Source organism: Carcharodon carcharias, chromosome 22, assembly GCF_017639515.1.
Source record: "Carcharodon carcharias isolate sCarCar2 chromosome 22, sCarCar2.pri, whole genome shotgun sequence".
In the NCBI taxonomy this organism is placed as follows: domain Eukaryota; kingdom Metazoa; phylum Chordata; class Chondrichthyes; order Lamniformes; family Lamnidae; genus Carcharodon; species Carcharodon carcharias.
Window position 1 is genome coordinate 38,127,952 of NC_054488.1, and position 72,089 is coordinate 38,200,040.

The window sequence follows — 72,089 nt, forward strand, 5'->3', positions numbered from 1 at the left end:
AAGCCTGAACTGGAAAATAAAGCAATTATCTTTTATTAATCAAAGATTGATAACATTTGTGTATAGCAATAATAATGTTATATCTGTGATTGTTAAAATAAGATTGTTGGAGAAAGGCTGCTTAGATGGTTCCTGTATTGAGGAAAGAATGTAAATAAAGTGTGCTAGCTAATGTCTTGCTTCAGTATAAAACTTCAAGTTAGAGGAAGACGTATATATGTGCTTTAGCAGAATTTATTATGATAACAGAATCTTTGGGAAAGTAACCTCAGCAGGCTCATAGGCAATCGGAAATTAGGAAGCATGTTAAAATACAATGGCATATTTTGTGTACTGTACTGAGAAGTTTTTTGAAGTAGCAATATAATAATTTATAGTTTCTATTTTTACACATGATCCATCAAAGGTACCTTAAAGTTTATAGGGTGGAAAAGGGGTTTTTCATTCAGACCCAGTCAATTCACAATTTATGCGGTTTGACTTCTGCCGGGAACAAATTACTGCATTCATTGCAAGTAACACAAGTTGAATTGAAAGGTTTAAAGAAAATCCCTGTTGATCCCAGTACATTAGCTGCAAAGATTATGGATCAGTGCAAAGTTTGAACTGGTCTAAATTACATTAATTCAGACTTATTGCGAAAAATCAGTTCAACCCATCTCAGTTTCTGATGTTGCTGTCTACTTAAAAGACATGGTGCACATGAGAGTAAGGACAGAATGTCTTTCCATTGTTATGCCTGCTACAATTTATACTACCTTTCCTTGCTCTGCTGCTGCCCTGTGTTGGTCATTTTATTTGTTTTAGGAGTATTTACTTGTGTTGTTATAATCGTTACAATTATATAACATTTGAAAAGATATGCACCAATTTAACAAAGGGGTAAGAAATGACAAAAACGTAAATAAATGTAGAGTAATGCATATTTGAACAGGAAATGACAAACATGTACATGATGATAGCATAAATATTAGGAAAGTGAAAGGGAAAGGATTTAGGTGTCATTATAGATCATTCACAAAATAGGCCCAATTAATGTGGAGCTACTAATCACAACAAAACTAATCAAATGTATCTCAAGAGAGATACTGCAAACCAATACAAATTATTCTAGGTTTATATAGATTGCAGGTGAGACCATGTAAGAATATCGTGTGTAGCTTTGGACACTCATTTGGGGGTTAGAACTGTTGTGATTTTAAAATACTGATATAAAAAGCACCAATCACTCATAAGGGATTGTGTAAACATGTTGTGGGTTCACTTATTGAGACTAGGCACATGGGAACAATTATACGTAGGTATAAAACTTGATGACATCAGAGCTGCAGAGGTTTGTGTGTGTTCTCTGCCAAGAAGCAAAAGTGAAACTAAAACTGGATCGCACGACACACTTCCTTTCTAGTGATGTCATGCTCCCATCCCTTAAAGACAAATTACAACAGGAAGGAGGGCGTAATTTTAACCTAATGCTCCTGGAGGGACACTAATTGGATTGGCTACCTTTTTTATGCTGCAGCTGATTTGACTAACTATTGAAGTCAATGTCAATTACCTGTTTCTGAAATTCTGAAGGTTATGAATAATCCAAATGTTAGCTATTTCACCTGTGCAAAACCAGATGATAGCTGAATGAATACCATTGAAGATTATAGGATAAGTTATGCTTCAAGGCAATATAATACTTCGATGTGTACTAGAGCTTGGGGTATGATAGGAGTCTTCATGGAGAGCAGGGTTGAACAGTCAAAATATATAGATACCCTAGAGCTTTACTTACCTACCTAAGAGGGAAATCCTCATTTATTTATGGAGATTGTACATGGTATATGGAAGAAATAGCCTTGTTGGGCCAGATAGCCTATTATTCTGATTTATAATTCTATACAGGTATATGTCATCATTGATAAGCATGATAAGGATCTTATCCTTGGATGTTACATAACTGCAATATTCTATCCTCATTCTATGGTATTTCTAATTTAGTGATGTTGTTGTGCCTTCAAATTCATTTGGAGGGGAATTAAGACAAATCTTGCCTATGCATGCGTAATCTCTATGTAAAGCATGAAGCAAAAAGTGTATGCACTCACATAATTTTGTAATTTTCATTTTTGGGGAAAATGTCACATTTTAAGGTGTAAATCTGAACTGAGACAGCAAAAGTTTAGATATTGCCTTGGTTATGTTTTTTCCTTTGGGCTGGTTCAGAGCTCATCTAAGTTCCAATTTATGTGTGAATGCTTCTCTCCAAAGAACCTTGGCAAAAACAGTAGATTTATGTCATTGACACTGCCAATGCATTGGACCAAAAAAAAAATGCAAGTAATAGGATTTCAATTCAATATGATGTCATTATCCTCAACATTCAAGATAAAAGTATTTTGCTATAGAATCACTATAAAGGTGAGGCAGTCAATTTTTCCAATGGTTGCTGCTACAATTTTCATATGATTATGATTACATTGCCCATTTAGAAGTAGCTGCGAATTCCTAGATCTGACAAGAAAATTATTGTAAAGTGTAGGCACTGTGGAGATAATGCAAAAAGAAATTCATAACCCAAAGTTTCCCAAATTGAGTTATTTTGGGTTTATTGTAGAACTTGATTCTAATCACTTCAGGTTCAGATGTGTGTGCTCTATTAAAATTTGTGAAATTCACATTTCCATGTACACTTATGCACAGTCCCTTTTTTTTTGCCTGTATCATTAACATCAACTGTTGTCTGCACTACAACAAAAGAACGGTTTTAAACAAAATCTCTTTCTATAAGGCAACTACCCCTCTTGACAAGTGATGATGGTGTAAGTGCCAAAACACATCATTAGCTTTGCCACATTGCACCATTGTGAGTGGCTGCATTCCAATTCTTGAGTGATGGTCCTTGCTACAGATGGTGCAGGTGTAAATCACAGGGCCAGATTTTCAAGTCAGCGCAGTATTAACTCCCGAGCCTGAGGCACTTCCTTCTTTGCTGACTTCACTTTCCGTTCTTTCTCAGCCACCTCTCTTCAGCCTCTGTGAAGCAGCCTTCAGGAGTGGCCTAAGATAAATGCAAAATACTGTGGATGCTGGAAATCTGAAACAGAAACAGAAAATGCTGGAAAAACTCAGCAGGTCTGTAGAGAGAAAGACAGAGGGCAGAATTTTGGAGTCGGCGAGCAGGGGGCGGGGCCCGCTCACCGAGGTGTAAAATGACGTGGGATGACATTGGGCGGAACCCCCGACGTCACCTCGCTTCATTGAAATTTTCAGGAAGGCGGGCCCGCTGCAAAATCAGCTGCCGGCCCGCCAACCTGTCAATGGCCAATTGAGGCCATTGACAGGGCCATTTAAACAATTAAAGGACCTGGCTGTCCAACCTTAAGGTTGGCGGGCAGACCAGGAGCCCTGGCGGCTAATAGATAAAACATGAAACCTCATCCAGAGGCAGGATGAGATTTCATGCAGTGTTTCAAACATTTCAATAAAGTTATTATGTGAATTTTGAACATGTCCCATCTCATGTGACATTGTCACATGAGGGGGACATGTTAGGGAATTTTCTTTTCTATTTTTAATATTTTTCAGAGTGTAAGCAATCTCCCTGAGGCAGCACTTAGCCTCAGGGAGATGTGTGCTCTTTCGTGCGCATGTGCGCAAGAACGCACTCTTGCTTTTGGGAAAATCCCCCTGCCCGCATTGGAAGCGCATAGCTCTTCCCGCCGGACGTCACACTGGGCGGGCCTTAATTGGCTCGCCCAAGTAAAATAGCGGCGCAGCCCGCTTCTCCGGCAGGGATCGACTCCCGGCCCACTGGAGATTGGGTCGGGCCCACCCACCCGACAGGCAGAAAATTCTGCCCAGAGTTAATGTTTCGAGTCTGTATGACTCTTCTTTAGAGATAAAGAGAAGTAAAAATGTGCTGCTCTACCCCCATTAAACAGTACAAATTTCATCACATTTTTACTTCTCTTTAGCTCTGAAGAAGAGTCATACAGACTTGAAACGTTAACTCTGTCTTTCTCTCCACAGATGCTGTTAGACCTGCTGAGTTTTTCCAGCATTTTCTTTTTGTTTCAGGTGTGGCCTATTGTTAGTCACTTTTTCCACTTCACTGTATTGAAGTTGAAAGTCTTTGAACCAGACCCTTGGTCATCCAAGTGGTTCTGACGACCTTTAAGTTCTCTATATAAAATATCCTTTGGAAAATGCTCATCTTCCATTTGATACGGATGGTCTTTAGGAAACTTGCCAGATTTAACCTGTCTGGCCTTTTTGTGACTTCAGTCGCACAATAATGTGCTGGACCCTTAATTGTCCTCTGAAGGGACCAAACAATCCACTCAGTTCAGGGTAACTAGGGAAGAGTGATACATGCTGGAAATAAGTGAACCAGTTGGGATTTTACGACTATTTGATAGCTTCATGGCTATTGTTTTTGCTTTAAAGAAACCAGCTTTATATTTCCAGATTATTTTTTAAACAGATGTCAAATTCTCATGGTGTGATTTAAACTCCTGTTTTCTGGATCATTAGTCCACACTTATGGATTACTAGTCCAGTGACATAACCACTACTCCACCGTATCCGTTGGATTGATTGCCATCATAAAATCAAATCTGTTATACTAAAAGTTTTATTTGATGTGCTGCGTTCATGGATATATATTTCAGAAATGGGGCATGAATGAATTCGAATCCTTGCGGTTGTGTGTCCTTTGGCTGGGGGGTCCCATCAGAATATCAGAACAGGCATTGGCAAGCAGATTTATTGTTAGAAATTTCATGGAATCATCAGAACACGTGGCATAAATGAATCCAGTCAAGTAGCAGCTATAAATGAGTTATGTACATGAAAATGTTTGTGCAATTCTAAAAGTAATCATTAAATAAAAATGAGTTAAAGTAGAAATGATAAGAAATATATATAAAAAAAATTAAAATTGTCCCTATGGTTTGTAAGCATTAAATAGACACTATTAGCAAGATATCAACATTATAATTCAGGTTCTCTCCAAATTGTCCATCTGTGTTTTCAGCAAAATGCAGTTTCCATGTGCAGCTTGTGTCCTTGAGTTTCTGTGAATCAGATTGGTAGATACCATCCTCTTTTTAACACAATCAGAATTACCCTCTGGATTGCAAGAATAGTTGCTGCATGTATTTTTCACCATCAGACCTCTGGATAAAAACCCATTAATTAATGCAAAGCAAAGACCCGTTGATCAAGAATTTGCTTTAGTGGCATTATAAGAGGCAATAACCATGGGGCAGGATTTTTCGCTGAATGGGTGGGCGCGTGCCTGACCCGCTTGAGCGTAAAATGACGTGCGATGATGTTGGGCGAGCATCCCGACATCATCACACACTTGCACAATATTTTGGTCGGCAGGCATGCGCAGGAGTCAGCAGTGCATCCGCTGACAATTAACAGGCCTATTAAGGCCATTAAACTAATAATTAAATGGGAGTTTTTGCTGCCCGTCCAACCTTACAGTTGGTGGGCAAGCAAATTGGCCAGGCAGCCTTTGCACTTTATGAAGCCTCATCCACAGGCGAGATGAGGTTTCCAACAGGAATTAAAAATACTGTAAAAATGTTCGAATTTCATTTATAACATGTCCCTGCTCACGAGTCACATGAGGGGACATGTTTTTAACTTTTTTAAAATCTTTATTTGTGTTTTTAAAAATCTTCAGCTCCCTGAGGCAGGTCGTGCCTTCAGGGAACTTTCAGTGCGCGCACTTGTGTGCATGCACAAACTTCCGTGCTCACCCTCCTCCCGCCCCCACCCAGGCAGCGCTCAGCGTTGCAGTGCACCGTTAATTGGCCAGCCAGTGTGAAATCGAGGTCAGGACCCGATTGTGGGTGGCAGTTCGCTTCACGACCGCTCACAGGCCCGCCCACCGCGCCTGCCCAACAAGGTAAAAATCCTAAGATAAGAGCAAAATACTGCGGATGTTGGAAATCTGAAACAAAAACAGAAAATGCTGGACAGCAGCTGTGGAGAGAGAAACAGAGTTAACATCTTGAGTCTGTACGACCCTTCTTCAGCTCTGATGAAGGATCATGCGGACTCAAAACGTTAACCCTGTTTTTCTCTCTCCACAGATTCTGCTAGACCTGCTGAGTTTTTCCAGCATTTCCTGTTTTTGTTTGAGGTAAAAGACCTGCCCCATAAGTTGAGCGATTGTTCACCCCAATTCTCCAGCACTGATCCAAAGCCAAGGTTTGCTGAGTAACAAGTGCCAGCGATGATTGTGGAGATCAAAGGAGCCCAGCTGTATATACAAATCAGATTTCTGTTAGGTAGGGGTATCAAGGGATACAGAGATAAAGCAGATAAATGGAGATGAGGTTTGCCATGTTCAAGTAGAATGGTGAAGTAGGCTCAAGGGGCTGAATGGCCTACTCCTGTTGTATGTGGGTTTATTTAGAGACAATACCGCTAACAGTCTATGAGAATCCAGTTGTATTTATGTAATGGAGCAGATCTTTCAAACACATGTCAAACTGTCTTGTATATTCTTGGAAAGGACCCTTGAAGTTATCGCTAGGGTGTTATTGATAGTTTCCAAACCCTCAATGATCATGGCCAACAGGTGCAATTAGAATTTAACTGTCTCTCTCTGTTACTGGTTCAAAATCTCTAATGGTAAACCTGAGATTTATCTCAAGAGTTGAGTAATGATTACCAGAAAAACACATTGTTTGCAGTGACTTGGTTGGTCACCATGTGGATACAATAATTTATCATTTCAAAATCAACCCACTGAGAGTGTATCCTTTTTATACTTTTAGACTAGCAATGAAAGAGCCACACAGTATTGATATGGCATCATTTGTGTTATATTTCTTCAGTTGTTTAGCTCATAATGGTCTCAATAGCAACAGATTGTTGAACCCTACTCCCAAGCATCTTTTGAACAAAGTTCCACAAGTGCTGATAAAACTGGCCTAAATGCAGTAAGTTGGCCTCATTGCTGTTTTCATTGGAGAGTGGTGTGGTGTGTGTGGTGGAGTTTACATTATGTGCGCTTCTAAGCATCAGCAATGGTTCCAACAGGATGGCATTATGTTCCGGCAAATTATGCATTGCTATAACAGTGCCATTTTATGCCAGGGCTTTGGTTTGAATATTAGTGGACTTCATTATTTTGACTTGTTTATGGTGCTATGGCCAGACAAATTTCAGATGAGTGGTGATTTCAAACAACATGAGAAAATCCCATTTATAATTGTCCATTCTGTCAGTGGCAAAGTAATGCATTGGGAAGACATAATCTGATCATGTCTAAGGTAAAGTGTCCGCAATATGTTTGATCTGCAAGTCAAAGACTTTGCTTCTAGCTTACAGTGCATTCCTCCCCTTCCCCTCTCCTGACACTGGTTTTTCATGTTGTAGCTAGCAGGTCAAAACAACTTCTATAATAACACTAGTCAGTTAGAAAAATAATTCCATAGTTCTAACTGTAACTAAATGCATAAAGAAAAATATATAATACCAAGATTTTACAATTTAAATCCAATGGAACCCTGCTTTTGTGGTTTTCTTAAAAAATACTGCAATAGGTACATCAAATTAATTGTGAAATAGTGAAAGTAACCAATTAACACAACTCTCAATACACAGTTAGACACAATATCACATATTATGAGATCATAACAAACAGAAAATCTGTTGGGCAACAAATTCCTTGGTCCATATATGCAGTGATTTCATAAACATGTTCGCAACAATTTTATCTGTTGCTATTTCTAGTAAAATCATTAAGATTTAAGAAAGCGTACATCCATTACCTTGCACTTCCAATTCCAGCTTCTAATTGACACTTGGGGTTTTCAATGGAGCCCATTGGATTCGGCAGGATGGTTGGGGGGAGGGGGTGGGGTGCTGGGAAAATTTGGGGTGTCCGTTTCCCAATGTTGGGAAAACTGTCCCTAATTAGGTATAGAGCGAGCACGGCCCAGCGGGGGAATCCCAACTGCTGGTTGAGGGATATCAAGGAGCCACTTAAGGCCAATTATCCCTGAGCCTGCCAGAATTTAGTGCTGGCTCAGGGATTTAATGGAACTCGCATGGGTCTCCCGTGTGTCCTGAAGGCGACCTGACGGGGTCGCCAGTGACTTACTGGGGGATGGGTGCATGGAGCTCTTGTTGACAGCCACTCAGTGCCTGATCCAGGGACCCAGCATCAGGAAGAAAGCCACGCACCTGCCCTCGCTGGTGATGACCCCTGGCCCCCATCCAGCCCCATTCACCTGTCTCCAGGGATCCAACAATAATTCAGTGCTTCCAGTGGCACTGCCGGCAATAGAAAGCTGCTGGCCTATCATTGGCTGGCAACTCTTGGGGGTGGGGATTTCCACCCTACTGGGGTCTTGATCACATGGGAGGACCGATATTGGCCGGGCAAGTGCCTGATACCACTTAAGTAGAATCGGAGTTCCCGGACAGAAGCGACGCAGGGCTCCCACCGCTTCTACAACCACTGGGTGAGGCCTGTCGCATGAACTAAATCCCATCCTTGGAATCTCAATGAATGACACCATATCACTTCATAACCAGTATGTAAAGTGCATCTCAAAGTAAAGGGTGCCTAAATTAATAATAAAAAAACCAGAAAATATTGGAAATACTCAACACGTCAGCATTTGTGGAGTATTATGCTTTTTGATTAGTCCTAAATTAATAATGTTCAAATACTCTTCAATTTTTGAAAATGTTTTTATGCTATACTTGTATAAATTAAACTGTGGAGATGTGAGCATTGCTTCATACTCAGGAGCTTTGCTTGAATACCTTGGGGAAACACTGTTGGTTAAATGAAAATAAACCACTAGTTTCAAGGTGCTTGTGTGATGAAAAATCAGCCCATAGTTTACTTTCTGTAAATTATGGTCTTTGATGTGTAATAAATACATAATTTGGTTTAATTAACATTTATAATAAATTTGAATTATTCATTTGCTTAGCTGATTACACAACTACTCCTCTTATTTACCAAGCTAAAAGATTTTTCAACTAATTACCATACTTCACAGGGCCTGATGTTTTTCCAGTACTCTCTTACTATTAATTTAATTATTGCTTAACCCAACTACAGTTTATCGTAAAATAATGGATAATTCTTCAGGAATATTTTCCAGGACTGTCAATCAAAATAATGCAATATGTAACACCTATTAACACTTACTTGACCAAAATGGGACCTGTTTCCTGCCACCATATTGAGTAAGAAAGCGATAGTGTCCCAAAACCTGACCATGATAACTCATCTGAAATAAATGTACTTTAACATTCCACAGTGAGCTCAAACGCTAGTTAATCTCTTTAAATGCTGCAATTTTCATTTAGTCATCTGTGAGATCTGCCGGAGACAGGTAAACTTTTACATTGTCGAGTTTCTAAAGTGGAATAATAGGGGAGCTGATGGCATATTGTTGCTGGGCTAGTAATCTAGAGACCCAGGGGAATGCTCTGGAGGCCCGGAATCGAATCCCGCCACAGCAGATGGGTTAATTTGAATTCAATAAAAATCTGGAATTAGAAGTCTAATGATGACCATGAAACCATTGTCAGTTGTTGTAAAAACTCATCTGGTTACTAATGCCGTCCTTACCTGGTCTGGTCTACATGTGACTGCTGTGGTTGACTCTTAAATGCCTTCTGAAATGCCCTAGCAAGCCACTCTGTTGTATCAAACTGCTATAAAGCCTCAAAAAGGAATGAAACTGGACAGACCAGACCGGCATCGATCTAGGCACCGGAAACAACAACAGCAAACTCAGCCCTGTCTATCACTTGCCACCTTACTAACATCTGGGGGCTAGAACCAAAATTGGGAGAGCTGTCTCACAGACTAGTCAAGCAACAGCTTGACATAGTCATCCTCACCAAATCATATCTTACAGATAATGTCCCAGACACCACCATCACCCATCCAGTGGCACACTGGTATACAGTCGGGAGGGAGTTGCCCTGGGAGTCCTCCACATCAACTTCAGCCCCCATGAAGTCTCAAGGCATCAGGTCAAACATGAGCAAGGAAATCTCCTGCTGATTACCACGACCCACCCTCCGCCAGGTGATGAATCAGTACTCTTCCATGTTGAACATCACTTGGAGGAAGCACTGAGGGTGGCAAGGGCACAGAATATACTCTGGGTGGGGGCTTCAATGTCGATCACCAAGAGTGGCTCGGTAGCACCACTACCAACCGAGTTAGCTGAGTCCTAAAGGGCATAGCCTCTAGGCTGGGTCTGCAGCAGGTGGTGAGGGAACCAACAAGAGGGAAAAGCATACTTGACCTCATTCTCACCAACCTGCCTGCCGCATCAGGAGGAGTGAGATGAAGTCCCGCCTTCACATTGAGGATACCTTCCATCGTGTTGTGTAGCACTACCACCATGCTAAATTGGTTAGATTTCGAACAGATATAGCAACTCAAGACTGGGTATCCATGAGGCGCTGTGGGCCATCAGCAGCAGCAAATTGTACTGGAGCACAATCTGTAACCTCATTGCCCGGCATATCTCCCACTCTACCATTACCATCAAGCCAGGGATCAACCCTGGTTCAATGAAGGGTGCAGGAAGGCATGCCAGGAGCAGCACCAGGCATACCTAAAAATGAAGTGTCAACCTAGTGAAGCTATAACACAGGACTACATGCATGCCAAACAGCATAAGCAGCAATTGATAGACAGAGCTAAGCAATCCCACAATCAAATGATCAGATTTAAGCTCGACAGTCCTGCCACATCCAGTCATGAATGGTGATGGATAATTAAACAACTCACAGGAGGAGGAGGCTCCACAAATATCCCCATCCTCAATGATGGACGAGCCAAGCACATCAGTGCAAAAGATAAGGCTGAAGCATTTGCTACAATCTTCAGCCAGGAGCGCCAAGTGGATGATCCATCTCTGCCTCCTCTGGAGGTCCCCAGCATCACAGATGCCAGTCTTCAGCCAATTCAACTCACTCCATCTGATATCAAGAAATGGCTGAAGGCACTGGATACTGCAAGGCTATGAGCCCTGACAATATTCCAGCAATAGTACTGAAGGCTTGTGCTCCAGAACTTGCCACGCCCCTAGCCAAGCTGTCCCAGTACAGCAACAACACTGGCATCTACCCAACTATGTGTAAAATTGCCCAGGTATGTCATGAACAAAAAAAGCAGGACAAATCCAACCCAGCCAACTACCACCCTATCAGTCTACTCTCAATCATCAGTTAAGTAATGGAAGGGGTCATCAACAGTGCTATTAAGTGGTATTTGCTTAGCAATAACTTGCTCATTGACATCTAGTTTGGGTTCCACCAGGGCCACTCAGCTCCTGACCTCATTACAGCCTTGGTTCAAGCATGGACAAAAGAGCTGAGCTCCTGAGGTGAGGTGAGAGTGACTGCCCTTGACATCAAGGCTGTATTTGATTTGAGTGTGGATTCAAGGAGCTCTAGCAAAACTGGAGTCCATGGGAATCAGGGGAAAACTCTCCACTGGTTGGAGTCATACCTAGCACAAAGGCAGATGGTTGTAATTGTTGGAGGTCAATAATCTCAGCTCCAGGACTTCACTGCAGGAGTTCCTCAGGTTAGTGTCCTTGGCCCAACTATCTTCAGCTGCTTCATCAATTACCTTCCTTCCATCACAAGGTCAGAAGGGGGGATATTTGCTGATGATTGCACAATGTTCAGCACCATTTGTGACTCCTCAGATACTGAAGCAGTCCATGTCCAAATACAGCAAGAGCTGGACAATATCCAGGCTTAGGCTGACAAGTGACTAGTAGCATTCATGCCATACAAGTGACAGGCAATGACTATCTCCAACAAAAGAGAATCCAACCATCACCTCTTGATGTTCAATGGCATTACCATCACTGAATCCCCACTATCAACATCCTGGGGGTCACCATTGACCAGAAACTGAACTGGACTAGCCATATACAGACTATGGCTACAAGAGCAGGTCAGAGGCTAGGAATCCTGCGACAAGTAACCCACCTCTGACTCCCCAAAGCTTGTCCACCATCTACGAGGCACAAGTCAGGAGTGTGATGGAATACTTCCCACTTGCCTGGATGAGTGCTGCTCCCACAACACTCAAGAAGCTCAACACCATCCAGGACAAAGCAGCCCGCTCTGTTGGCACCCGATCCACAAACATTCATTCCCTTCACTGCCGGCACACAGTAACAGTGGTGTGTACCAACTACAAGATGCACTGCAGGAATTCATCAAGGCTCCTTAGACAGCACCTTCCATCCCATGACAACTACCATCTAGAAGGACAAGGGTTGCAGATAGATGGGAACACCACCACCTGGAAGTTCCTCTCCAAGTCACTCACCATCCTGACTTAGAAATATATCACCGTCCCTTCACTGTCGCTGGGTCAAAATCCTGGAACTCCCTCCTTAACAGCACTGCGGGTGTACCTACACCACATGGACTGCAGCGGTTCAAGAAGGCTGCTCACCACCACCTTCTCAAGGGCACCTAGGGATGGGCAATAAATGCTGGCCCAGCCAGCAAAGCCCACATCCCATGAATGAATAAAAAATAAATTCATAGATTTTACAGTTATGTTATTGTCAAAGCTTATTGTTTTTGTTTGATGAAGTACTGCAAAGAAGGAACAATGGTTATAGTACTATTGACCAGGCAGTTACTGTAAAATATAGGCTATGAACCTGTAAATTCAACTGCTAACAGGTTAATTATGGAGTGCAGCGAATGGAGAACTGGTTGAAAATGTTAAATGGTTTAAGGACAGGACTCTCCACTTAATGACATGGCTTACGGAATGAACGTGAAATTGCTGATTTTGTACCAACTCAGAAATTTAATGCCCTAGACCTTGGTGCACAGGGGACAATTTCAAAGTTTGCGGGTGATATGAAACTTGGATGCATTGTGAACTGTGAGTAGAGCTTTAAAAAGACCTAGACAAGTTGGTGGAAAGGACGGACATGTGGCAGATGAAATTCAATTTGGAGAAACGCAAAGTGATTCATTTTGGTAGGAAGAACATAGAAGGACAATATAAAATAAAGAGCAAAATTCTAAAGGGAGGGCAGGAGCAGAGGGCCCCTAGTGCATATGTGCATAAGTCATTGAAAGTGGTAGAACAGGTTAAGAAAGCAGTTAATAAAGCATACAGTATCCTAGGCTTTACTAATAGGAGCATAGAGTACAAGAGCAAGGAGGTTATGTTGTACTTGCATAAGACATTGGTTCAGCCGCAGCTGGAATATTGCATCTAGTTCTGGGTGCTGCACTTTAGGAAGGATGTGAAGGCAGTGGGGAGAGTGCAGAAAAGATTGATGAGAACGGTACCAGTGACGAGGAACTTCAGTTATGAAGATAGACTGCAGAAGTTGGGACTGTTTTCCTTGGAGAAGAGAAGACTGAGAGGAGATTTGATAGAGGTTTTCAAAATCATGAGGGGTCTCGATAGAGTGGATAGGGAGAAACTCTTCCCACTTGTGGAAGGATCAAGAATGAGAGTGCACAGATTTAAAGTAATTGGCAAAAGAAGGAAACGCAACAAGAGGAAAACTTTTTCACACACCAGTTGGTTAAGGTTGGGCATGCGCTGCATGAGAGTGTGATGGTAGCACGTTCAATTGAAGCATTGCAAAGGGGATTAGAAGGAAGAATGTGCATGGATATGGGGAGAAGGCGGAAGAATGGCACTAAGTGAATTGCTCATTCAGGGAGCGAGTGCAGACACGATGGGCAGAATGGCCTCCTGTGCTGAAATAATTCTGTGATTCTGTGTTTGTGTGAAATATGAATTCATATAAATAACATTTCCCCTTATCTTGCCTTTTAAGAAAAGAAAGTGCCACTTAATGGGTGAAACAGGACCGTGACAAGTACAGTAGAAGCATAGAAGCACACCTTCCTTTTAACGGATCGGATCTGTATGAGAGGAAACAGTAGAAGGTGATGTGGTTAATGCGATTGGAGAAGATGTTGCAAAGTAGGTTGGATGTATTTATCATGTATTCTGTGAAGTCTAACATGATACATTGCTTTGTCGAAACTGACTGATTATTCATTGGAGTTAATAGTTCATAGTTCAGAATGCAACACCCAGATGGATGAGTGATATCCACTCAGCAGCCAGAGTCTGTTCACCATAGCACCAACAGACAGCTCTCACACTGCACCAAGTCACAGCTCCAATAAAGGCATGAAGTGACATTGAAGAAATATTAGATGAAACACAGGCCACTGGTGTCAACAGGGTAGGAATGGTGGGGGGTGACAAGAATGAACATCTCCAGGGCAGATGGTCTGTCTGACTTTTAGTTGTTTCAGGTTAGTGACTTGTACGCTTTGCTTTTGCTAATGGTTTGTTATAATTCAAGCAGTGTTTGCAATGGTTTGCCTCAGTGCAATTGAAGAAGTTGCTTGAAGAATGTAGAGAGAAAGCCTTGGATAAAGGGATCCGAAAATTCAGATATCCACTACTTCGCAATCAGATCACAAAGCCTCATGAAGCTATACCCATGATCAGTGATGTGCACGTAAAAGTACAGGAACAGCAGTTCTGTGCCATTACAAAGTCTTGCACAAGTAATCATATGTCCTGAATTGAAAAGCACTGAGCTTGTAGAATTTTTAGCATAGAATCCCCATGGAACTGAAGCAGCTACATATAGAGGAAGCTGCAGAGAGAGGCAGTGTGTCCGATGAAGCCCAGATGGCTGGCCAGTTGTTTAGCTGGACACCTGCCACTTCTATTCCTCTAGTTCAGAGAGCACTTTGATTTAGGCCATGTAGAGAACCAGTAAGAAACTCACGTCTCAGAAATGGGAAATGCACCACTTAGAACATATGAACACAAGCAGCATTATTGACTGAAACACCACATGCATTGAAAGACAATAAAATGAATTTACTTTAAATATATGTTTACCGTCTATTGCTCTTTAACTCTGAAGAAGTTCAGCTTTCAGACAGGCAAAGCATCGCAAGTGTCCAATCAGAGAGCTTAGTAGCAGTGAGCCTACTGGGAACAAAATGTCAATCTGTCACCCTAGCTGCAGTGTCTGGTCTTCTGTTGCTTAATACTGTTTACCATGTTCACTCACTCCCTTATCTTGCAAGGCTTTTCATCACTGAACATCTTAATGAGACCTTTGTCCATTCTAATATTATGCAGCATTGGGTCACAATTTTTCCAACTGTCTAGCCTGTGAAGTGATCCAAACATTTGAAATATGGCTTCAGCACTCCAAGTATTGGTTCAATGATACTCTGCTTCATGCATGCGGCTGGTTGTATCTATTCTCTACTGGGGTATAGAGATGGTGCTTAGCTGTCTCCAGCCTTGCTTGCATCAAGTGACCAATATCCTTGAGATGCCAGCCATCTTATAATTTTTCTCTTTTGAAGATATTCTACCCAGGGAAAGTGCATTATTTTCTGATGGGCTCAGCATACCAATTGATGGAATAATAGTCCTTGGTGTTGAGGTATGCATATGTGCCCACATGTTTGAGTAGCAAATTGCTAAGTATCTACAGCCAATAGTATCCTGTATCTTGAAGAAGCCACTAGGTATGATAAAAGGTCCTTCTGTTTCTGCTACCATCCTCACTGGTCTTTGCTAATTCATACATGGATGAATGTAAAGTTAAATAACACTCCTATTAACCACTTGTAAAGATATACATAAGGCTTATTGCTAAAACGTCCTTGGTAAGTGCCTATAGCATATAATTGAGGGTAGTGGAAGGTAGTGGTGACCTTCATTGCTATTAGTACTATAATGGAATTAATTGCATGTACCTATATGTTCCTTTGGATCAGGTGACTCACCTCATTTATACAGCCTCACTACTTAGCCTGAGACCTTTCATGTATTGGCCTTTTGTCATGCCAAGGTGTGCTGTGATTCACCTACTCGTTTGCTCTTTTTTCCAGGAATACCTTTTTCTGCACTTGTTACTTACTGCCCAATGAGATAACTAACAATAGATGCTGTATTGAGTCTGTGGAAAACAGCTATGCTCACTTGTGACAAAGCTCTCAAAATAAAAACAGAAAATGCTGGAAATATTCACCAGGTCTGTCAGCATCTGTGGAGAGAGAAACAGAGTTGATATGTCAGGTCAATGAACTCTCAATAAAACTGGTGAATGCTCTCGTGAGAGGTTACTGACTTGAAGCGTTAACACTGCTTTTCTCACTTCATAGATGCTGCCAGACCTGCTGAGTATTTCCAGCATTTTCTATTTTTATTTCAGATTTCTAGCACCTGTAATTTTCTGCTTTTGTATTAAAATTCTTAAAGCTTATTCCTGACCTCAATCAGAATAAATTTTACAATATCCTTTAATAGACCCCATAGAAGAAAAAAATGCATTTTTCTTTCTTGACGCAGGCACTTAATTAACTCTTCACAGGTTTTAATGAGCCCTTAGCACACATTTTTTTTTTTGTTTTTAAAACATGCTATCATGAGAATAATTTCAGTTTCTGAGGAAAATGAAACCTGGCAGCAACAATGGAGGTTTACTTCAGTGCTTTCCCCCTCCAATTGGTCATACCTAGTTTTCTGTTAGATCCTACAATAATTGCTTAACATTGTTTCTTTGCCTGACACACAGGAGGATGGTTATTTTGAATGAAAGGGAATTCAATGACCACTTTTGAATTTGAAACTATTAAGAATATCAGCATGTTGTAGCTCTGGGATGACAAACTGTAACTTCAAGAAAGTGTGTAACAGCTGCGATAGTTTTTCTTTTGCTTTCATGTGTGAAGTAGCAGCCGTTTAACCAGCCACTGCTGTAACACAAAATAATTAAGTGATCTTAAAGGTTGTCTTTAGCAGGAGAATGTTGAAAAATGAATGTTTCAGATCATGGAGAGAAATGTACTTCTCTTTGCTGACAGATGACTAATTGAGCTGGAAGCAGATGTGTGGCAGGAATCTGGAGCGACAGCAGCTGTAAATGATGGTTGCAGAATGTCCTCTGTCTAACAGCTTTAAATTAACCAGCCTGATCAGTGGTGACTCCATGGTGTTTAAAATGCTGGCACAGTCGTTAGGTGAAGAGAACACTGTAGTCAATCTGCTCCCATCTGAGTCATAATATCCCTGTATGGTTAATCACTTAGACTAATTCAATTCTCCCCTTTTCATTCGGAATGCATTTGATGGCAGAAGAACAGGGTTCCGAATGTGACGTTCTCAGAACAGCCCACCTGCCGAGCTCCATTTAAGTAATGTGCTTTGTTTAAGTGGAGTCATTGGTGGCAAGAATCGGCTTTACATAAGTTTATTAAAATAATTAATGGTACTTAGTTCCAAAGTTATCAATCTTACGACAATATATTTTAGCTCTGAAGTTCTTCCCCGTGCTGGCAAATCCAAGAATCTGTAACTCCAGCATCCTGAGACACAACATCCCGTTGTTTGTGTTGAGCTTCCCTGGCAGTGAGGATGAAGTCCAGGTCCCTTATATACAGCTAGTCACACACCTACACATTTCCATCCCACAGGGTTGTCATTCTGGAATGCAAGTAAATGTTTATTCCAGAACAACTCATAATGTGCCAAAAGGAACCACAAGGCATGCCAACTTTTAACTTTGACTGATATCTAATTACCAGAAGGTAAACTGTTGACAGGCTATTGGCAGGAAAATGAGTTCAGCTTGGCTGTGTCTATTTGTACAGACTGATGCTACTATCAATTCAACAGCAACTTTCAGAAATGTGAAAAAAACAGTGCTTAAAATTATCAGAACAGCTGAAGGTGAGTGCCATTTATCTGTGACCAGAGGAAACACAAGAGCTTGAAGGACCGAGTATGCAGAGTAGCTGTATTGTTGTTGACGTGTGGTTGCTGCCAACAGTAACTCTAACCTCTTGGTCTATTCTTCCACTAACTAGCAGATCACAACATGCAAATGTCCACCTGCCTTTGTTCTAAGCATGGTTGGTACAGAAAGGTGATCACTGCTAATCAAAAATAAAGGTAACAAGAATTACTCCTGTGGCAAATATGAGGCTTTGGGTACCCTCATCATAATTACTGGCAAAAAAAATGGAACCATTCTGTATGTAGTTTTTCCATTCCAATTAACCTTTTCAGTTGAAACGAAATACCACCAGTTCGCATGATCTTATCTGGTGATCACTGCTGATAATGGGTAAAACTCTTTAATAACGTAAGCTTATCATTTTTCACATGGTTGTTTTCGGTGAAGAAGTCTCTTCATCACATTTGATCGCCTTTCAAAATACTTGGCCTTACCGTATTCCCAATACAATACCTAACTGTATCTTATGAACCCAGCAGTATCCTAGCAACTTATCCCAACCGTTAATCACCCTTTATGTAAAGAAAAACTTTTGACATTTGTACTAAATTGTCCTTGACAATTCGGAACTAGCCCTGGTATTTTTGGAAGGATTGTACAGTTTTATTTCTTTGAAGCATTGTTTACCTTTATGATGTCATCTCTGAAACGTTTCCTCCAGGCTAAAGAGAAAGGCAACTCCGCAGATCTTCAAAAATGACGGGTGGGACCCAGATTCAGAAGTCCTGCCTCTATTTCCAAAATATGCCATTTTTGCTGGGAGAGGAAAAGGGGGGGGGGTGGGTGGGCCCTGACTCCTGCAGGTGGGAAAGCCAAACTCAGAAGGGCCATTTGAAATCAGTGCTGAGTTCAAACAGACCCCAGATTTGCTTTGGCAAGGCCTTGACCCGCTGTGTGGGAGTTATGAACTCTTAGGGCAGAAATTTTCGCTGGTCGGGCGCGTGCACACCCAACTCGAACGAGCGTTAAATGACGTGCGATGACGTTGGGCGAGTGTCCCGATGTCACCACGCACTTGCGCGATATTTTGGTCGGCGGGCGCACGGGGGAGTTTGCAGGGCGGCCACTGACAATTAAAAGGCTTATTAAGGCCGTTAACAATCTAAATAAATTGCATTTTTCGCTGCCCATCCAACCTTATGGCTGGCAGGCAGGCGAAAAGGCCAAGTGTCCTTTAGATTTTTTGTGAAACCTCATCCCGGGAGGGATGAGGTTTCAATCGGTCATTAAAAGAAAATAAAAAACTTTCATATTAATTTTAACATGTCCCTGCTCATGTGACAGAGTCATATGAGGGGATCTGTTTTTCAACATCTTAAAATGCTTTATTTTTAAATTTTTGTATCTTCATCTCCCTGAAGCAGCTCTGTGCCTCAGGGAGCTTTTTCTGCATGCACCCATGCACATGTGCAGACTTGTGTGCTCGCCCTCCTCCCCCCCGACACAAGCAGCACTGAGCGCTGGAACACGTGTTTCACATTGGACGGGCCTTAACTGGCCCTCCAACGTAAAATCACGGTCCGGCCCCGATTGTAGGTGGCAGTCGACTTCCCACCTGTCCCCTCCGAGCCTGCGCGATAAGGGCAAAATTCTGCCCTTAGAGTAGTCGCAAAAGCTCTTGAAGGGCGGGTGAGGTCTGTAGAATTCTCAAGCTGTCAAGTTATTTAAATCAACTGCCCTTTAAAAATTTAAAAAAAAACCTGTGTCAGTGAGGGAAAAAAAATGTTCCAGCAGTTACAATCGTTTGTTGACATTATCCCAAGGTCTATCATTATGTCATTATTAATGCTTGGCTGCTTTCCACAACCTATCATTATCTAAGTAGGAGGTCGTAGACTCACACTTTGAATGACAGCTCAAAGAGGTTATTAAAGGATTTTTGATGTCAGTTTATGAATACAACTGTTTTTGTAGATGATTAAGTAATTGAGGGCATTTAAGTGTTTTGAACAGGCTTTTATGAATAGGAGTGTTTTATTACACAATAGTAAAGACTGTAACAGATATTTAGAACAATATTTCATTTCATCTTAACATGGCTACTATAATCTGCCATGGTGGATACCGGGTAGTTGGCATGGAGCGTGTAAGGGTAAATGGTGGTCGGCGGAGGGGAATGAATTGGCACTAAATTGGCATGGAGGGTATGAAGGACCTTTGGGGCGAGTGGGGGACATGAGGTGGCATTAAGTTGGCATGAGGGGCCATGGGGGGTGAGTGGAGACATGAGTTGACATGGAGAGTGGGTGGGAGGCTGAAGGCTAGGGAGTGAGGACTAGAGGGCCTAACATTTAACAAAACAGCTGGAACAAAGCCCCAGAGAACCAAAGCGGGCCTTTTAAACACCGGCCTCCATACTTGACAGTCACTCTGGCCACCTCCAATCAGCATCCAAGGGCAGAGGGCCAAATTTCATTCCACACCAGCTTGCTTGGAGCGAAGATCCCGCCATTCGGGGGAGTTTCTCCTGAAGTAGGCACAGGGAGCCGAGAGATTTCCTCACTCAAGCTACCTGCCTTGGGAGCCAAACTCCAGGCCATAAGCAAATTATTCCCCAACCCTCCTATGACACAGTTGGGTAACTTCAAGTATTACCTGTGAGGATTTGAATTCAATTGATCAGGAAATATAATACGACCTTTTCACACTACTCAGACATGGTAAACAATGAGCCAACCAATATCTGTCTCGGATTCTTCAAAGTTTTGTTTTGTCTAGTACCGTCTCACTATTTGAGTACAGCTGCTTCTTATTTTACAGTATCTTGCATTTATTCACCTTGAACTCCATTTGCCTCTGGTCAGCTCAGATTCACTTCCCATTGAGCTTCCTTTGTAAAATTTTGGCTGCCTCTTCCTCTCCACATCAGCCATACACTGCCCCCCTCTACCCCTTTCCACCCACCTCCTCCTCCATCATCATCACCATGAGCTTTAACGCCAGAATCCCAGTTTACTTTTGGATATAAGAACTCAGCATTACGCTAATTTTGATCTCTTGTGCATCTGCAACTTCCTTCATCCCTCCATTGCCGGCTGTGCCTTAACTGCCATGGCCCTCTGCTTTTGAATTCTCTCCCAAAAACCTCTCTACCTCGCTACCTCTCTTTCCTACTTTAAGCCACTCCTTAAAACCTACCTCTTTGATCAAGCTTTTGGTTAGCTCTCCTAATACCTCCTTGTGTGACTTGATGTCACATTTTTTCTGCTAATGCCTCTGTGAAGTGCCTTGGAAGGTTTCAATACATTAATGCGAGTGGAAGTTGTTATATCATGAATAAAATGGATTCCAGACTCCTGGATAACCACTTAACAATTCCCTCCTCATTGTAGTCAATCTGCTTCATGGCCACCATATGCTTCATTTCATTTAATCATTTACTAATCCAAATAAATCTCTTAACCATTGACATTAATTTGTGAAAAAAAGCTGTCATGGAATACTTTTGTCAAAGACTTTTTGGAAATCTAGATATCGAGCCACATGGCTTCTTCACCAATATCCGCCAGTTATTTGGGATCCTTGCCTTCACAAAAGAAGTCCACAAGTTAATCAGACCCCTCCTTATACAGGTATTCTTCCACTTTTTCTTCGTCTCCTGAATTGAATTACAGCTACAGGTTACACCTACAGATTCAGCATCTACATCACATTGTCAACGTGCTCCAATAATGTGTGGCCACAGTGCAGCAGGAGTGAAAAGAACAGTTGAGTTACCCAGTTCAGTATGTGTCAAAGTACTTTCATGATAATCTATCAAAACATGACTTATTGATCAGAATTAATCTTTAACATTTTCAGGCTTGTGTCTAGAGTTGCACTTGGAAGTGAACTAAATTTGTTGATGGATGAAAACCTTTGGAGGATAGCACGTTAAGTTAAGACTAGATACTTTTTTAATCTGATCTATTTTAAAGATTTTCAATTTTGTTTTTTAACAAACAACAGGCAAAAGCCACACATTCCTTTAGTTCCAGATCAATAGATGTAACTTTATGTTAGATGGGTTATTTAGATTGTTTTACTACACAAGATTGGATTTTAACTTCTGACACGAACTATTTAATAGGAAATAACACTTACAATTGCATTGAATATTGTACTAGTTAACTCTAAAGTTAGCTTTGATCATATTATTTGTAGTGCCCAGATACGCAGTGGAAAAATATTGGTGTTGATTTTAATCCTATCATTCCAGCCAAAGCCAGGTGAATGGGTGCTTGAAAACAGAAAAGTTGTTGCCCACTTCAATCCCAACCATTTCTAAACTTGACCTGCAGGTTTCTGCAGGCAGATGAGGTGTCCACCAAAAGCCAATGGGAGTCAAAAGGGCCAGAGATGTAGAGCAAGCTATCAATCAGTAATTCCATTGAACCATAGTTCCCTGAAATCCACCAGCATCACTCTTTACTTATGTTTTGTCTGGGCCTTGATGCTGCCCTGACAAATTAACTCACTGCACAAGACATACGGACACCACCTCATAATCAAGCCTCTGCAGCTCTTAATGAACCAATCTGCTCAAATTGACGGTGACAAAAGTCTGATTTCCTTTAATGAGGTTAACAAATTCCATTGAAATTAATATTCACACAGATGCTCTCCAGCAGTGTCCCTCTTAAGTGCATTTTTCCTAACTCTAGTACTCTTGTGCTGCCGTGTGTCTCCCAGGTAGATGGTGGAAGGCTGCTGTTGTTACAATGAGGGCACTGAGGCAGACTAGAGAGCCTCATACATGTGCAAGTGGTGAGGCATCAAGAATTTGAGCAGTCCCCAGAAGGAAATTCACGTTAACATCAAATAGAAGAGAGGAAAATGACCACAGAACCTGTATTTGGCTACTGCCAGGTCTCCCTCCCTGAGACCAAGGGTCCTAAATATCCTGGACTTCCTGCTCCATTGGATTGCAGACCTAGATGTGAGCAGTCTCTTCGCCTGTTCCTGCCTGTCTCCTGGCATTTTGTGCCAATTTATCTGAGGCTTAAGGTGTACTGATGTGTGACACTGAGCAAGCAGTAGGCAGATGGGAAGGCGTTGCAGAGTGGCAAAACAGCAGGCAGACTGATCAGCATTAAAAGGGTGGTAAAGATAAGAAAAGAGTATTTAGCTCTTGTGATAACGATTGCTACTTATGCTTGTCATATTGACAAAGTCTGCTAATATGCCAGAGGTGAGAAAGCTTAGCTTCCGTTGATGATCAAACTATAAGCAGGTGTAGAGGGGGATGGGAGTGCTAAGGATGGTATTGGGGTAAGTGATGTGGCAAAATGAGACACAGAAAAGGAGTCATGACAAGAAATAATTCCAGTCTTGGAAAAATGTATAAGATCCTTAAATTTCTTGTGGCATTGAAGCTTATGCCCAAGGTGTAAATGTGGCCAGCTCTGAGACGCACTTCCAAGCCTGCTGCACTGTCTGCCCTGGGAATATGGGTCTTTGTTGAGGTCCTTGTATGTGATCACTTTCTGCTTTAAAATATCCTGGTTGCATCTGGGATATAGAACATTGCTGATGCTCAGAGCTATAGGAGGTTTGTTGGTATAAAGACTTTTGGGGGGAGATGTAGAGTAAAAGATTAACATCAGGAGCACCTGATACACTGATGTAACTATTGGTGTAACTATGATGCAGTGTCACATGATTAAGTAACTGAGATATGGTGGAAAGCAGAAGTACAACTTCATGTAGAGTAATGAGATGTACATAGATCTGTAAATAAATAAGAGCTGTTTTAACGAAAAACAGTCTATGGTAGCATTCTTTGGGTAACAGATAAATCCTAAAGAAACCCCATCTGGACTGCAAACTGAGGACAAATGTGGTGGCACCAGACAGAATGTAAGGAGTGAGAGGATCTCCAAGAGATGGCATCAGACCTGAAAGACCTACAGAACCCTTGGAAAAAGGCCAAGTAGAAAAAAAGATGAACTCACCTGAGAACAGAGCAAAGTGGGAGCTGTTGATATAAGTAGATACAGATCCAGAGCCCAGAAGGCAGTGATCCGGGTCACAATCAAACAGGCAAACTTCTGAAGCAGCAACAGATCCAGAGCCTCAGGAAAGCATGAAGTCTACATTGCTACTCCAAAAACCATTCCAAAACATGGAAGGCTCGCAACAAGTTCAAAACTGAGACAACTGGAGGAAGCAATTCTCCATATACAGAACAGCTTCAGGTTTGCATGATAAGGAACAAAAGGATCATCTCAGTACTTTACTCAATACAGTAGGGGCTATTGCAGATGATATAATAGCGAGACAGGGAGCCAATGAGGCTTCAAGCCCAAACAATTAAGTCCTCCAGGCGCTTGATGTGAACTTGAATATTCAAAAAATGCAAGTGAAATGTAAAAGAGGAAACAAGAATTGGATGAATGCACAGATTCACTTATAAAGGCCTGTACAGATTCACACAGTATTGCAACTATGGAACCCTCACAGATGAATTAATATGCGATTGTAGGGTAGTTGGCTTCTTAGCTGAAACCCTATCAGATCTTTTGCAAATGAGGGAAGATTTAACTCTCACAAAGGCAGTACAAATAGTGTGACAGACTGAGCTTAGGAAGCTAAACAGAGCAGTTATTCATGGGGAAAGTGATATCCCTTGGAAAACATGAGTGAAGCCATTCAGTGGTCCGAATCATCCCAGATGTACACTAAGTGCAGTGGTGGTTGGGAAAAAAGATGTTTTATGTGGTGCTCGCAATGGCAGCTTTTCACGCTGTATCATCCACTTCCAGCCTCATTAATTATGCAGCCACAGGAAACATGACTTGTCGCTGGCGGACAGTCTCTGAATTTCCTGCCATGCCATTTGCACACTGTTTCCTCACTCTGGGTACCATATCTAAACTGTAGCCGTGCATACAGTTCTCAATGCTTGCAGCCCACGATTGCTCCAGTGAAGTCATGATCCTGAAAGCCAAGAAGAGTTCAGTAACCTGACGCAAGAATGCTTTTGGAGGCCCGCAGTGATGTTCTCCACCCCCACTCTGACCACAGGAAGTCCAGCAATATGACCACTCCAGCTTGGGAGGTGGAGACAGAGGTGGCCAGTGCCAACGCTGCACAAAAGAGGTTGTCCATCTAGTGCAGAAAGAGGATGAATGATCTCATCTGTGCCACCAGGATAAGGCAACCATCTCTCTATTCTAAACTCACACACTCACAAGGCCATCACACATTCACTCACTGCCAGCTCAAGAGACATCACCACTCATTTTCTTACACACACCCTCACATCTCCATTGGGCCTCAACTCCTCTGTAGACTGCCTCCACAGTATGTACCATCTTGTTCCTTTGCCTGAGGCCACTTCTCCCCCTTCTCCAAGCAAGCCCTAGCCCTGCAGCTGTTGAAAAGCCACCCCCACCTTATGACTGGTCTGGCAGTTAGAGACCTGCCCATGAGGCTCCATAAAAATGATGTGGTGCCTTCTGCGAAGGCTGGTGCTGATGACCGTGAGTGCTGCCTGAAGCAAGGTAGGCAAACAAACCTCGAAGTCCTGAAAAATTTGCAGCTTGCCAGGTACACGTTGCTTATGTACAGTAGTGAAAGACAGCTGATGTGCCTGGATGATCCAACAAGGGGGGTGATTCTGGCAGGCTGGGAGTAATTATATGCAGATGTCTTAAAATGATGCTCTCAATGCCTGGCAGCGGGAAACAGGGCCCAGTTGGAATGGGCAATTGCAAACTGATTTCATGATGTCATGGAACCAATTTTTGGCTTTCTGCCATATTGTCTACTCACACCCGTCATGATGCCCGATGCCAACGGTGAAGGAAAGCTCCGGCCAAGCTGTCTTATATATAAGACAAAATATGTAGAGACAAAAAAGAGAGAGCACAGTGGAGAAAAAACATGCAAAGTTGGAAAAAAAGCGCCATCTTGAGAAGTTCTCAGTGTGGCGGGAAAGCCCTGCAGGAAGAATGCCCAGCAGGGGGAGCAGAGTGCCACAACAATGGAAAGTCAGGGCATTTTAAAATTGTCTGCTGATCTAAAATGCAAGTAGCTCACAAAAAGAAAGAGAAAATAATAAAGCTGTCAAAGACAAGAGGTGGCCCAAGCTAGATACCGGCGCAGGTGTTTCAGTATTATCTGATGAAGTAAAATGACTTAAAATATCACGTAACAGTCATCCTCCATCCAGCTGCAAGGTCCAGGAAGGATCTACACTGAAAGTAAGAGGCCACCACTTGGTGAAATTAAGATGTAAGAATAAATAAATTATTGAACCTCTGTATGTTATACAGAATGAAGAGTCATTATTATTGAGAAGAAAAGCATGCTTGCTGTTGATGCTGATTTACAAGGTTGATTAAATTGCTGAAGAGAAGCCTAGTAATGTATTCAGAAATGAAATTCATTCCTATTTCGAGGCTTAGGAAAGTTGAAGACAGAATATCATGTAACCCTAAAAGTAGATGCTAAGCCTATATGTCTCTTCATGGCCAGGAAGGTCCCTCACCCATTCTTAGACAAAGTAAAGCGTGAGATTGAACACATGTTACAACAGGGGGCCATCTTTCCAGTAGCCGTGCAGATGAGGTGGTGTTCTGAAATGGTCACAGTACCAAGGCCTAATAGTTCAATTGGAATCTTCATGGACTTGACTTCAATTAAATAAGATAGTAGACCGCAAGATCCACCTGATGGCATCAGTAGATAAAAGTCTCATCAAATTATCAAAAAACACCCTCTTCACAAAATTGGATGCAAACAGTAGCTTTTAGCAGTTGCCTCTGGACAAAGAATCCAGCTTACTAATTACTTTCATCACTCCATTTGGTCATTATCGTTTTAACAGGTTACCATTTGGAATTGCTTCTGCACCTGAGATATTCTAAAGAACTTTTTTCTCAGACCCTGGAAGGCATAAAAAGAATAATATGCCACATGTGCGACATTCACGTACGTGGTTCATCGAGGGAGGAACATGACCGTCGATTGAGAGCAGTCCTCAAGGTTCTACAAGAAGCAGGTTTAACATTAGTTGACAAATGTGAATTTGTATAATAAAATTCTTAGGGCACATTGTGCAAGATTCATGAATAACCACTGACCTGCAGAAAACCAAGGTCATTTGAGAGCCCCGACAGCCTAAAAATATCACAGAATTACAAAGATTCCTTTTGATGATCATTCAAATAGGCAAACTCCTACCAAACTTGGCAGACATCAATGAACTGTTAGGACAGCTGTTGAGGTAAGATCAACAGTGGTGTTGGAACGTGGACCAGCAAAATACTTTTGACAAGATCAAAATTCTCCTAATTTCACCAGAAATTCTAATGCACTACAATCAAGAATTGCCAACAATTGTAGCAGCGGATGCACCATCTACAGGTTTGGGTGTAAGTGCTGTTTCAAGTTCAAAAATATGGACAAAGAAGACCAATTTATTACACTTCAAGATCCCTCACAGACATAGAGAAAAGATATGCAACCATTGAGGAAGAAGCATTAGCAGCCACATGGACCTTCGAGAAGTTCTCTGATTATGTCATGAGATTGAAGTTTAAAATTAAAACCAACCACTTATTTTTGATTACTCTTCTTAATCTAACGCAAATTATAAAAATACCACCTAGAATTCAGCCTTAGGCTGAGACTCATAAGATATGGTTCAGTTCCTGAGTATGTTTGAGGGGAGAACTTGATGACAGCAGGTGCGTTGTCAAGAATACCAGAGGAAGGAGTCAAACTGGAAGATTTAAATTTTATTGAGGAAGTGGAGGCATATACTTCACTCAATACCATACACGTACCAGCCACTTGGAGGAAATTACAAGAAAGTAAGCAAGCACAATGGCAGGATGATGATTGCATCAAATGAAAGAGTATTGCCAGAATGGATGGCTGTATTATACTCCTAACAACCCTGTACTTTGCCAATACTTCGCAAAGAGAAACATCTCACAATCATTGATGATTTCTTATTTTTTAATGACAGACTAGTCATCCCTAAAACACTTTGACTCGACTTTCTCCAAAAGATTCATCAAGGTCACTTGGGAATAACAAAATCCAAGCAAGAGCCCAGCAGTCATTCTGGTGGCCAGGCATCAAAGAGTTAATCACAAATTGACTTATATGTGCAGTAAACAGCCAACAGCAGAATGAACCACTGGCATCCTCCACTTTTCCTTCGAGGCCATGGCAGAGCATGGGAATGGATTTATTTGAGTTTAAAGGCAAAGTTTTCATCATCGTCAATGATCACTACTCCAGGTGGTTTGAAGTGAGCAGACTGCACAGCATCACGGCAGAGGCTGTCATTACACCACTAAGAAGAATCTTCACCACACACGACATCTCGGACATTGTGGTGTCAGACAATGGCCCTCAGTTTGCTAATGAGCTGCTCAATAACTTTGCGCAGGAATATGGTTTCATGCATGTGATAGTTCGCCTGGATATCCTCAGTCAAATGCAAAGCAGAAAGAGGAGTGCAACCAATCAAGGAATTGATAAAAAAGAACAAAGAAATTAACTTAGCCCATCCTAACTACAGAACCTCACTGCTAAAACACAGGTTTTCACCATCCGAACTTTTGATGGGAAGACAGCTACGAACGCAACTTCCAGTTCTACAACAAACAATACAACCTAACATTACCTGAGAGAATCATGAGAAAGTTAGGACACACGAGGAGCAACAAAGAGACAGTCAAGCTCATAATTTCAACTTCAGGCACAGAGCAATAGTCTTGAAAGTGCTACAGCGCAGGGAGAGAGTGTGGATATGAGATCAACAGAAAGGAGGTCCTTTAACAGAAAAAGCTCCACAACTGAGATCTTATAGAACAGAGACAGACCAGGGAAAGCAGCCAAAGAGCCTTGATATCACTGAGAAATAAACCAATGGAGCTGCGGACATACTAGTTAGATTCAGATAGAGGCAAGGAACCAGAAACTAGTAGACATTCTACAATCACCCAGGTGGAAGACCGACGAGAAACTGCTGTTCATCCTGAACCTCGAATTGAAATCTGGATCAGATCAAGGAGGTTGGTCAAGGCACCACACAGACTAACCCGCTGAAGTCTGAAACTTAGGTGGGCAGTTGAGGGGGGGGGGGGGGGGGGAATGGGATAGATGTAGGAGGATGTACTTAGTTGGGGTAGAGACTTGCAAGGAGATTTAGAGTAAAGGGTTAACATTAGGAGCACCTGATACCGATGTAACTACTGATATAACTACGATGCAATGTCACATGATTAAATAACTGAGGTTTTGTGGCAAGCAGAAGTACAACCTCTTGTAGAGTACCGAGACATACATAGATCTGTAAATAAACAAGAATCGTTTTTACAAATAACAGTCTGTGGTAGCATTCTTAGGGTACAGGCAAACCCTAAAAAATACCCTATCGAAGCTCCAAACTCAAGACAAAACAAGTGTGACTGCTACAATGCTAACCTGATTTCCTAGCTTTCAGAAAAAGTGCATTTTATTTTAATGATGTTCCCTTATGAGTGACTGATGCTTTTATATCATTATTAAAAACACAACATGGTACTCAGCAGTGGGATAACAGCCTGGCAGTAAGATTAAGTACAGGAACGACATAGTGAACAGCCTTAGATTGTGCTACATGACATGAGACAACCCTTGGCATTTTGGTCAGACCGCAGTCACAGCGTCAGAGGGTGTTGAAATTGCAGTGTGCACACAAAAGCCGGGATGGTGCTCATATAAAGAGCTGGTAAGCAGATGGATCCCTCATGGTGAGATTTTTGCACACAGCCTGTCAGTTCAGTGAGTGGGACAGCACGTCAAAAGGACCAGCACCAGGTTAGCTCAGTCGGGAAAGACAACTGACCAGGATGTGGGCCAGATTAATAGCGAAGCAGGGAGAGTCAAAAAAAAACCCAGAAAGCCATAAAAATTGTGCCAGGGAAGGCTGTGATTATATTGGGTGGCTTCAGGAGTTGCTGAACAATAAATTCCTGTCACAGCTTGTCTTTGTGGGCAGAGTTTCGGAAACTCACTTGAAAACGGCTACAGCAACACTCACCCCAGGTACTATAGAAGAAGGAAGGTCAAAGGGCTATTGTCAGAATGTCCACAAAATCCCCCAGTTTGAATTGGGATACAGATGACCAAATATCTGAATTTAAAATGTTTAAACAGTGTACAGAGCTATGATTTCCTGATTCAAGTGTGTCTGAACCAGACAAGCAAACAAGAAAAACTCCCTTGGCAATTGGGAATGAAGGTTTACACATGCTGAACATGTCAGGATTAACATAAGAGCTAAAGGATCCCCAAAAGATGTGGACTACTTTGGAAGACCAGTTCAGAATCAGGTTAAACTTCCATATTTATTGACTAGAGTTCATGTCATTTCGACAACAGCCCACAGAATCCATAGACAGCTTTGTCAGCAGATGCAGAGAAAAGGGTATATGCTGTGATTTTTCAAATGCAGAACCAGCAGACAGAATTGTTGGGTTGGTGATTGCATCCACTCCCATGGAAGAATTCCAGAAAGATCTGCTAGACAAACCCAAAACATATAACATTGAAGAGCTACTCAAGGATGGACAGAAGTACAAAATGATCCTCGCAGGTTGATGAAGTTTATGGGTCCTAAGCACAGGCCCAATTGTTGACGCACTCCTAGAACACCCAAACCTAGCAAAACATTTGGAAGGTGTGAGTCTTCTGCATGCACCAAGGAAATGCCCAGCTTTTCATCAATTCTGCAAGGCATGTGGCAGAAAGCGCCATTGGCAGTGGCAGTGCACCAGAGGAAAGGCTGATGCAGCTGCAAAGAGCTGTGCACTGATCCAAACAGACTGTACACCACGGGTACCTTCAAGCAATAAGAATGACCATCTAACATCCCTTCAGAGGTATATACGTGAGGTGATTGGCAAACCAGAAAATGACAATGATGTGCACAATGAAATGAAGAGCAGTGAACACATATTTCCTACCATCAATCTCATGAAAACATAAATGCCTTCACACCATCCGAAGTGTTTGCCAAGATTTGAATTGTCTTGTCCTAAGAACGTTGGCAACTATTCATTATTGGCTAAGATTGACACAGGAGCGAGTGTCAATATCCTACCTCTGTGCATTCTAAAAGACATGTATCCACAGATGTGGAGGGCCATGGTGAAACCTGCTACTGCACAACTTTTGGTGCACACGAATTTCATTTGCAGGATCCATAGGCCTGGCATGCAAGTACAATCAACCCTCCTGGGTATCACAGGTGTTCTACATCATGGAAAGGAAAGGCCCAGTGATTGTAGGTCTACCGGCCGGCCGTGACCTCACACTAGTAATAATCCGTGGATTCAGTCTAACCTCACAAGGCAGATCAACCTCAGAAACTACTCCTAACACGTCAGCTCATAACCTAACATTGAAATATCCAGAATGTTTTGACAAGGAATCTGCAAGGGGATATACATAGGTTGAGTGAGTAGGCAAAAACTTGGCATATGGAGTTTAATATAGGAAAGTGTGAGGTCATGCACTTTGGTAGGAAGAATCAAAAGGCAGAATCTTACTTAAATGGCGAGAAACTCTCAAAAAGCGCAGCACAGAGGGATCTGGGTGTTTTTGAGCATGAAACACAAAAGGTTAGTATGCAGGTGCAGCAAGTAATTAAGAAGGCAAATGGAATTTTGGCCTGTATTAGTAGGGGGCTGGAGTTTAAAACAGGGAAGTCTTGGTACAACTGTACAGGGTGTTGGTGAGGCCGCACCTGGAGAACTGTGTACAGTTTTGGTCCCCCAATTTAAGAAAGAATATACTGGCATTCAAGGCAGTTCAAAAGAGATTCGCCAGGCTGATTCCTGGGATGAATTATTAAGAATGGCTAAACAGTTAGGCCTTTATTCATTGGAGTTTAGAAGAATGAGTGGTGATTTTATTGAAACATACAAGATTTTGAAGGGGCTTGATAGGGTAGATGTTGAGAAGATGTTTCCACTAGTAGGGGAATCTCGAACTCAGGGACATAGTTATGGTAATAGGGGGCACTCATTTAAAACTGGGATGCGAAGGAATTTCTTCTCTAAGAAGATAGTGAATGTCTGGAATTCTCTACCCCAGTGAGTTGTGGAGGCTAGATTACTGACAGTATTTAACGAAGAGATAGATAGATTTTTGAAATACCCAGGAGTTGACGGCTATAAGGAGCGGGCACAAAAGAGGACTTGAGGCCTGGGACAGATCAACCATGATCTTATTGAATGGTGAGGCAGGCTTGAGGGGCCAAATGGCCTATTCTTGCTCCTATTTCTTATGTTTCTTATGTAAATTTGGCAGTTTTAAGGGAGCTGCAACTTTACGCTTGCAGGAGAATGTAAGTCCATCAGTTAATCCATCACATAAGTGCAATATCCATATACAAGTCAAATTGAAGGTTGAACTAGATAAACTGGAGAAAGAAGGAATTGATAGAAGAATACAAGAACACAGATTGGTGCAGCTTAATTACATGTGGATTGCTAATATAAAAGAAAGAATGGGAAAGGTTACAGGAACAAGGCAAGGGGGTGGGACTAGGTAGAATGCTTTTTCAGAGAGCCAGTGCAGACTCAATGGGCCGAGTGACCTCCTTTTGCACTGTAAAGTTTCTGTGATTCTGGCCCCACTGTAAATCCTGTCCCACACATTGGCGATTTGCCTGTGAATGTCAGGAAACTCATGGGCAGCTCACCTGTGATAAGATAATGAGACCTGACTATCAAAATGAATGTGGCCTCTCCTGATTTCTCATGTTACCTGGTGTATCCAGTGTTGATTTGATGCCAGAGTGAAAATTGACCTCCTCATGTTTATTAAGAAAATAAATGAGAGTTCAGCTAAGGTTAGAAATTGTATATTGTTTGTATCCAATTGCAATGTCAGCACAAATGTTAGAAACTGTAGGCTGTACCATTGATTTACAGTGATGCACATTGTGACTGTATATTGTGCCATCACAGTAAGTTTTAATGATATTGCTAGCTGCGGTTTTAATTGAAAATGGAGTAGGAGGTGTAAAACTGGGAAGTATTCTACTTTTTTTATCTACACACCCCAGCATTCTATTTCTTTCCCTTTTAATTGTGGTATTTTTATACTTTGAATCATTCAGATCTGATTAACTTTTCTGAAGTTAAGATTCTTTAAAGGTTACAAATTCTAGCATTTTTTATGCAATCATACAACATTTTTCATTGGAATATTTTCATCCGATGTGACAGCAAAATCCATCTTTACTCAAAAAGCCTAAGGGTGAAATATTAGGTGCTGAAAATGTACTGACTAGTTAAACATCACGTCCTGTAAATTAAGATAGCATATGCCTGACTGTAATGATTTATTCTGAATGTATTTTGCGATACTACTTTTAATAGCTGTCAAAGACTTTTTGTCCTATCTGGATCTATTCTTTCAAAGCACTGCTTTGTACTATGTAATCAATGTATGGCCAAATCTGCAGCTGACCAATGTAACGGATGTACCCAGTGTTATTTGCTTATTTAACTCAAAGCAATTTAAGGAATATGGTCTATCATTATTATAATAACTGTTGGCTGCATCATTCATGTAATTGGGAAAGCTGGCAGCTAAAATCATTATGTGGTAATATATATACATATGTATGACACAGACTTGTGCATTAACACCTATGGAATTTGCTTCATACTTGTGTTTTCCATGACCGTGTTGATGAACGTAACCTTACTCCATATTTACATTGATCGCATTGCAAGTGAGATGTAAATGAGACTTGAATATTTGGTAGTCATGCACCTCTCAAAGTTAAAAAGGATCAGTCATTTTTCTCAGTTTTTGAGTCAGAAAATGGAAGTAATTGAGAGGATTGTCTGTGAAGACTCTGAGAAACCTTTATTCTTTAATAGTTATTTCCGATTTGTAAGCAGAAGCAGAAACTACTTGGCCCAGAGGCCCAGGGCAAAGTTCCAAATTTTGATTTCCAAATTTAGGGCTCACAAAACAGAAAGCTGAGCAAATGTCTCCATCCACAATACAGGTGTGCTCCAGTTATGTCACCATCAGTAAACAAAGTAAGAAGGCACAAGAGACAGGACTAAATGCTCCACTTGCAATAACAAAGATCCCTCTCATCTAATTATATAGGATGGTATTCATCATTATGTCAAACTCCCTTAATTGATAAAGTTCACATGGCTTAACATAATATTCACTTTGTAATGCAGAGTATCCTACATGTAATCTTTTAGCAGCAGCCACAAAAGATAAGGGGAGATGAAACGGAAAGTTTTATGAGCGAAAGGGAGAGAGATATAAAAGTTTACCCTGAGAAAGGACAGCAAGAATTCAAAAAAGTTGGAAAAATTGCACAATGAGCTTTTGTCTCAGCATATCATGAAGCTCTTTCTCCATTTCCCATGTTTTTCTCAAACAAGTCTTGTGTCAGGGAGAAGTATTACGCAGAGACTGAGGATGTCTTACAAGGAGGCTACTGAACATCCAATTACATGTTGAATTCAATCCTCAGCGATTGGCCTCATTTCTAGATCTTGAGAGAACTTACTGACTGTATCTGCTACTGCAGATTGTTTTGTTGTCAAAATTGGGACATGGATTTGTAACTTGTATAGTCTATATAACTGGGACATACTGTGACAGTGGACAGGAGTACACGGATTTGTATTCCAACTCTGAAGCGAAACCACAGAGGGATCGATGCAGACTCTCAATGTCAAGATGTTTTAACAGTGAAATACCCAGATCAGGAGGTCACTCTGCCTCTGATCCGCATGTCTGCCTTGTTCCCTTTTATCTGACAAAGGGTTTTGTGAAAGGCAAAGTGCAGGCTGTCATCCTCCACTGCCTGACACTGAGCAGCCTCTTTTGCCTGAAACTACTTAGGCCAGAGAATCTCACTGAATAACAGCAAGTAAACTGTTGCTTAGTAAGGAACACCATGATAATAAGAGTAAAGGTGTTTAGGTGTAAAATTCCAAACTCACTTTAATGCAGATTGAAACTGTATTACCTGGTGTTCAACCACAGGTGTATATTTGACCGTACAGGAGAAATAGCTACTTGTGTCCTTTAAATGTGAAAATAATCTATAGAACCCATTTAAAAGAGGAACAGGATTATTTAAAGCAAATTTAGCTTCAGCATAAGCATTGTAAAAGCTGCCTTGGAAAAACTATTATTCAAAATGCCAACTGATGTGTCTCAAATGCATTATTATCTAAACATCTGAACAAATAAATGAAAATGTAAATAAATTATACAGTTGTAATATAAAATATTTAGCCATGTTTACATTCCATATTCCATTAGTATAACTACACAATTTTTTTTGGAGGGACATGGAGATGAATGAATGATAAGTCAAAAAGGAGTCCTTTTCTTTTTGGTGTCGTGAGATTGGATGGAGGTCATGATGTTGCAAAGCATTTCACCTTGCTTTCATTCTCCGCCTTTGATAGAATGGGTTCCTGAATATATAATGTTCTCTAAACTGAAATTAATTGAATGCCCTTGGGTAGAAGTGCATTTTCTCATGGATTTGCTTCAGGCTTTGCATACAAGAACCTGGGAACAAAGAGGATTTGACAGCTGTTAGCAGTAACCAGAAATTGGTGGAGATCTTGGGGGGTGGAGGTGGGGAAAGTGGGGTGTGTGGGGTGGGGGTGTTTGGTGGCTTCTGAGGGAAGAGAGGGGAATGTTTCAGATACTATCGGACGGCAACCCAGGAGAAGATAATTGGATACCTGAGTGTGATGCTTTGAGATTTTGCAGGAACATCCTCTTATTCATCATAATCGTTATCCATTATTTGTACATTTGTAATTATGGCAGGGAAATTGTACTGTCAATCGCCCTGTGGTTGCCACAGTTGCTGCAGCTCCAGTGCAGCCCTGCTGGCTGGTAGCTGTGGAGGGCACAGAGTTGGTGGATTTTACTATGCCTGGGGTTTTCTCAGGATTTTTGACCAGTTTCAGCGGGCTTCTGGGGGATGGGGCTTGTGCCGTGGGCATAGCTGTGCAGTTGACTGGCTCTTAACTGTTTGGTTTTTTTGTTAACTTTATTTTACTTAAATATGTTCAGTGTCAGTGGAACAAAGTTACTAACCTAGAATCTTCGTGTGTTCACTGTGCTTCTTCTTGCTTTACATAATAAATTTCTCTTTCACTGACTTTTGCTTATGTATAAATAACACATATAGATGTGCCAGGCCTTTTGCCTCCTGCTCCCAAATTTGGTAAAATTTACCCCCACAGCCTCAGCATTATTTGTACACTGGCAGGTGTAAATTAGGCACCCAGTGTAATGTCTCTGTATTTCTATCATGCCCAGTCAAGAACTGTCCAGGAGCACTTTGCAGTCATCATGCAATCATTTCCCAGCAATCATTTCGACACAACATTGATTTGGCCTGGGAACTGGTTGCTCACCTGCTCTTGCTACAGTCAGAAACTGATGTAAGGAGCCTGGGAACTGGGAAATAAAAAGTTAAATTATGGAATTCTAGGAAGAATCTCAAGGTGCAAGAGAGAGAAGGTGTGATTGATATGCAGATGCCAGGGACCAAATGTAGATTTTTTTATGACTCTTGATTGTCAATTTGAGAACTGATCCAGAAGCAATAGATCACACATAATAACTATTTCAGAAGATATGTGGCTGTTGTGACAACAAGATTATTGTTAGATACCTTTTTAATCTACTGTGCTTGTGAATAGTACATACATTTAGAATCTACCATCGAGACAGGGATGTTACGAGATGACCACATTGCCAAAACCACCCCTGAGAAAGTCTGACATATGTGGGTGGTTTGGTGTGTTCAGAGGCAACACTTTATATAAACCACCTCTGGAACCCTGCTCTGTGTAAAGGATTTAATATGGAACAGGAAGGAACTCATTAAAATCCCTTTTGGGGAACTGCCCCAGGACAATGAACTGAAATAATTGTCTGATGTTAGTCAATGCACAGATGTTTGAAAAAAATAGTTTTTATTGTGAGGACATGAATCTATTTCCTGTGAAAAGTTTTAGGTGTCACATCAAGGTAACAACAATGTCATTACATCAGCTATTCTATTCCAAATGCTGTTTGCAGCCAATTAAAAGCAAAATCTTGAGGTGTCTGCATCTTGATATGTTTTTAACAAGCGACACGTAAACTCCAGCAGCCTGGCAGCCAGTGACTGCTCTGAATGTTAAGATAGATTATGTACAATTTAGACTTTTCATTGTAGCTAGATCAGGATGGTTTACTGCTGTTTCGATTAAATGTAATTTTAAAGCCTGATGAGAACCTAAATTACACTAATGGATTGTTCATATTTACTGTCATAATTTGGCTCATTCTGGACAAGCATAATACAAATTAATGCAAGAATCTAAGCTAGGAAAATAAACACTGTAAAAAAACACATATACTACCATTGCCGGATCAGTTTTTATTAACGATTCTCACATCACTGACAGTCTTTTCTATTCTGTATCCCTTCCAGCAACTCAAAGTTTTCATTCTGCGTTCCACTGAATCTAATTAAACATATCTGATCCAAGCTGGATGGTATTATCTATGGTTGAAGTACTATAAGAGATTTCAAATTCAGTGAACCTTACAACAGAACCAGGAAGCTCCTGCTTCCAGGCATCTTTAACAGCTTAGTGTCAGTGAACCTTGCCATAACTGAGGGAGTCCCAAACTACCTAAAATAGCTTCATTTTATATAATGTTTTTTTGCACCCTCAAAATCTGCCCAATAAATATCCAACAGATTCTAATTCTGACTTTGCTTTTCTTAATAAAAGACCTGTGTCCTACAACTTACTGTTAAATGAATTGGTGAATTGCTCTTCTATAAATAGATTTTGAGCTTAAGGGTATTATCCTCTTTGACACATGCACACATGAAGTATGCTTCTCTTGGCAATGACTGAAATGAATGTGAAAACCATAAAAGGCAAGAAAACTGCTACTTAACATTCTAATGGAGAATGGCTGGGTAAGGTAAAGAAAAGAGGAAAACGAGTCAATGTAGTTTTCATTTACTGCGAATTTGTTAAAAAACCTATGTGAAGATCTTAACTGAGAAAGCAAAGTGAACTAACATTTATCAAACTGGTAACAAGTGAGTCAGTTAGATTGACTGGAGAAGCAATTGAATCTAAGATGCTCTGAGGCTGGAGGCAATGCCAGGGTGACCAGTTGAATGAGGTATACATGCCATTCTTCCCTTCAACTCCTTCAAATTAGGATATGAAAGTTTTGTCTTTGTCTAGATTCATTAATTTGGAGAATGCACCAAACAGAAGAGGATCACATCATACAAACTTGTTTTGTTGTCTATGAAACATGTGATTGGTGATTGTCTTTATTAACTGGCCATTAAGCATTGTCTGATGTACAGACTTGCAGGAAGGAAAATCTAGCAGGCAGGATTGTACATTGAAATTAATGGAATGGAAATCCATTGGGGTGTGTAAGGGCCATGCAGCCTCCCCTGGCGAATTTTCCTTTCTGTACTCTGCTGAAATACTAAAAGTGAGGATCTACCTCACAGAACTTTACATCGCAGAAGGACCATTCAGCACAATGTCAGCCTATTTCCTTGCTTTTCAAATTTTCCCTTTTTGCAGTCATTATCCAATCATTTTTAGAAGCATTTACAGAATTGATTTGCCCCATTATTTCTGCAGTTCCACATCCTAACAATCTTCTGTACAACTTTTCTTTAAAAAAACTAATCTCTCCCTTAGTTCCTTTGATAAATTTATGCCCTGCAGTTACTGAGTAGAGGAGATATTTTTTTCCAGTTTATCTTCTTATAATGAGAATTGGGAAGATACTGTTAATCACCATTTTATTTTAAAGAAAAAGCATTAACAAATTCATTATAAAACTTAATTTATTCTACAATAAGTGAAACTGCCTTGTGTGGATTCATTAATGTATCCCTTTGATTTGACTATGAGAAAAACAGTCTGTGCTATGGATGAGACATTATAAAGAAAGGTAGGCAATCTTTCTTGCATATTATTAACTGATGTAAATAGTTCAATTACATGGTGCTCTATGGAGCAAGTTCAACCTAAATGTGTTATTTGTGGAGAAACTTAATGCATTCAATGAAACAAGGAGGAAATGTAACAAAAATTGGTTCACTTTTTATTTATTCCTCCACTAAGTGAAGAATCAGATGACTCCACATGCACAGCTTCTTCATGTATAATGTCAAAATGTAGGCAAGAATGGTAATGATAAGTATTGAGAGGATTAACCTTAAATTAATTAAAGAATAAATGTTTCTTAAAAAAAAAACCCAAATAACATTTTCTGCATCCTGCAAGTGTTGAATCTTTCTGCAAGAATGATTCAGGACCTTAGCAATCAGTGGGCAAGCTAGTGGAATTCTCCAGTGAAGCTGCTGAGAAAACATGTAAATTATAAACTCTGCAGCAGGACTATGAGGATCTCACATCCAGATTGATGAACAGGTTAGCAACAGTCAACATTGCCAGCAGTCAATAAGCAGCTCTTGTCTTAAGGCACCTTCAACACCTTGAGTCAAAGGAAATAGTTTTGTTTTAGGGTATTAAATAGTCACAGTCTTTACAATGCAATTCCTGTTTCCTTTGGATTAATGGTGTATAAATGTCATAGGACATTTTGTTGCTGAGGAAGTTCAGGTAGAAGCTGTTTCCACTAGTTGTGAAATCTTAAGCCCCACCTAAGCCCCCACCTCATCCTGCATTTGGTTGTGCTTTACGACCCTTCCTGTGAGCTGCTGAATTGAATCCTCACTGGCCTCATTCATCGCCAAGCCATCACCCCACTGCTTTACCACGTTGGGCGCCATATTTAAAGTGCAGCCGCGTGTACGCCCCTCTCAGTGCTTCCAGCCCACGACTGCTGCACAGAAGACAGGATGGCCCCAAAAGGCAAAAAGACTGTGGCCCCCTCCACGCTTCAGGGACACGTCCCTTGAGCCTTTTGGACGCCGTGGAGGCCCGCCGCGATGCCCTGTACCCCCACTCTGGCTGCAGAAAGGGCAGCTGCATCACCAATCCAACATGGTGGCAGCAGTGTCAGCGCTAATGCCCTGCAAAAGAGGACAGCCACTCAGTGCCACTACAGGATGAATGGTCTCATCCATTCCACCAAGGTAACTCACTCTTCTCATCACTCTCACCTCACACACTTACAAACCCTTCACACACCCACAGGGATCTCACACCTCAAGGGACAACGCCACTAATTCTCACACACACCCTCACATCTCCATCAGGCTCATACCCTCTCGAGCTCAAATCCTCATCCTGTCCATGACTCCGCCCACCACACAAACATTCCACGCAGTGCCATGTGTCCTGCTCACACTCTCTCCATCTCTTTCCATGCAGGAGAAGCCTGCTCACATCAGCAGGGAGAGGTCTCAGGACGGGAGGTGGAGTGGCCCACATTAGTCCCCACACTCATTTTGATGAGTGTGGCATTGTGCTGACTGGTGAAGGCGTGGACTGTGCCTGCGGTGACAGTGAGGTCGGCAGCGAACACCTTTCGGGAAGGAAGGGAATGTGCGCATTCACCTGGACATCTCCGAACACCCTGGTGAGGATCCTGCACAAAATCATCCCTCTCTCAATGCAAATGTGAGTGCTCTCTCTCCTGCTTTTGACTCTGCTGCCATGCACTAATTATCTCTACTTTGGTTCACAGGGAGCACTGCCAAGCAGCTGACACCCTCAGCCAGCCAGTCCCTCAGCTCCATCCACATCCTCACCTCCAGCCAAGAGAACTCCTCCATCGAAGATCTAGAAATAAGCAGCCTGGAAGACCTGTCACAGCGCTTACCCACACCCTGCACCAGCCCAGAGACACACACACCTTGGTGGGACCTAGATCTAGAGCAGGCTCGGGTTCACAATCTGGTGGTCACCACATGGACACATGTCCGCAGCAGGAGGAGGTAGGTTCAGCCAAGCTCCCTGGCACTCGGAGGACTGGTGGGGAAGAGGCATCTATGAGGTCCGAGTCAGATGAAGAACCTCTGTATTCAGCTTTCCAACTGATTGTGGAGAGTCAGCAGAAGGTGGGGGAACATTATGCAGAGCTGTTGGAAGCCCTTAACAGAGTGGCATGTGAGTCAGAGGGGTGCTTCCGCCTGCTCTCTGATGAAGTGCTGCCCACATGTGCATGAATGGAGGTCTCCATGGAGAGGATGGCAGGCGCCATGGAGATCCTGGACCAGCAGAACGTGGAGATGTATGCAGACCTGCACTCTATCGCGGGAGCCATGGCTGAGTTCCTGCAGTGGCAATGCAAGAGGGAAATGGGGCACCTCAACATCTCTCCAATTGCTCCTTCCCCTCAAGGAGTCAGGCCCGGCCCCTCGGGCAGTCGAAAGAGGAGGAGCGGCAGCTGGACACCACTGGGTCATCCACTCAGGAATTTCAGAGGCTGTCCTATCCCTCCGAGTCCCCTTTGCCTGTGAGCCCCTCAACCTCATCCTCTGTCATTACAGAGAGAGCAGTTGGACAACTAATGATTCTGGAGGGAGAAGTGTGTGTGTGGCAGGGCCTTTCAGAGCCTCGTGCAAGCGCTCTCCCACACACACGGATCTTTCCTGTATCACACTCACCTCAATGTCCTGAGCATTTTCAATGCTGCCTGCTGGGGTTCGCTTTCAGTTGACTGTCTGAGCTGACCTGCATCTCCGCCCACCCACTGATCACACTCCCATGCAGCACCTGATCTCGCCCTGTCATTTCACTTTCGGTTTGGACATCTGGGTTGTGATTCATTTTCTTGTGCGCTCCCCCATGCTTTCCCCTCCCCCAGTCACCCATTTCCATTCACCATCACAGTTGACCCCCTGGCATCACCTTCTACCTCCCCTCCATCACCTATCAGCAACAACCCTTTTCTTTCAGGGATGTTCAGGTGAACGGTCACATTCCCTTCCTTCCCGAAAAACCCACCCCCTTCCACATTCACCTCACCGGTCTCTTCCTTCCCATTCCCAGGGCCCATGCCTGCCTCCAAGTCCCTAGTAACTACCCTCGCCACCCATTCTACCACTACCATCGAACCCTCACCCTCCCACCCTACCACCTTACTCTGCCTTCGGTCATTCTCAGCCTCCCTCCATACAATACGGTCCCCAGGAAGCAGTGATGGACTCATCAGAGCCCTCCCTCGCACGTCCTCCTGGACATTCCCTTCCCCACAGAACCCCATCCCCCTGCCGAAACCCCTCCCCCATTGGAACTCCTTTCCCCCAACACCGGACTCCTCCCACCCTTAGACCTCCCCCACTTGACTCCTGGCCCCCCTTAGGCCTTATAATGATTTGCAGATGTATTACAATCATGAGACCAATTTTTGGCTTTCTTGTCATATTGTAAGCTTACAGCACTGAGCACGCCTGACCCCAGCAGGCACAGAAAATTCCGCCCATTGTCATGGAAGAGGAGGAGGAAAAGAAGGAAAGAATAGGACAGAACTAAGTTGAGCCAAGTACTTTTCGAAGCAGATGGAGCTCACCAAATGCTGGACTTCAACTGCATTACCCCCAACCCAAGAAGATACAAGCAACACAGCTCTGGCCCTCTCGGAGGAACTATGCACAAGAGTGCATTTCAACAAAGAGTCAGTAGGGCATCCTTTGTGTGACCTGTTGCACGATGATCTTCAGCCACACTCATCTACCCCACCCCAGCCCTCTAGAAGGCTGTGAAAGATTGCCACTGCAATCTCTGCAGCCTGAAGTGATTTTGGGCAGCTGTGGGAGATCTTTGCAACATCAACGGAGGAACAGTACAGCCATGCATTCGTCAGGTCACTTTTTAGAACAAAGAGGCCCATTTCATAAGCTTTGTCATCAGACTCCCCCAAGGCCCAGGGTGTCATCAGTGACACTTATATTGCATTGAGGGTGTTCACAGAACACCCACTCAGCCAGCTCAACAGGAGAAGATGTTGTACCATTCAGTCCCAGATAGCATGTGACAACAATCACAGGATCCCTCATGTCAACGTCTGGTATGCAGGAAGTTGTCATGGTGCCTTCATCTTTTATTATTCATTCCTCCCTGACTGCTTCAGCAAGCATGGTTTCTGGGTTACAAATCATTCCATCTTCTCCTTTAACTAATGGCCCCCATCAGAAAGGAGCTTGAACTGCAGAAGGGCACAGAATGAGGCAAATGCAGCAACCAGACTGGTGATCAAGAGGACCATCAGAGCGTTCTTTCACTACCTGGTCAGGTGGGAATCGGATCTGCAGTATTGTTCAGATTAGATGTCCACGACTTTGCAATTCTGGAATGGCTACTCATTGCTTCTTTTTTGCCATCAGTTACTCTAGAGCTGCAGCTTGTGCTTCCATGGAGGTAGAGTTCCCTACTAATTTCTAGTTCATAGCTAGGCAATCTGCTGCAGATTCTAATGAGACTGCTACTCGCTCCATTGATGTAATGCTGCTGCATAGGACAGTTGTTGGCTTGGAACTCAACCTGTCATGCACCGTTCAGACTTGGACTTACAGAATACTGAAAGGCCTGGATAGAGTGGACGTGGGGAAGATGTTTCCATTAGTAGGAGAGACTAGGACCCAAGTGCACAGCCTCAGAGTAAAGGGAAGACCTTTTAGAACAGAGATGAGGAGAAACTTCTTCAGCCAGGGAGTGGTCACAAGAGATGAAATTTGGGAAGATATGGTAACGCAAAGAGTACAGGCAAGGCAAGAGAGAGAAGTGTTAATATGGGAAATGATAAACACACTGTGACACCAAGGGATAAAGAGTACAAAGCTAAGAGTACATCAGCAGATATGCCTAGAGGTTACAAAAATAACAAAAGGACAAAATCAAAGGCTCAGTATTTGAATGCATATAACAATCGTAACAAAACAGAAGAACTGATAGCTCAAATTGAAATAAATAAGCAAGATATGATAGCCATTACAGAGACAATGCTGCGGGATGGCAGATTGGGATGTGAATATTGAAATGTACATAGTGCTTCAGAAGGATCGGAAACTAGGAAAAGGTGGAGGGATGGCTCTGCTAACTAATGATGGTATTAACACAATAGAGAGAGGTGACCAACGTTCAGGAATCCAGGATGGAGAAATGGTTTGGGTAGAGATGAGAAATGATAAAGGCAAGAAGTCACTTGTGGCAGTGGTGTACAGACCTCCTAACAGTAACCACGTGGTAGGGCAGAGTATAAGGAAAGAAAGGTATGCGATAACGGTGGGGGATTTTAATCTAAATAAAGACTCGATAAATCAGATGGGAAAAGGTATATTAGATGAGGAGTTCATAGAGTGTTTTCAGGATAGTTTCTTAGAACAGCACGTTCTGAGCCAACCTGAGAACAGGTTATACTAGACCTGGTATAGTAAAATGAGACATGATTAAGTGAAGGCACCCCTAGGAGGCAGAAATCATAATATGGAAGGGAGAAGAGTGGAGCAAGAGAAGAGTGGTTCCAAGACTAGTATTTTAAACTTAAATAAGGGAGATTATGAGGGCATGAAAGCAGAACTAGCAAAAGTGAACTGGCAATTTAGGTTAAGGGATAGGTCAATAGAGATCCAGTGGCAGACATGTAAAGGGATATTTCAGAACACACAGAATAGATACATTCCAATAAGAAGGAAAAATTTAAAGAGGTGGATTCACCATCCATCAAAAAAGTTAAAGATAATATCAAACTTAAAGGAAAAGCATATAATTGTGCAAAGATAGGTAGCAGGCCAGAAGACTGGAGAGAATATAAAGAACAGCAAAGAAATACTAAAAGATTCATAAGGAAGGAAAAATTAGAGTACGAGAGAAAGCTAGGTAGAAATATAAAGACAGACAGTAAGAGTTTCTAAAGATACTTAAAAAAGAAAAGAGTTGATAAAGTGAACATTGGTCCTAGAGAAAGCGAGCCTGGATAATTAATAATGGAAAATAAGAAGATGGCAGATTAATTGAACAGGTATTTTGCATCAGTCTTCACTATAGAGGATAGAAGGAAATCCCAGAAATAGCTGTAGATCAGGAAATAGAACAAAGGGAAGAACTCAAGAAAATTACAATCACCAAGGAAGTGATACTGAGCAAATTGTTGGAGCTGCAGATGGACAAATCCTCGGGTCCTGATGAACTTCACCCTCAGGTCTTTTAAGAAGTGGCTAGTGAGATAGATGATGCATTGGTTTTAATTTTCCAAAATTCCCTAGATTTGGGGAAGGTTCCATTAGACTGGAAAATAGCAAATATAACTCCTTTATTCAAAAAGTAAGGGAGACAGAAAGCAGGAAACTACAAACCCATTAGCTTAACATCTTTCATAGGAAATGTTATGGAATGGCACTTAGAAAAATTCGAAGTAATCAGGCAGAGTCAACATGGTTTTGTGAGAAGGAAATCATGTTTAACCAATTTATTGGAGCTCTTTGATGAAGCCACATGTGCTGTGGATAACGGGAAACTGATAAGGTTCCAGATCGAAGATTGTTGCATAAAATGGTGTAGGGGGGTGACATATTGGCATGGATAGAAGATTGATTAGCTAACAGGGAATAGAGAGTCAGCATAAATGTGTCCTTTTCTGGTTGGCAGGATGTGACGAGTGATTCCCACAGAGATCAGTGCTAGGGCCTCAACTTTTTACAATTTATGTAATTAATTTGGATGAAGGGACTAAAGGTACGGTTGCTAAATTTGCTGATGACACAAAAATAGGTAGAAAAGTAACATATGAAGCAACCATAAGGAGACTACAAAGGGCATAGATAGGTTAAGTGAGTGGGCAAAGATCTGGCAAATGGAGTATAATGTGGGAAATTGTAAAATGGTCCATTTTGGAAAAATGAATGAAAAAGAAGCATATTATCTAAATAGTGAGCAATTGCAGAGCTCTAAGATTCAGGGGGATCTGGGTGTCCTACTGCATGAATCACAAAAGGCTGGTATGCAGTGACAGGAAGTAATTAGGAAAGCTAAAAGAATGCTATTGTTTATTGCGAGGAGAATTGAATATAAAAGTAGGGAGGTTATTAGGGATATTAGAAAAAGCATTTTCACCCAGAGGTGCCTGGAATTCACTGTCTGGATTGGTGGTTGAGGCAGAAGCCTTCAACTCACTTATAAGGTACCTGGATCTACAGCTAAAATGCTGTAACCTGCAAGGCTACTGACCGGGTACTAGAAAGTGGGATTAGAATGGGCAGCTAGTTTTTTTCAGCTAGCACAACCACAATGGGCTGAATGGCCTCTTTCTGTGCCATAACTTCTCTATGGTTCTATGCTTCAATTGTACAGGACACTGGTGAGACCATGTCTGGAGTACTGTGTACAGTATTGGTCTCCTTATTTAAGGAAGGATATAAATGTGTTTGAAGCAGTTCAGAGAAGGTTTACTCGACTAATACCAGGAATGGGTGGATTGTTTTCTGAGGAAAGATTGGACAGGTTAGGCTTGTATCCACTGGAGTTTAGAAGAGTAAGAGGTGGCTTAATTGAAACCTTTAAGATCCTAATGGGTCTTGACAAAGCGGATGTGGACAGGATGCTTCCTCTTGTGGGAGAATCTAGAACTGGGAGTCACTGTTTAAAAATAATGAGTCACCCATTTAAGACAGATGAGGAGAAGTTTTTTCTCTCAGAGGGCAGAGAGTCTTTGGAACCCCCTTTCTCAAAAGGCGGTGGAAGCAGAGTCTTTGAATATTTTTAACACAGCAGTAGATAGATTCTTGATAAACAAGGGAATGAAGGGTTACTGGGGGGGTAGGCATGAGGTCACAATCAGATCAGACATGATCTTACTGAATGGGGGAGCAGGCTCGAGGGGCCAAGTGGCCTACTCCTGCTCTTAATTCATATGTTCGTATTCATATATTTGTGAACTGATTGGCACCCCACTGTGATCATTAATGGTTGGGAAATCAATCATGCAGCACTAATGTTGCAATAGTAATCATCAGGTTAATGTCAGCAGACAGAGTGAAATAACAAGCACAGATTTTTTCAACATTGCAGACAGTTTTTACTATTTAAAGGGCAGGAGATTTAAAATCCTTGACAACTCCATTTGGCAGCTCCCTTGACAGTTCTCTTCGACAACTCTCTTGACAGTTCCTTTTGACAGCTCTCTTGACAGTTCCTACAGAAATTTCCTTTTGAAATCTCATTTTGGCAGCTCTTTTTTCCAGCTCTCTTGACAATTCCCTTTGACAGCTTTCTTGGCAGTTAAATGAGTTTGAGAGTTGCAATGAGTTTATACACATTCATGTCTAATTTTAACAATTGCATTGGGCACTTGACCTCTAACTAATGGGCACCTCACCTCTCCCAAAAGGCAGCTTACCTCTCCCAAAGGGCACCTGACATCCCCAAAGATATCCCAGGACCATATCCAAAAAGGGTACTCTACCCCTCTAAAGAAATCTGGAAGCTTTAGACTTTCTCCCACCAGGCCTAAAATACACATGTCATATTTTGGACATTCCACTAACAAAAATCAGATCAGCCTGAGGCAGCTGCCCTTTAACATGTGCAGTTGCCTCCATGAACCACAGATGTGCAACTCAGAACCCGCCTCTATGCCTCCCCCCACGCAGTGGCAGATTTACAGTTAGTGGGGTCCTGTGATCAGCTTTATTTTTGGGCCCCCCTTCCACCACTTTCCCCTGCACCACCCCCGCTGCCCCCAACGGACACAACCCAAAACTATAGGGCATTGGTTATTTCACCGACTTTTTCACAGTCATGTAATTACTTCTGCACCCTATCATATAATCTCAGTTTCACAAGCACAGTATTCGAGTCTTCACTGATTTCACAATCCTGAACTCCATACACACTCTCAATTGATAATCAAGTCATTGTGCACATGGTCAGGATTTCTCAGTCGGTGAATGGGAGATGGGGTCCACTCGCTGATGCATAAAATGACGTGGGATGGCATCGGGCGGAACTCCCTTAAGGTTGACGGGCAGGCTGGGAGCCTGGCAGGCATTGGAAAAAGCATGAAACCTCATCCACAGGAGGGAAAAGGTTTCATGTAGGTTTTAAAAAATGTAATAGAAGTGTAACTAAAAGTGATGAACATGTCCCAACTCATGTGACAGTGTCACATGAGGGGACATGTTGAGGAATTTTTTTTTTTCTGTTTTTAACATTTTTTAATGTGGAGCCAATCTCCCTAAGGCAGCACTTAGCCTCAGGGAGATGAGTGCGCTCTTTCACGCGCATGCACAAAAGAGCGCACTCTTGGCTCAGGGAATCCCTCCGTCGCCCACACAGGGAGCACATAGCGCTTCTTTGCGGACGTCACACTGAGTGGGCCTTAATTGGCCCGCCCATGTAAAATGGTAGTGTGCCCCCGATTGGGGGCGCTGATCGGAGGCACATCTCGTGCCCGCTCCTGAACTTCCCCCGCAATGGGGGGAAAATTCTGCCTCATGTCTCACATTGGCTGATTGCGATTTGCCTGTTAAAAGCTGCAACAGTAAACAGGACCACTCCGTGCGCGCGTGTGTGTGTGAAAGCGGCAGCTCCACACTGGGGATGAGCTGGCAGTGAAGCTAAACCTCCTCTTGATATTAATGGATACATTAGTAAATCAAGCTTCTTGAATGCCTTCAAGTCTTTTCAACTTTTTTTAAAGCTTTGAACTATTAATATTTTGAAGTGGTTATCTTACCAACGATGCTGGGAATTGCAGAAATAGAGAGGATGTAACAACTAAGTACTGAGCAACTAGTCCTGAGATCAAAATCAGCATTTCATTGCACTGTTCATTGTGGAATATTAAACTAATATAAAATTAATTACATGTAAAGTCTCACCATCAGTTCAGATCAGATTCCAATTTCAAGCATGCTACCGCATTATGAAGGAACAGAGTTATGAGTTTCAGCCTCCATTCTGAAACTTGGTATTGTAAGATTGTTTGCTTCACCTAGCACATAGACTTAAAGGGACACTAATCCAGTTTACTGGTGCCATGGATTAATAGGGGCCATACTGACTAGTCAGTTGATTCCAGTACCAGTTACTTCAGTAATTATTATCCACATTCTCTTCCCTTTTGATCTCCTATCAACTTTTATTCCATTTTATCTCTTGTTACATAAGGGGATTATGTTAGAATACAAAAGGGAAGTTAACCTCAACTAGATTCAGATCTTGTCAGGACCCCAGATGATTATTTTTAATTTTCATACTGCCCCAAACTCATTCTTCTCATCTCTTCACAGTATAACAGTCCATTTTTGATTCTTCTCCTGGTGTTTTGTTGTGTTATCTCTTTGAATTTCAGCAATTTTCCCACATGTTTTGCCATTGTCTGCAACCTTAGATGTTCTGCTGTGAATATGTTTTGTAACAATTATTTATACATTTTGTGAACATGTATAATTCCAAGAAAATCCATGGATCTTAGTCATCCATTAGAACTACAATCATTATTACCTCCTTCTACTATGCAGTAGCAACATGAGAGGTGTTCACCACTAACAGGATGCTGCCATCAAGCCAAAAAGACGTTCTGCCTATCATGTAATTGAGTAATGTAGTATATGAATTCCAATGCCAGTGTGATGCTAGGTTTGTAGGTTGTATGTCCCAAGTACTGGCAGATCACATCAAACAGCATGTCCCAGCGCTGTTTGCAATGGGTAAGGTACAGTTCCTATCCAACCAGCCCGTGCTTGCAAAACTCAAAACAGTGTCCAACATTAGTTGTGGTTCTGCGATTGGACAACATTTGCTAACTAATCCTCAGTGTGCTAAGAATTATGCTGACAACCAATTTAAGATTATCAGTTGGACTCACAGTGTGGCGCATTTGCTTGCGCTTGCTTAATACATGGGGCCCTATTCTTTGCAGACAGAAAGAACATGTACATTCGCCACACCCCAACCACAGTGGCCCATCTGAGGCCTCCAGTGGCTCCTGTCCACACTACTGGTGATCAGTCCCCAGGAGGTAGTGTACGGCTGGTCCCAGCCCCCTCCCCCAACAGACATCTTGGACACATTCGGCGTCCATCACTTTGAATAACACATGGGTCTTAGCGCCCATGGTAAGGAGGCGCAACTAGGTGCGGCGCTGAGGCCAGCAGATGGCTCTTGGCCATGACACCTTGAGGCTTCCCTTCACTATCTCATCACCATCAATAAGGCATGTGTTGGAGTTCTGAGTATGTGTCTCGCTGCCTCCCCTGCAGGTTGCCCCCAGACAACTCAAATGCCACAAACACCAACATATACTGCAGGGAGAACCCATCTTCTCCTCAACCACTAAGGTTGATGTAAGCATGGTCACTATCTGTTTGCCCACCCAGCTTGCGCCAAATGCCCAATGCATTAATGACAGTAAGACATTGGGGTGGGGGGGGTGCTCAAAGGCTAAGGCCTGCTGGGTCAAATGGCCAAGGCTGACATGGTACTCACCCTTCCAGAGCACAGCAAATCATTGAGTCGTTTGCGGCACTGCGTTCCGGTGTGCTGCACAGCATCATGGGAGATTACAGCCTCCGCCACCTCCTGCCAGGCCTGCCTGGTGATGCGGGGGGCCTTCCTCCTCCCATCCTCTGGATACAAAACATCCCGATGGTTGGACACCTCTTTGAAGAGGACAGCAAGGCAGGCATCTGAGAAGTGAGGGGCACAGTGAGCCCCCTGCTGGCCTATCCTTGCAGCCTGCCCCCCTCCTCCTCCTCCTGCTCCTGCTCCTGTGCCCTGAAAGCAGCATGTCGCTTTCTGTGAGTGACCATGGTGCACTGCCTCAATGAGGCTGCCTGGCCACTCTTTACACAGACTGCCAGTTCCCCATTGGAACCAGCGGTCTGAACACACCCGCCTCCACAAGGATTTTCCCGTTCTACATGGGGGTCGCTAACCCGGTGGGTGGGCCTTAATTGACCTGCCCATGCAAAATGCCGGCACGGCCTGTTTTGGCGGCGGCAATTGGCTGCCCACCCACTGCCAAGTCGGTCGGGCCCACCTGCCCATCAAGGGCAAAATTCTGCCCATTGTCTCAGAATTTACTAGGTCATAGTGGCATTGTAATTGTAAAATAATGGTGAAATTCTCTACTGTTGCCACTGAAGTCTCAGGAAATAATGGTGTTAGTGAGAGTGCCACTGTTATAGCAATGGCATATATATTTTTTTGAGATATTAGCTCCACTCCACCAGAACCATCACTGACTTCTGGAAAAGGATACAATGCAAACTCCACCCCCATTGTAAACAACAGTGAGGGCCAGTTTGCTGTGTTTACACCAGTTTTATTATTGCTTTCAGGAACAACAAAGGCACTGGAGAGTTAGGTTTAATAGATCTGTTACTACTGGAACCTTTGAGATAGGCGACTGATGAAATTTAATGTACAGTGCATCAAATGATGCCATAGCAACACTACCCAGTTCTTTCAATGATAGTTTAAAAGTACAACAATTACACATTCTCTGTGGACTCTCTTTGAAAATGATAAATTACTTTATTCCAATGATGGCCAATCAAGTCATTGTAAGCAGTGGGCTTTGCAAGAATTCACTACTTGGGATTTGGAATTAATCTCAGATTTACCATTTGAGATTTTGGACAAGTAAGGAGCATAGTTAAATTCTAATGACACTTGTATGATTTAAAAGCTCTTTGGTCAGGATTATTGAGAATTGTTGAACTATTAATAACATCCAGGACATAACTTCAAATGTACATTTCAAGTATATACAAGACGGGGTTCATTTAGAAGAACTGATTGTTTTCTTCAGTTTTACAGACATTAATTTGGATTCCCTTTGAGCAGTATCCCCACTGTCTCCAGATGAATCTGACCTCTGTGCACAGCTGGTTCTCCTTCTGCGTGGAAGAAGGAACAGAGGCATTTAGAATAAAGGGAACTATTCCAAAAGGGGTGCAGGAGCAGAAGGAGTATATGTGCACCAATCATTGAAGGTGGTAGGGCAGGTTGAGAAAGCGTTTAAAAAGGCAAACAGCATCCTGGGCTTTAGAAATAGGTGCATAGAGTACAAAGCAAGGAAGTCATGATTCATCTGTATAAAACTCCAGTTTGGGTCTGGGCACCACACATTATGAAGATGTGAAAGCATTAGAGAGGGTGCAGAAAAGATTCATGGAAATGGTAACATGGCAGAGAAACTTCAGTTATGTGGATAGATTGGAGAAGCTAGGGCTGTTCTCCTTGAAGAAGAAAAGATTGAGAGAAGAATTGTTAGAGGTGTTCAAAATCATGAAGGGTCTAAACAAAGTAGATAAGGAAAAACTGATCATGTTAGCAGAAGGGTGGAGAACCAGAGGACCTATTTTTAAGGTAATTGGCAAAAGAAGCAACAGTGACACGAGGAAAACCTCTTTACTCATTGATCTAAAATGCACAGGCCGAGAGTCTGATCGATGTTGATTCAAAAGAGAATTGTATAATTATCTGAAGAGAAAAATTGGCAGGCTACAGAGAAAAGGTGGGGGAGTGGGATTAGGTGAGTTGCTCTTGTTGAGAGCTGGCCTGGATATGACAGACAGAATGGCCTCTTTCAGTGCTGAGACCATTCCACAAGCCCATGTATGGCACTTCAAAATTCAAATATCCAAATGTTGCTGCTCGAGTTGTGCCATTCCACTAGTCTGCATAATACAAATAGTTTTGTTAATTAAGTTTGGGTTACCTGCTTGCATTGCAAAGCCTGTAAACTAGAGTGAGGTATGTGGCAGGCACTTGCATCGCTGATGATTTTGTATTTCAGAAACTATAAAGACAAAAGATTATTCTGAGCTGCCTTCTGCAATACTTTGATGGATATAAGGATCCTGTAGATGCACATTTATGTATTTAAATTGGGTTAAATTTAACATTATATCATGCTTTGCTGACTCACAGATTGTTTGGCTTTTTTTCTGTTTTTCTTCTGTTTATTGCTTTCTACATTTTGGTCACATTACATTGTTACAATACAGATTTAATTTCCAACAACATTTTGAACCAAATGATTTGGGCATTTAACCTTTTGAAATATTAATTGTAAAGAAATAACTTTGCAATTCCTGATTCTCTCTGCCTATCCTGATTAACAAAGCATCTGTCCAGCAGTTACATTTTCCACTTCCATGTGTTGTGACTGTACACGTCACATGTAATTTGTGCCCAGGTTGTGCTTGGCTGCCCCAGGCAGAGGCAGTTGCTTGTTTGTTATTGTCTGCAACCCACTTAACTCTGACGGTAACAGAATGAGACTTGGAGAAAAATAGCCTTCATTAATCATCGGCACTGCAAGGAAGAGCCAGAAGTAAAGAGTCATCTATTTCCTGTCTACTTCCCAGCCAGAGAACGTGCAGTGACTAAACGGTACTGAAATGCTACACTAGAGGAATATACAAAGGGAGCAGAAACACTTCCCACTTCTCTTGTGCTGCCAAGATATCGATGTGAAGAGACAGGACTTTTTCAATTTACCTGTCAGTGAATCGTGGTCAAAAATGTAAAAAATCGGAAAACCTGGGAAACCTATATGAGCATTGACCAGTATGATGATTACCTGTCTTGAAAAGCCACAGTTCTGCAGAGGTCCGTATAATTCTAAATAGATGTTCTTTAAGAAAAGCTAACTATAAGGGCTTTCTGCAATAGCCTTCTCCTTTCTCACCGAAAATTGTTTCTCAAAATCAACCTGACAATATATCCAGCCATCAGACAAACCAATAAAAACCTGTTTCTTTTATTAAGTATGTAATAGCACCAGGTGCTCATTTACCAAGTAGTGACAATCTGCATAATGGAAGATAGGCAGATAGTATCACTACCCAGTGTAAACTACTGTAGCAGGGCCAATGTTTATGGGATCAACTCCAGAGGGTTACATCTGGTGATCTACCAAGCATTAGCCAGGATGTTTTCTTTTCCAAACACCCAGCATTGGATTATTTAATAAAAGCAAAATACTGTGGATACTGGAAATCTGAAACAAAAACAGAAATGTCAGAAAAACTCAGCAGGTCTGACAGCATCTGTGGAGAGGGAAACAGAGTTGACGTTTCCGATCTGTATATGTCATCTCTGTTTTTCTCTCCACAGATGCTGTCAGGCCTGCTGAGTTTTTCCAGCATTTTCAGTTTTTCTTTCATGTATGATGTACCTACTGTTTGATATTTTGATAACATCCATTGGCTCTCCTTTGTCTAACCTACTTATTACATCCTCAAAGAATTCTAACAGATTTGTCAGGCATGACCTCCCCTTGACGAAACCATGCTGACTTTGCCCGATTTTACCATGCACTTCCAAGTATTCTGAAATCTCATCCTTAATAATAGACTCTAAAATCTTACCAACGACCGAGGTCAGGCTAATCGGCCTGTAATTTCCTGTCTTTTGCCTCACCCCCTTCTTAAACAGCGGGGTTACATTAGCGATTTTCCAGTCCTCTGGGACCCTCCCTGACTCCAGTGATTCCTGAAAGATCACCACTAATGCCTCCACTATCTCTTCAGCTATCTCCTTCAGAACTCTGGGGTGTAATTCATCTGGTCCAGGTGATTTATTCACCTTCAGACCTTTCAGTTTTCCTAGCACCTTCTCCTTGGTAATGGCCACCATACTCACCTCTGCCCCCCGAATCTCTTGAACTTTGGGGATGTCACTCATGTCTTCCACCATGAAGACTGACGCAAAGTACCTATTCAGTTCCTCCGCCATTTCTTTGTTCCCCACTACTATTTCTCCAGTGTCATTTTCCAGCGGCCCAGTGTCCACTTTTGCCTCTCTCTTACCCTTTATATATCTAAAAAAACTCTTGCAATCTTCTTTAATATTACTGGCTAGTTTACCCTCATATTTAATCTTCTCCCTCCTTATTTCTTTTTTAAATGTCCTCTGTTGGTCTTTGTAGGCTTCCCAATCCCCTGGTTTCCCACTGCTCTTCGCCACATCATATGCTTTCTCTTTAGCTTTTATGCTGTCCCTGACTTCCCTTGTCAGCCATGGTTGCCTCGTCCTCCATTTAGTATGCTTCTTCTTCCTAGGGATGAATTTTTGCTGTGTCTCCCAAATCCCAGAAACTCCTGCCATTGCTGTTCCACTGTCTTTCCTGCTAGGCTCATCTCCCAGTTAATTCTGGCCAGCTCCTCCCTCATGCCTCTGTAGTTGCCTTTTTTCAACCGTAATACCATTACATCTGATTCCAGCTTTTTCCTCTCAAATTGCAAGGTAAATTCTATCATATTATGGTCACTTCCTCCTAAGGGTTCCTTCACCTTCAGCTCCCTTAACCAGAACAACAACAGACGTCCATATGATTTAAACTAGAATGCTGTTATAATGTACAAATTGCACTGAATATCTCTCTCACAGGCTATGCTTACAATTTTATAACCTTCTCCAACCTGTCTATTTATATATTTAACAGATATAGCCTTAGGCATCACTAATACCTGTTCCAGCGAGCAGCTAAGCATATAATTCAGAAAGGTTCCATGTCCGACCTTTGCTCTGTGTTCATTTGACAGCACTGTGGTGAAGCCTGGGCTGCTATTATTGTCTTCTGTTCAGTTGGTCAGGGAGGGGGAAATCATGGAGGGTTTCTACTTCAAATCACTGTCAAGTGATAACCCTGCTTCAAGTATCAGTAAGCAGATTTTGGCCTGTTGTCCCATCCCAGCCCACCTTAGTGGTCGCCTTTAACATTATGTACACCTTCATTTATCCTCCAGTCCTTTAACTTCAAGCTTCTGTTGTCACTTGCATCCTTTTTTCTACCACTGGTGGCTCCTGCCTTCTGGAACTTCCTGCTGAGTCTCTTTCACCTTTTGCCTCCCATAACTCCAAATACTTTCTCATAATCCTTCTTTTCAACAATGGGCAGAATTTTCCCTTTTTGAAGCTAAGTGCGGTGGTGGGCAGGTTTCACTGCATGTATCCTGCTGTTCGGAATAACAGGAAATCACGCCTGATTCTGCACTGTGAAGTTCATTGATTATGCACAGGCAAGCATCTCGTCTGCCTGGCTGTTACCTGGCAGGGTCAAAGGTCCGGGCGCCATATTTAAACGCTACTGGAGCACATACGTCTCACTCTCTCCAGCCCTCCTGTCTCCAGGACACTGTTCGAGATGTTGTCAAGCCAAAAGAAGAAGGTTGCAAGCCTCAAGAGGAAGGCAGCATCCTGCTTCACCCATTAAGCCCTCGAGGAGTACAGGTGCACAGGAATGTCCTATATCCCAGCAGTAGTTCCGGGGAGCACACCAGCCTCACCTCTCCGACTACACCCACAGTGTTATCCAGTGCAGGAAGAGGATGATTCACCTCATCCGCTCCGCTAGGGTAAGTCATCCTTCACCTCCCTCCAGTAGCAAACCCTCATCAAGGCATCATGTAATCAAAGGGCCACTCTCTTCAGGGATCTCACACAACCATTAGCAGGGGACATATATCACCACAGGTTAACTAACAAAACTGTTCACATCACCACCACTCCATCTATCATGCTGTGCGTACTCAATCCTCAGACCTGCTGGGGACGGCTCATCACCCACAGGGGGCATGAATCTCTCCCAACCTCTGCTCCAACCCTTCTCATCACATGCCTTTCTGTCATCTTCATTCAGGGCAAGTTTCCCCACGACAGATGGGAAAGAGCGCAGACTGTGGGAGGCCCGGCTGATATAATTGCCCTCAGTGAGTGTGAGTAGGCAGCAGCCGAGATTGCAGGGGAGCACCGGGATCGCTCCTGTGGAGAAGGGGAGATCAGATTGTCTCAGCAACCTTGTACAGATCACTTCTCCATCAGTTCATCACATTCTGACAATCACAGCGAGCCACATGCAGTCTTACATTTTTCATGCTCATCAACTAAAACTCTCTCCTCTATCTTATAGGCACCAGCAGATCGAGGCACACAAGGGTGCTCACCATAAGTCCCAGCCCCAGACCATGTTTGAAGAGGAAGCTCTGGAAGAACCATCACAGTGGCCATCCACACCCTCCACCAGTGCAGAGACACACACCTTGCTGGGGCACAGCTCTAGATTAGGCTTGGACTGATCCACTGGTGAACACCTCACTGACACATCCCTGAGGCAGTCGGAGGCAGGGAAAGCCCGGGTCTCTGGCACTCAGAGGGCCGCTGGAGACCCGCCACCCACTCAGTCTGAGTCACATTATGAGCCTCTGTGAGCAGCTGCCAATTCAATGCTGGAGATGCAACGACAGGTAGTGGAACATCAGGCAGAGATTCGACAGTCACTCAGCAGACTAGAGCGAAGAATGGAGGAGTCCGTCCGTGTTCTGCCTGATGTCGTAGCTCTGACATGTGACCACCTCAAGTTCACCGTGGGGAGATTGGCGATCACAATGAACACCTTGGTCCAGCAGGTTTTGCCGGATTTGCACTCAGCCCTGGACTCTATGGCCACAGACCCTGGTGGGCACCATCAAGATGTAGGTGACATGGGGATGAGGCATTTTGACCTTCCTCCAGATGCAGCATCTGTAGTGCGCCACCTGAGTGGTCCAAACATCTGAAGCGCATCTTCTGAATCCAAATGATCTGTTCTATTAGGGACCATGTGAAGCTGTGAGCAGCATTGTACTTCTCCTCAGAACGACTCTGAGACTAAGGGACCGGTGTCATGAGCCAGCATTTCACTGAGTACCCCTTATCCCCAAGCAGCCACCCCTACAGACGCTCAGGCCCTTCAAACACCCCAGGCACCTGGGGGTGAATCAGGATGTATGAGTCATGGCAACTACCAGGGTACCTGGCACAAACATGCATTATGTGCTTCCGATGATCACACACCAGCTGTACATTCATGAAATGATGGACTTTGCGGTTTGTAGACATTAGGGGCTGCTGCCATGGAGCTCGTAAAGCCACATGGGTACAGTCGGTTGCACCCTGCGTTCTTGGGAAGCCTGAAATAGCTGCAAAGCCAGTGAATCTCGCACCCTGGCCATCTTCATCCAGAGGAAACCTCACATTGTGATGTGCCTTCCTCTAAAGGGCACTTATGACCTCCTTGATGCACCTGTGTGTTGTGAACTGCGAGACACTGCATAGGTCTGCTGTGAATCCCTGGAACGACCCACAGGCAAAGGAACTGAGCGCAGCGGTCACCATTAAAGTCACTGGTAGGGGATAGTTTCCAACTCCACGGGGCATCAGCTCTTCATGAAGAATGTGGCAGATGTGATCTACCAGAGCTCAGGACAAGCACTAGCGTGGGCAGCATTGTCTCTCGTTCATTTGTAAATAGAATCTTCTTCAGTATACCCTTGATCTGGTGAGTCGCCTCCGTTGTCTGGGTCTCTCCTTCTGACTCTCTTGTTCTTGCTCTGATTCTCCTTGTCCCTGAACATCAGGCTAAGCCTCCTGGAACTGCGGTCTGTGTCACCTCTCCCTCACCCTTTGCATTAGGACCCTCTAAAATGTAGCATTAATCCTGATCCATTTTTACTTTTACCTTCTCCCTGAAATGAAACGTTGAAGACTTTAATGAATAACAGGTCAAGATAGTGATGCTCACAATCTGTTACCTCCAACAGCTGTAATGGTGTATTGTGGTTTCTTCCATACTTGTATTTTTGCTGATGCTGCCTTGTCATTGAGGTGCTACCACCTAAATTGAGGTGACCAAGATACAATCCCAGGAACATGACATCTGAATCCCACATTGCTATGAGAACGTTGAATGACAAGCGCTACCCGGCTCAGTGCTCCAATCCCTGATCTACCAACTAACAACAAGTTGCTTATGCTAAAAGACTGGATGCCCTTTGGCCCATTATGAATGCCAATTCCGGAGAGCACATGACTGGCCTCCATTATTGGAATGCCATATATGCTGCACCTGTGCCTCCTTAATGATTGCTTACTTTCCCAAATTTTTCATCCCAATGTGTTAATGTTGAGATGCAGTGAATGTGCATTGATTATGAGTATCCCTATTACAACGCTGATAAAGGCATTGGCTTCTAATGACTTTGTTCGCAAAGAGGTCATCCTCCTTTCTCTCTAATCAGACTCCACTTATGCAGCACCAACAAGTAAGTGGGTGTCCCCAGAAAAAGCCTCTTATTCCAGCAGTCTGCTCCTCCCAGACAAAGCCTCAAACCCCTTCCATTCAGAATCGCTCTGCTTTCGATTTTTAACTGCCATAACTCTGGGAGAGAAAGATAGTGTCCTGCACTTCTATTTTCTCCCAGAAATCTACCTGGAACCTCACGATGTGAAGCTAGATCTCCCTCCTGTTATTCTCCAGCCTCCTCCAATAATGCTGAGTCTCATAGTTGTTGTGGTGGACATTCCTACCCTTCCCACTGAGCCCATGTGGAGTCTACCCTCCCCATGTGGAGGCTCTGTGCGTGTTCATCTACCGAGGTGAATCACATCCTCCTCCCCGCACCAGGAAAGCTTCACATACTCCACCCCCCCCTTTATTATGTGTTCCCCAAACACAGGCTGCATATGCCCTCCATTTCCATCACCATACCTTCTGCAGCCCAACACAAAAGACAGGCATGCCCCAGAGACTGAGAGCCAGCCCTGCACACCAAGCTGTGCATTATTCCTACTGTGCACACAGCCCTTGTCCCGGCCTGGAGCGGGAGTACACTGTGCTCTTAATGATTACTCCTACAGCATGCTCGCTGCACCCCATCACTGCCACCAATCCCTGACAGTTAACTGTGATGTCCACAGAGCCCCAGGAATGTATCCACCCTCTGACTCCTGACTGCAAGCCCCAGGCCAAAGACTTTCACTTTTACAGCATTCCCCATTGCCCTCATAAATGAAGACAACACTGTCTGCCTTCCCAACCCACCCACCAATATGAGTCTCTGTGCAACCCATCCCTCTTATGGCACACTAACCATGATCCTGCTTTCCTATTCAATAGCCTACGTGCAACCCCTCCCACTCCTACATGTGGTATAATGTTCACCCCCTTGTTTGTTAGCATTTCAGTCACCCTTGTAAAGCTCCAGCTTCCCACCCCTCAGTCTACTCTCTGCCTGCCATCACTCCCCCTCCTCCTCCACTGCCTTAAAAATCCTTCCTGCCCCTCTGCCTTCCATGTGTTCCCCCTTCCCCACCCCCCAAGCCCTTGCAAAGCCTCCCTTCCTCATTGCCCCATGTGTGTCCCCCCCTTCCCTGATCCAACCCCCACCCCATCCGGATCCGATTCCATATATTTGCCAGAAACTAATCAGTTCTTCCTTGGGCCATACCCTATCTGTGTACCAAGTTTTGTTGAAATCCACCTATTGTTTTTGAGATATTTTGGCCAGGACTTTACAGTGCCTCCCACCCAGCAGGATATTACAGTCCTGCTAAACTGAATGGAGATTTAAATGGCTCGCCTGCTGGGGGAAGACATGCTGTGATGGGGCCGTAACACCCTGTCCATTGTTTACGGACAAACAGACTAACAAGCAGAGGCAAAAATATTACCTCCAGCCAGTGTCAGAGGTAAAAAGTCATTAAAACACATTTCAGGGCATGGGGATTGTGATTCACAATCTTCCCACACATTTTGCCTTTAAGGCAGCCATCATGCAAACACTGTGCTGCCTTCTCATTTACATGATTGTATGATTGGCTTGAGCACTCCCACGCAGCCAACCGCCTGACACTCATCAGGAAACCAAGTGGTGTAGGCTGATGTCATGTGATGCAACCAGCCTTCTCCTCTTTAATGCACTCTGCTCCTCTTAAAGGGAAACTGCTGCTGACTGCCTATTCTGACACTGACTGCAAGTAAGAGCTGCACAAATGGAGTCCCAGTGAAGAGAGAGAGAGCTCCAAGGTTCACAGGTCTGGATGCTTGAATCTTTATTGGTGGAGATCCCCTTTCTGTGGAAGACCAGGAGGCCCGCAAGGATCACCCTCAGGAGGCAATGGGAGCACATGACCAGGGTGGTCAATACCTAAAGTCTAGCTTTGAGGACCTAGCAGCTGTGCCGCAAGAATTTCAGTGAGCTCACATACGTGGCCGAGGTCGGTGAATGCATCTTCAATGCACCGTCAATCTCTCATGGTGCTCAATTCACCACACCCCTATCACTCGCCCATCAGCCATCTTTTATACTCAGGACTCAGGCCTAACCTTCAGATATTCCACCTTCCCTCACACACATTCCAATGATGCCAGCCTCATACCCAGTTCCTCACACTTTCACACACTTTCAGCTATTTAGCTATAGTAGATACCTCACCCCAAAACAGTGCAACAATGGCATATTGCAGGACTTAATGGCCAGTGACTGTCAGGAGCAAAACATAACCAGTGGGGGCATGATCACCAGCACCCCCTGAGCTTTACAGAAGAAATGGTTCTCAGCATTGTGGACCTGGCTGTGACAGAGCTCATGGCTTCCATTCTCAATAAGAACATTGAACATGATGGTACATTCCTGCCTAATGCCCCTTTTCAACTTTCACCTCACCATCATCCTGCTATCTGGCAAGCTGCAGATGGCGTGACCATGGGCCTCTTCCTTCCCACCCCAACCTCCCCTTCCCTCACCTTAACCTTCCTCTTTCTGATTTTCACTCAAGACCTGTCGCCTACCCAGTCATAGCACTCCCAGGAGGAAAGAGAGCGACAACACAACAAGGCCCCTGTGCTTGGTCTGGCACTTGCAGTCACCTGCTCAGCTAGCGTAGAACTGGGAGTGGCACATAGTCAGTCACCATGCATGAGTGGGCTGTAGCCAGGCCAGGGGAAAGAATAATTTGTATCCCGGAGAACAAGATACAGCTGAGTTCTGCTACCAGGGACACATGAGGACTTTGATGGGGTGGGATCTAAGTGATGAGGCTGCTCTTCGAGAAGCTGGGTGCATTTGGGCTGATCTGCCAGACAGCCTCCTGTAACTATTAAAAAGCATTGAGGACATTAAAACAGAAAATGCTGAAAATACTCAGCAGGTCTGGCAACATCTGTGAAGAGAGAAGCAGAATTAAGGGGGCAGTGTGGGGATTTTACGCACCCCTTCCCCCCTTCACTGGGCATGTTTGAGGCAGGGGGGACAGGTAAATTGTGACAGATGGCTAGCCCACCGCCTTCTGCCCAGCCCCGAGCTATCCCAGGTAAGGCATCAGCCAGTCTGCACACCCTTAGGCCAATTGAGACCCTTAAGTTGCTAATTAAAGGCCATTAAAAGGCCTGTTTCCACCTCCGCAGCCATAATATAGTGGGTGGGTGAAGGAAGGGGGGGGGGTGGTACTTCTTTTTGGGGAGTGCACTGTGAGCATCAGGGGCACCTTCCCTCCAAGATGGTACCGTCCTTTGTCCCTCCCCCCACACTGGCCTCCAAAGCCTGAACCCCCAAACACCTCCCCCCTCCCCCCTAGGGTCCCCAATCCATCTCCGCCCCCACCCTCCACCACCCATCCCCCCACCCTCCACCCCCACAAAAAGATCGGACTTGCCCCAGTCCACTCTTGATCTTCTCTTCCTCTCGGCAACTGAGCGTAGTCCCTCCAGTGCCCACGTCTAAGTTCTGGCGTTGCCAGGACTACTCAGCTGCCGGTCAATCAGATTGGCTGGCAGCTGTCAAGGATGGGATTTCCTTTCCCTGAGGGCAGAAGTCCCACCCTCGCATCATTCAGGCCGCCCCCAGTGTATTATTGCTATGGGGCAGCCCTTTTTGAAGAGCTGATATATCTACTGTGGGTTGGAGGGGGGGTTGGGTGGTTGTGGGGGAGGGGAAGCGAGCAACACAACACCACCCCCCCAACAAACATTGTAAAACTGAGGCCGGCATTTCAGGTCTGTGACCTTTCATCAGAGTTTAGGATGGCTGTTTGGCACCATGATCTGCCAGTTGCAAAACATACCCATGTGGGCACCCTTCCCAGCATGGGATGGTATACAGGAAGCTACCAAAAGTGCTGCATGCTCCACATAGAGGACCTCTGGCATCCGTAGCACCAGCTCCAGTGGCACTAAGGAATGGGATTTCTTGGGTAACATTGGTAATTGGGCAGAATTAGAGTAGATGAAATTCAGTGCTGCTAAGTACAAAGATGTTGTGCATTGAAGGAAGAGAATGAGTGATAAAGCAATGCAGTGATTCATTGCAAACTACATTCACTGCAGTGCAGAAATCAACAGAGGAAACAAAATGTTGAAAAATGTTGCTAAATCAGCAGAGTAAAGGTTGGAGGCCATGATCAGAAGCTGTATAGTGCCCTTGTAAGACTACCTGGAGCATTGCACTTTACTCTAATCACAGCAGCACAGAGGAAATGTCCAAACCCTGACATAGGAACTGTGCTGCTGTGAGGAGCATGAGCGTGAACAAACAACATAACCACTGCGCCGACCTATACTGCCAAAGTGCATTAGGATCCTTTTAATGGCTGCCAGTGAGTTGAAAGCCTGTGTCTGACTTCAGATATCCATACCAGATGAGACGGAAAAAAATTAAAGTGAGATGCATCTAAAAAAAGGGAAGTAACATCGACATTTGAGGAGATACATTGTGTGAGAGGCTTACAGCAACTGCAGCAACATCTTACATTTATATAGTGCATTTAACAAAGTAAGGCATCCAAAGGCACTTAACAGGAGCAATACTGTATTGATAAAAATATTTTAACACCGAGCTACAGGAGGAGAAATTAGCTAGATGTCCAAAAGCTTGGTCAAAGAGGTAGGTTTTAAAAAGCATCATAAAGTAGCAGAGAAAGGTACGTAGAGTAAAGCGCTAACTTCAGAAATACATGATGCTGATGTAATGATGACATAACATCACATGATTGAGTAACAGTGATCTGAAGGAAGGAGAAATTCTAACTTCTTGCAGAGATCTAATATGTATAAAGCAGCAGTAACTAAATAAACTACAGTCTCAAGCAGCTTACTTTGAGACAATCGACAAGCCCCAAATAATCCCATCTGTATCCCAATCACACGATGAAACATGGTGGCAGCGGACAGCAATTAAAAAAAATACAGAAGAAAAAACTCTTGAAAAGCAGCTACAGACCTGGCAAGTCAAGAGATGCTTAAAAGAAGGACCGAAGGGACAGATTCAAGATATACAAAAAAGTCAGAGCATCACAGGTACAGAGGATGTAAGCTAAGAAACTCTCCTGGAGTCCAGACAGCAGTTAGCACAGACCAGATTCAACAAGCAGCACCAGTGAAGCAGCAACTATTCCAGGGCTTGATACAAGCATAGAGTCCACAAAACCATTCCCAGACCCATTCCAGAATGCTGAAGGCTTGCCACAGGCTCAGCACTGGGACAGCTGGAGAAAGAGGTTTTCCAGATTTAGAACCGTTTCTGGTTTGCACAAAAAAAAACAAAAGGTTCAGGCCAGTACATTACTCCATGCAGTTGGAGCTATGGTCAATGATGTAATAACAAGGCGGAGAGTTGGTGAGACTTCAACTTCTTACAAAGAAGTCCTGCAAGCATTTGATTCATATCTCAGCATTTTCAAAAATTTAATTATTGAAAGGGCAAAAATTTAACAATTGAAAACAAAGACCAGTTGAGAGCATGGATTTGTTCATCAATGATCTATACAGGTTGGCATAAAATTGCAAGCCTGGAATATTGAGGGAAGAGTTGATTTGTGATCGAATAGTGGTTGGGGTCTTAGGTGAAGCTCTGTCAGATCTTCTGCAGGTGAAAGATGATTTAACTCTAGTCGAGGGCAGTACACATTGCGAGACAAACTGAGCTCAGAAAAAAAAATAGAACATTTGTTCGGGGAGAGAGCAATGTCCCAGAGAAGCGAATGAATGAGGCTGTTCAGTTTGTTGGTCACAAGAGGGAAAGCTGCACCAAAACAGACGCCCGCGAAAGCGAGGAATAGTGCGCCAACAGCCATCCTCAAATACACTCGGTGTGGCAGGAAAAGCTGCACAAGCAGGAAGAATGCACAGCGGTCGGGGGGAGCAGTGTGCCTCAGCTGTGGAAAAATACAATATTTTGAAACTGCCTGCCAACCACCTGCAAAAATAAAAGGAAAAAAATATTAGTCAAACTGCACACAAGAAACAGAAGAACCACAAAGAAAGGAAATAACTTCCCTCGGGCAAGTGAGTTAAATGGAAAATAAATACTGAAGTATTCAACTTGAAGTGGATGGACACCCCGCAGAGTTTAAATTAGTCTCGGGACAGGAGTTTCTGTCTTATCCAATGAAGTAAAATAGCTTAAGCACTTGACTTTTCAGTCTTCATATGTCAAGTTACAGGGTCCAGCTGGGATTACACTGAAGAGAATTTATGCAACACATGGCATTCCAGATATTGTCAGAGGACGTCCACAATTTGCTAATGAATGATTCCAAAATTCTGCTAGGGAATACGGATTCATTGACATAACCAGCTTGCCTCATTATCCTCAGACAAATGGAGAAGCTGGGAGAGGTGTACGAACCATCAAATACTTGATGAAGAAAATGAAGATCTTAGTTTAGCTCTTCACAGAATTTCAGCACTACAAAATCGTTCCTCACCATCAGAGTTGCTAATGGGAAGGGGAGTGAACACAATTTCCAACTTCTCAATAGAAGTTAAAAACTAATATTACCTGAAATGACCACAAGAGGGTAAAACAGCATGAGGAAGAATAGAGGAAAAAACAGGCTTGTAGCTTTAACTCCAGGCACAGAGCGCAAGAACTATCAGCGCTGAAGCCTGGGGGCAGAGTATGGGTACGAGACAAACAGAAAGAAGGTATAACAATCAAAAGAGCTCAACAACTCAGATCACACAAGATTGGAATGGACCAGGGAATGAGGAGAAACCACAGCACCTTAATATCCCTGGAAAGAATGCCAATAGAAAGGTAAGCTTACTACTCAGATCCTGGTGGAGATAAAGAAGAAGAAACAAGACAAAGCTCTAGAGCCACCAGGAGAAGGACACTCATACTGATAGAAGAGGGTGTGCGGAATGTCCTCAACCTCAAAGGCATCAGGTCAAGACCAGGGTGATTGGTCGAGGCACTTCAGAGACTAACCTTGTGAAGTCTGAGACTCTAGGGGAGATGTAGACGTTTGTATATAATTAGGATAAAGACTTGCAGGGAGACGTAGAGTAAAGGGTTAACATCAGAAGAACATGATGCTGATGTGATGATGATGTATCATTACATGAATGAGTAACAGAGATTGGGAAGAAGAAGAAGTTCGAACTTCATGGCCAGAATCTTCGGCTCAGCGAGTGGGTGCAGGGTCCACTCACCAACAGGTAAAATGATGCACGGTGACGTGCGTCCCAATGTCACTGAGTGTCATTCCAGTTTTCAGTTAGGCGGCTGCGCACCCGCTGAGCTATCAAAGGCCTATTAAGGCTATTTAAAAACTAATTAAACCACTTAACATAGCTGCCCGTCCAGCTTTAGGGTTGTCGGGCAGGTCGGGAACCCAGGCGGGCCTCGGAAAAAACATGAAACCTCAACCACTGGTGGGATGAGGTTTCATGAGGGCATTTATATTTTTATTAAATGTTTAAATAAAAGTTGTGGACATGTATGTCCCAACTCATGTGACACTGTCACATGAGGGGACATGGCAGGGAAATGTTTTTATCACCTTTATTGAAAGTTTTAAATCGGAGCCGATCTTCCTGAGGCAGCACTTTGCCTCAGGGAGATCTGTGCACTCTTTCGCCCACACATGTGAAAAAGCGCACTCCCAGCTGAGGAAATCCCCCACCCCCCTCGCACGCTTCCTGGCGGACATCACGCCGGGCAGGCCTTAATTGGCCCACCCAGGTAAAATGGCGGCTCGCCCCCAACTGGGGGTGCCGATCGGAAGCCCACCCACCCACACCCACTCCTGCACTTACCCCCCCCCGATGGGTGTACAATGTTGCCCAAGAAGAGATAGAAAGAATAAATACAACAGTTAAAGACAAAAAAAATGCCAACAAAAAGAAGTGAGGAAGACATGTTTTGAAGTGCAGTCACTGGTGTTGGGGAGGCAAATGTGGCAGCCATTTTGCACACAACAGATTGCCTTGGCTGCCAGTAAAATGGAATACCAATTCATTCATTTCTGTTGTTATTGGTTGAGGAAAGCTTATTGGCAGGATAAGTGGGAGAATTCCATGAAAGTGTTGATGGCAAACAGAGAGGAATGCAGAAAGAATTCAAGAACACAAAACAAGCAGAACCACAGTTATAGAGAGCGTGAAACATTAATTTTTATCTTTGAGCAACACCATGAACGATGGATTAATATCGTGCAATTTTATAAGATGCACTGTGAGATTTCTGTGCTGTTTGAAGCATACTTTCTGAAAATTCTCTGACGTTGTATACTTCAGGGAAATTGAAAGGAGTACCGCTTAACACATAAGATAATTGACAAACACTAGAACACTTCCTGAACAAATGGCGTATTTTTTATTTTAGGAAAAGTAAACCATATCATCTCTCCTACTGCCAGACTGCATTTAAAAATCAGAGTGAGAATAATTTTTAACCAAAGCAGCAGAATATGGCTGCGTTATCCTTTTATTAAGAGAACAGTTGAATGGTATTTCTCAGTGAGTTGAGGCTATCCTCACACATACATTACTGATTGGTACTGATTGTTCAAGAGGAAAAGAGTGGGTTCATAACGTATTCGTGGTGTCTCATTAAAAAATGAATTGTACTGTATCAGATAGTGATTTACTTGGTGGTGAGAGGCAAGATACTAGAAAAAAATAGATAGCCTAACATCACATGTGGACAGTGCTGATGGTGTCTAAAAAAGTTTTAATACAATTTTATATATTTTTAAATCTTATTATTGTAATTGCCTTTAGTAAAATCTGATTTATTATTTCAAAGACTTAGCCCGAATGCCACACAATGACATTATACCAATGTAAAGTTCACACTGTGTTACTGTTTCTCATCTATACTGAAGGAAACTGTCATGATCTTGCAGCGTAAAGATTGAAATGTTTAAAGTTCAGATGGCCTCAATGTTGGCACAAGTTCCATTTGTTTTACTTCTTGGGTTCGTTATAATGTAGAAAAAGCCCTGTGCTTTATTTCAAATAAAACCTGTATTTACAACACAGGCCTGGCAGGTTAACACAGTGTTTCCCAGGTCCCCACAGCCACTGGTTCTATACTGAATCTCAAAACTAAATTCCGTCCCTCATTCTCAATTTCTGCCAAGGACGTTACATTATTTAGTGGTGACTCACTGAGCTGGTATCAATTTTTAGCTCTATAATTTGATTTTTGACAAAATCGATCCAGAGGTTTCTTGAAGTTCAGAGAAAAACGTTGCAGCAAAATAAAATCCAGTTTCACTCTTTCAATTTTAATTGCTCCACAATTGGCGGCCATGTCTTCAAAGGTGTTACATAAATGCAAGTTGTTGCTATAGAAATGAAATGTTAAACAATGGGCAGAATTTTTCTGTGGGCAAGTTGGGGGAGGGGCCCGCTCGCTGATGCGAAAATGACATGAGATGACGTCGGGAGGAACCCCCAACATCATCCTGCCCCATTTAAATATTCAGGGAGGCGGGCGGACAGCGAAATCAGTAGTTAAACCAATTAAGGGCGCTGCCCGTCCAACCTTAAGACTGGCGGGCAGGCCAAGAGCCCCGGCGGGCTTCTGAAAAAACATGAAACCTCATCCACTGGTGGGATGAGGTTTCATGTCTGTTTTCAAGAAGTTTAATAAAGTTTCTGTGCTTTTTATTAACATGTCCCATCTCGTGTGACATTGTCACATGAGGGGGACATGTTAATTTTTTTTATTTTTCTATTTTTGAAGTTTACAAACCTTTCACCGATTTCCCTGAGACAGCACTTGGTCTCAGGGAGATGTGCGCTTTTTCGTGCGCATGCGCGCACTGTGACAGGTGGGGAATCCCACCCCCACCCGCACAGGAAGCACATAGCACTTCCTGTCGGGCGGTCCGCTGGACAGACCTTAATTGGCCCGCCCACTCAAAATGGCGCCAGGACCCGTTTCAGTGGTGGCAATTGGCTGCCGCCCGCCCGTCAAGGGCAAAATTCTGCCCAATGTCTCTTGATTTCTTCAATGCACTTGACAATTTATTACATAATATGGTTAAGTTTTGTTACACTTACATTGAGGCACAATTTAAAATCCTAATTCTAAGGCTGCATTTACTTGACATTTGTAGAGCTGGAGAAAAATAGTTTGATGTTAGACCAATGCAACGAGTCTGACCTGACTCTGGAGTAAGACAGAATGTGATTCTGTCTTCCAGAGAGATACATTGGCCAAAATGTTCTGGCTTCATTGGCATCAGGTGTGATGGCGGGCAGGGTGCGGGGGGGTGGCAATATGGCAAGAAGACCAAAAATTGTTTTCTCACTGATGTGAAAACACAGTGGGATCATCCGATGATGGCCGCTATGGCAGAACGCCAATCCCGCCGGAGGCCGGCATGAACCCGCTTTGCATCCCACTAATGGGATGAAAAGTCAGGCCCGACTGGAATTGTGCCCCCCCACACCAGATTTATCATTGCGCTGGCAGGAAAACATGCCAGCCCAGAACTCGTCTGGATAAGTGTGGCATGCAGAAGTCAAGGCTTACCATTAGGGCCTTAGATTGCGGACACCTGAGGAGCAGAAGAGGCCGGAGCCTTACAGCTCCCGGACCCTGGGGGAACACATGCATCGCGTGCTGGGTGGATTCTCGTGGACATGGCTCCGCTGCAAAGCAGCTCACAGAAGATGGGAGGTCTCCATTGATGTCTGGGGTCTGCTTCAGAACATCACAGTCTTGGCCATGGGCTGCAACGGGTGATCGGGGGTGGGGGGGTGGGGGGGGGTGGAGGTATATTTCCATTGGTACAGAGAATGTTGATGAGGCTGATTACTGGAATGAACGAGTTGTCTTATCAGGAAAGGTTAACCAGATTGGGTCCATACTCATTGGTGTTTAGAAGAATGAGAAGTGATCATATTGAAACATATAAATGTCATGGACAGGATGTACTTGATCTCTTACTGCCCATAATCAGTATGTTTTGTATGGAAAGAGGTGTGTCTTTTCTTACCCTTGGAGTGTGTGTTCCAATTAAATAATTCAGCAGCAAGCTTTCATGATTTGAAAATAAAAAAAAGTTATTTATTCTCACACACTTACCTCTAACTAATTGCAATGTCACATACTTGGTCTCATGCACACACAGGAACTTGATAAAGATAAATATAGCGCACTTTTACAGATTACAGTTAATTCAGTCATTGAGTTACAATTTACAATCTCCCAAGTGGCAGGCCTATGATATCTTAAATGAATTTTTTTATCATTCTTTCACAGGATGTGGACATCGCTGGCTAGGTCAGCATTTATTGCCCACCCCTAATTGCCCTTGAGAAGGGGATGGTGAGCCGTCTCCTTGACCCAGTGCAGTCCATGTGGTGTAGGTACACCCACAATGCTGTTAGGAACGGAGTTCCAGGATTTTGACCCAGTTACAGTGAAGAAACAGCGATATATTTCCAAGTCAGGATGGTCTGTGGGTTGGAGGGGAACTTGCAGATGGTGGTGTTCTGATGCACCTGCTGCCCTTGTCCTTCTTGTTAGATTGTACACACTGCTGCCTCTGTGGTGGCAGGGGTAAATGTTTAGGGTGGTGAATGGGGTGCTAATCAAGCGAGCTGCTTTGTCTTAGTGTCGAGCTTCTTGAATGTTGTTGGAGTTGCACTCATCCAGGCAAGGGGAGAGTACTCCATCACACTCCTGACCTGTGCCTTGTAGATGGTGGACAGGCTTGGGAAGTCAGGAGGTGAGTTACACAGAATTCCTAGCCTCTAACCTGCTCTTATAGCCACAGTATTTATATTACTGGTTCAGTTCAGTTTCTGGTCAATGGTAGCCCCCCAGGATGTTGATAGTGGGGGATTTAGCAAGGGTAATACTATTGAATATCAAGGGGAAATGGTTGGATTCTCTCTTGTTGGAGATGGTCATGATGTGGCACTTGTGTGGCATGAATATAATTTGCCACTTATCAGTCAAAGGCCCAAGCTTGAATGTTGTCTAGGTCTTGCTGCATATGGACTTAGACAGCTCCTGGATCCGAGGAGTCGCGAATGGTGCTGAACATTGTGCAAGCACCAGCGAACATCTCAGCTTCTGGTCTTATGATGGAGGAAAGGTCATTGATGAAGCAGCTAAAAATGGCTGGGCCTAGGACATTACCCTGAGGAACTCCTGCAGAGAGATGATTGACCTCTAACAACCATATCCATTTTCCTTTGTGCTAAGTATGACTCCAACCAGCAGAGAGTTTTCTCTCTCATTCCCATTGACTCCAGTTTTGCTAGTGCTCCTTGATGCCACACTCGGTCAAATGTCACCTTGATGTCAAGGGCAGTCACTGTTACCTCACTTTTTGAGTTCAGCTTATTTGTCCATGTTTGACCTAAGGCCGTAATGAGGTCAGGAGCTGAGTGGCCCTGGCAAAATCCAAACTAAGTGTCAGTGAGTAGGTTATTTCTGAGTAAGTGGCGCTTGATAGCACTTTTGATGACCCCTTCCATCACTTCACTGATGATCAAGAGTAGACTGATGGGGCGCAAATTGGCTGGGTTGAATTTGTCCTGCTTTTTATGTATAGGACGTACCTGGGCAATTTTCCACATTGTTGAGTAGATGTCAGTGTTGTAGTTGTACTGAAACAGCTTGACTAGAGGTGCATCAAGTTCTGGAGCACAAGTCTTCAGTACTATTGCCGGAATGTTTTCAGGGCCCATAGCCTTTGCAGTATCCAGTCACTTCAGCCATTTCTTGATGACTTAAAGTTGAAGTAGAGTCTTGTAAGGTTAAAGGTTTACAGCAAGTTGTGAGGTTTCTTGTAGTCGAAAATCTAGGATTTTGGTTCTCAGCTGACTATTTAGGAGTTTATTAAAAATCTGAACATACAATTCACAGTTATAAAAACAAAAAAAACTGTGGATGCTGGAAATCCAAAACAAAAACAGAATTACCTGGAAAAACTCAGCAGGTCTGGCAGCATCGGCGGAGAAGAAAAGAGTTGACGTTTCGAGTCCTCATGACCCTTCGACAGAACTTGAGTGAGTCCAAGAAAGAGTTGAAATATAAGCTGGTTTAAGGTGTGTGGTGGGGGGTGGGGGGGGGGGCGGTGTGGAGGGAGAAGTGGAGGGAGTTGGTGTGGTTGTAGGGACAAACAAGCAGTGATAGAAGCAGATCATCAAAAGATGTCACAAACAACAGAACAAAAGAACACATAAGTGTTAAAGTTGGTGATA